The sequence below is a fragment of the Antechinus flavipes genome, chromosome 1 (assembly GCF_016432865.1).
Source record: "Antechinus flavipes isolate AdamAnt ecotype Samford, QLD, Australia chromosome 1, AdamAnt_v2, whole genome shotgun sequence".
Taxonomy (NCBI): domain Eukaryota; kingdom Metazoa; phylum Chordata; class Mammalia; order Dasyuromorphia; family Dasyuridae; genus Antechinus; species Antechinus flavipes.
The window spans coordinates 679,099,696-679,171,784 of record NC_067398.1 but is presented as its reverse complement, the minus strand read 5'-3'; the positions used below and the strand labels follow the sequence as shown (position 1 = coordinate 679,171,784).

The following is a 72,089-nucleotide window of genomic DNA, read 5'->3' as shown; positions in this document are numbered from 1 at the left end:
TTGTGACCAATCAGGTATGAAGCCTCTTAAGACAGATGCTGTGCTGCTGATGTAATCGAATTCTTTGGTCCCCTGATTTTTTGGGGGGGCCTTCTGTTTTGGCAGTAGGTCAGGAAATCCTAAATCTTTAGGCTTTGGAGTCTGCCTTAGGAAACGCTGACCACTCCTTAGCCAGATAGCTTTTGGCCTCAGGAAATTTCTGTGCCCAGTACCACCCTTAATTCATCTGGAGATTATTTCCTAAGCCCCAGGTCATAGAATCACTATGTCAATGATAGACTCCTTAGCCTTAGGCTATGGGGGACTGGATAAAGCTGTTCTTTGTCTCTCAGTTCTTTGCTATTTCCAATCTGGAATCTAGCCCGATGAATTCTCAGCATCAATAAACATTTTTTTTTTTTTTAACTTAACTTGGAGATAGGTTTGCAAATTCTTTCACAATACCTGTGACATTTACCTGGGGACCCCCAAACCTTATTAGGGTGTCTCATCTCTCAATACTGCTGTTACCCCACTAAAGGTCCCGATGCAGCAATTCTCCTTTCTCTCTTTGTTCTGCCTCAGTTTCCCTGGTGGCAACTCTTTTTCCCCCTCCCCCTCCTGGCCATTAGGACTGAGATAATTAGGGCTGCAGAGCTCTGGCCACTTTGGTATTCCAAAGAATCACAAAACTCCAGTTGGCTTATCTCAAATGCCTGGGCATCTTCTGGCTCAGACTTCTTGTCTTTTGCTCTACTGTTTTCTTCACTCCCAATTTACTAGAATTTATGATCCTTCCTCCTTACCCTCAACCTGTCAGAACTGAATTATGATCTTCCCTGGAATTTCCACTTAACCAGTGCTCTACCTCCTCCTTGCCTTTGTTTCCCTGATCACTGGAACCCTATAAAAGTCTCTGGAATTACTTGCTTGGAGTCCCATCCAAGTTGGCTGGCTAGTACGGCTTCACCACTCCAACTTCTCCACTATTAAAATATTAAAACCCTCTAATCTTTGTCTTGCCTCAGTTTCTCCAGCATTACAGGCTTTCTCTGAGTTCAAAAGCTGGGGTCTCTTTCAGTGTCAATGTTGTAGACTTTCTGGGTAGTTGATCCTTAAGTAAAGTCTAATGTGTCTTTGGAATTTAGAGACCTTGTGACTTTTTTCCCTGAAGATACCACTATACATATCTGTTGGCTCTATTCCAAGCTCTTGTGGTAGAGTTCTTAAAGCTGGACTACACAAATTTTCTCCTAAATAATAGGGTGCTATTGGTGATTAATGAGTATGATGAGGTTTGACACAGGGCAGAGAGTTGTGGGAACCTCTTGGTGCAGGTCCTTTGTAAAAGAATTTACAAACCCAAAAAGTTAGACTGGCAAAAATAAGTTTATTGGCACTGAGAAGTCAGCTTTTGTTAGGAGGCTAACTTCCTTAGTAGCCAGGTCCTGACAGAGAAGTAAAGGAAATTTTTTTTCTCAAAGAAACAATTCTTTTTTTTTTTTTAAATTATAGCTTTTTATTTACAAGATATATGCATGGGTAATTTTTCAGCACTGACCCTTACAAAACCCTCTGCTTCAACTTTTCCCCTCCTTGCCCCCACCCTCTCCCCTAGATGGCAGGTAGTCCTATACATGTTAAATATGTTAAAGTATATGCTAAATACAATATGTGTATACATATCCATATAGTTAAAATTGCAATTTTTTATAAGGAAATCTGAGATAGAAGTTTCAAATCAACCAGATTACCTCAATGCTGTCATTGGCCTGAGGCCTAGATTTCCAGTAGAATGGGACCGTTTACTGGGAGCAGTCCTGAGCCAATCTTCAGCTCAGTAGGGGTCCATAGAAATCTAGATCTTCAGCTAAATGAGACTACTTAAGTTTGAGCTAAGTTGTCCAAGATAACAGAATGAAATCATTTTATCTTGATTCCCTGAGGTGGATTTCTCCCAGAGGAGAAACAGAGGAGAGTTTCTCAAGTGTTCCCTCCAAAGTCAGAGGTCAGCTTCAGAGTTCCCCCATCAAGTATGGAAGAAATATGATTGATCTAACACTTTAGGAAAATCACTTTGGCAGTTGTGTAGCTATCACTTCCCAAGAACTGGTTAAAGGCCTCTAGTGGGGGAAAAACCATTTCGTCATTAGTGATTCCATTCTTTTAGAAAGCTCTATTTGTTGGGGATAGGAAAACTCACTATCTGTCAGGGAATCCACTCCACTCTCAGGGTATAAGAACTGGATTACAAAATAGTTTGTGTGAGATTAAGCAAAAATACAAGTAAGGGAGGTTATCCTGTAACTGTATACTTAAAGTATGGCAGGGGTCAGTTTTCTGAGGAAACCTTACATCCATTCTATTTAGTAAGGATCAAATTGATAAATAAATGTGCAAAAGACAATATGGGTGGTATTTCTGCCTCGCTCAGTGCCTGACACATTATTATGATTATTATTGCTAAGTCCTTTGAAAAGTTTTTGTTAATTGAGTGGTTTATGTTCTGTTTTCAGGACTGCATATATAATCCAAATATTGGAAACCAATAAATTCCTCTATAAAGAGTAATGTTAGACTGGAGGCTCTTGCTTTTGCTTTCCTTTTCTAAATGGCTAGTAGAAACAGCTGATTCTTGTTAAACTATAAACAATTCCTGCTTTATGCAAATGGATTGTTCTGCAGATTTCTATGTAATTTGCCTGAGAATGTGGGGAAAGGAGAAAGTGAGGAAGACAGAGTGGGGCTCACATACTCTGGAGGTTCAAGGTCATGTATCTGTGTGTGTGGGGTGTCTGTCCAGAACTGAGAGGGAGAACAGGTGGGAGAGGCAGATGTGTGTGGGCTGACACAGGAAAGGGAAAGATTGGGAACACATGGGCTGGAGACAGACATTCTGGTACTGAATGTGGACAGGATTTAGCCTGCAAGCTAAGGGTATGTTCTAGCCTCATGGAGTACTTCCTTTCGACTGGGAAATTGTGAGTTCCACTGAAGAACTTGTCTTGTATATACTCGTCTAACTTTTTCATATTTACCATTCTTGGTGTCTATTGTATGCCTTCATTTTGTCTGTAATCCATTCCTCCAAATAAATCTACCCTTTGCCAAAGAGAAGAATGGCCATTGTGAATTTTTCTCATAACTGAATCCCAACTTTTTGTGCCTGCTATCATTTGGTGATGAATCCCATACCATAGAGCACATCAGTGAGGACCAGGAATGGGACATGGGATAATTTTCTGATGTCTTTGACAATTTCCTTCACTACTTGTCCATTATCATCAATTTTCACATAGCAAAAATGTAATTTCCTACAATTCTACTTTCTTCAGGCAACAAATAGTCTAATACTAATCTCTGCTGGAGTAATTGGAGTGGCCTGGTCTGCTAATATATCCTTTGTCTAGCTATTAATTATTTTGACCATGGCCTGGAGTCTAATGAGCCTATTCAGCATACAAATTGGGGTTCTGTATCCCCAACTCCCATCTGGAGCCATCTTGCATCTCAACTATTTGGTTCCCTAGTAAATGGAGTAGATAATCTTTCACAAATAAAAATATATATCTTGTTGTGCCAAAGTTCCCTTTTAATGTCGTGACCCAGTTTCTCCAATTGTCCTATTTAATTATTCTGCCTCAGGTTATAACCTTTCCCTCTTAATGTTTGATGAGATAAAGATCTACCTCAGTTGCTCTGCCCAAAACCTCAGGCTATAATCATTCCCTCTTAAATGGTTGATGAGATAAAGGTTATAGACATTCCTTCTTAATGTTTGACAGGATAAAGGTTTATCCATTTTAGATGTCATTAGAATATCAGTAACCTCCTCCATTGTGTCATCCTAGGGGCCTCCCCTCCATTAGGTTATCCCCATCCAGGTACCTTGCCCATTATATCATTGTTCTTGTTATCCTATAAAAGGCTTGCCTTCTGATACTTAATGGATGGACTCTTTGAGATGATCGTCTCCTCCACCCCTGGGACCAAATATGGATCCATTGGTTCCAGTATCTCTCTCCATTTAATAAACTATTGAATTGATTTCTAATGTCTGTCTTGCTCAGTTTCCCTCAAAAGTCAGCAATAACAAAAGTGCTAAAAGAAACAAATATATGCATTTAGCAATAGATGACTAGGCTAAATACTCATTTATTTACTTATTTAGGATATAATTACCACGTATTTCCAGATAGGAAACTGCAAAATCTTACATATTTGAATTGTGCTCATATTTCTTACTGAATATTTGCCCTGATTATAGAAATTTGCTATAAGAAGAAAAAGCAGGGACATAATTGTTAAGACATTCCTGTCTCTCCGAGAGTTGCCATGTAGCCTGCATGCCATGTCAGCTGGTAGGGTGGGTCCAGGGGTTCAAAAGGATCTTGACCTCTGAGGCAGGAAGTTGTGTCTTGCAGGTAAGGAACTGCTAATAGGTTCCTTGAGGTGGCGAGGGGTGTGTCCTCTTGCTACCTGGGATGCAGCACTAATTCCACGTGTCTCCCTTCTGTGGCTCCATCTATGCAGTACTGAGTGGGCTGGGCATGGAGTAATCCCAGAACAGAGGAAGTTTTGGATTCCTCTAAGCACAACTAATCTCTCCTTCTACCAAAACATTCCTAATTGCAAAGTCGATTTTAGAGGTTTAAATTGTCCGTAACAATCCATTTTTGAGATTACTCCACAAGTTCTTTAATCTTGATGTTCTCAGCCTCCAGTCTGCAGTCTCAGCCATTTATAATGTTTGGTAAAGTCCTTCCCACTCTCCTTCCAGGACTTAGTAAGCACCCACTCTCTTGGAACTGCAAACTCCCCAAGAGTTGTCTGAGTCAGCAATCCTTGCTTTCTAAGGGCTAAAAGGATTGAGGACCCTGCCAGTATACAATTCCATAAAAACTTATCCTTTGTTTCCCAAATAAAATAAATGAATTTCATAGTGGGGAAGTCCTAGATCACTTCTGGGAACAGAAAGCAATAAGCAAACATTTGGTCTAAGACAATTTAGGCTCTTACATCAATTTCCCTGAGGAAGGCAGATGTCCAAGTGTATGGAATTGCCACTCAATTTTCAATCTCTCCCTGTTATTTTTCATAAAACTTTAGAAGAAAGTATCTTTCATTATCAGAATCAATAGACTCTACCAATTCATACTTAGGTACAATTTGGTCCAATATTATTCCACTAACCCCTCTTAAAGTAGCAGAACTCAGGAGAAAGCTTCCACTCATCCACGATATCTCAGTTTTCCCACTAGAGTCATTTCATTAAAACCTAATTTAAATATTTTGGAGTTAGATCTCTCCCTCCAGAGGGATATCTCCTCAATCCCTTCTTATTTATCTTTAAACATATTACACACCTTTAACATATAATTTGTTCTACAATTACATGTATCCCTGTGTGGAATTAACCTTAATTAAAGACACTCTCATGGGAATATAGCCTTAAACTATACCTTAATTGTGACTTGAGATTTTATAATAATTGGTAGAGCTATAGGGGAAAAAAGTTGTAGGTATTTGTCCCTTCCTGTTTCTCACCACTTCTTAATTACCATTTAAGTACCTCTTTTAAAGGCAACTTATTCTTTTGTTTCTGGATTAGATTTCTATGAATATAATATATATATTATAAGTCTGGACTCCCCCTAAACAATGGGAGAAAATGCCAGGCTTAGGAGTGAGGGCTTGTGTGTTTAGAGCATTTAATCTTGTGTTTTGCAGTTGTTACTTTGCACTCCATTTACTGACAAACACCATGTCAGATGGGAGATGCCCTTCCCCTCCCCCCCCCCCCAGATTGTAATAAACCATTTTTGCTTTTTCTTACTCTGTCTCTGATTGTTTTTTATGGTCAGTACTATTCCACACATCCCTACACACCAAATTTTCTTGCTTTTACTTCTTTGTTAAAGGGAGAAAGCACGACAAACCTTAAGATTCAAAATATGGGTAATATCTAAATAACCTTGGACCAATTTTCACAAAATTTATATCACATATCCAGTTGGGCTGACAAAATGCTAAAGAACAGCTCATACAATTTTTGTAAATTATCCAATATATAATTTAGAAAGCAACATGGTAGAATTAGGAGATACAAACATGTGACCTCTTTAAGTAAGTTACCAGAGAACCAATTTTTTTTTAACTTAAAATCAAATCAAATACAGATTTAAATTTCTAGTAGCCATACTTCAATATTAATCATCTCAGACAATTTCAGAATCAGAAATTCACTTTAAACACATACAGCTCCAAAATTTAAGGTAGCAGAAAACTATTCTTTCAAGTTTGTCTACAGGGCTTTAAGAAATTGGCAGACTTTAGGATCCTGGGGCAGAGGATCAGAGAAATTTGGATCCAGGTATCCAGCTGCAGGTCTTTGGCCCAGTAACTAGCCCATACTCCATGTCAGAATTTCGGGGGAGGGGAAGGGAACACATGTCAAAAATGTTGGGGCACTAGCATAAATCCCAGAAGACTCCAGGCCAGCCAGGGACAACAGCTTTTTCAAGACAGATTCCACAAGCCTCTCCAAAGGAGAGAAGCTTGGAAAATCCCAGAGAAAACAGTTTTTCCCTTTTGAAGTTTTTCTCAAGTTCAGGCCCTTAGAAGGCTTTTTGTCATGTAAATTAGGCCTCCTTAAAAATACAATAGACTAACTCAACTAAGCTGACTGAAAACTTAGTCTCAAAAATCCCAGAATCTGCTAAAATGTCGTTAGGAGTCCTGTAAAGTTAATTATTTCTGCAAACCCAAATTGGCCAGTTCTAGGTCCACAGAAATGAAGCTTTGTTTTTTTCTTTTTTGGTGTGGCAATTAAAATCTTTTCTCATCTCAGAACTAGTTCTTCCTTTTTCTAGCTAAAAGCTATTTGCATAAGTCCAATTATGTACAAAACAAGTGCTTTTAAATCCCAAATTGTTATGCCACAGTTCTCTTTAACTGTCCTGACTCAGTTTCCCTGTATGAGTTTCCCTTGTCTCAGTTTCCTTAACTGTTCTGTCTCAATCTCTTTAGTTGTAAATCCCCCTCTGAAAACTAAGGATTATTCGCCCTCAGGTTATAAATTAGCAAGGTAAACAAGAGAGTAGATTCCTGACTGTTTTGTATCCTCAAGGATTTACAATATCCCTTTAAATATTCCAAGACAACCCACGATATCTTTACTTCTTTGTATTCAGACATCCTGTTTTCCCGATTTTTTAGAGTTTTATGGCTTCCCCTTCCTGATAGAAACTTTCCCTCCCTTTCTCTTCTTTGTCTCCAAAAAGGTATTTAAGAAGTTGGGGTTCTTCCATTCATTGCTGGAGAATGGCATCTGGCAGCTGTATGCTGGACACTGGATTCTTTGGGTCCTCCAGCCCTGGGACCAATATGGATTCCTTGGTCCCAGTATACTTATCTCTGTCTGACTGGATAATCTGAGACAAGAGTCCTGTCCAGTCAATCTTACTCTCCCATTAATAAAATATTAAAACTCTCTAATCTCTCTCCTGCCTCAGTTTCTCCGGCATTACAAAATAGCCAAATCTTTTCCTTTGTAATTTGGTGGACTGAGAGAAATACAGAAGATAAAACACAGGCTGACACATACACAAACAGAAACTGCTTTTCTAAATCAAACAAGCTCCGATTATCAGATTCACCTTGGGGTGGAGGAGAATTCTGGAGCTGAAATCTTAAGAACCTGCTGCCTAGGTATTGAAGGCTCCTTTGAATTTACATGCAGATCCAATTTTTGCCATACCTAGACCTAGGAAGATCCTTACTTTGGCCAGAAGAGATTTCCTTTGAGAGGTGCCTGCCCAAACAAAACAACAGTATTTAATCATTTTCTTTTTGTCCTTCCCTGTATTGGCTCAAGACCACTCCCAGTAAATGGTCCCATTCTTCTGGAAATCTAGCCCTGGGGTCAGTAACCTCATTCAATTGAAACTTCAGTCTCAAATCTCTTTTAAAAGAGCAGCTTTGGGGTTCATTTTTTTGCAGAGGAACTAAAAGCAAGACCATGACAGGCCAAGGGGCCTCTCCTCGACATAGCTGCCTTCGAGGACCCCCTGTCCAATGAGAAGGTCCTATTCTCACCATTAACCCCTCTCTATCTCTCTTACCTACTTCTCTGTCAGGACCTGGCAGAGGCCCAAAGCAGGAACATGCCTTGTCAAGGAACTCCTCTCTTTCTCCTTGGCATAGCTGCCTTTGAGGACCCCCTGCCCGCTGAGAAGACACCTTTTTCTTAGCATTAACCCCCTTTATCTCTCTGCCAGGATTTCTCTGCTAAACCTTTCTTTTCTGTCAGGAACTTGCCACTGAGGAAGTCAGTCTCCTAGCAAAAACTGACTTCTCAATGCCAAGAAACTTTTTGCCAGTCTAACTTTTTGGATTCGTAAATTCTTTTATGAAGGACCTGCACAGACCAGAAAAGGTTCCCACAACTCTCTGCCTGCACTGAGTCTCATCATTTGGTTACCTGACTGAGAATAAAAGGGATACAAACCTCATCAATTCCAAACTTTTTTTTTCTGCCAGCTTGTCTCCTAGGCTGAATTAATCCTTTATCTTTGTTAGCCCACTTCCCTTTTTGTTTTATTTGAGTGTCTCTCTTTGGGAATTTGCCTGATTGGGAGTGGGAGTTCTTGAGCTGAGTCCAGGGACCACTGGAGAACTAGAATAGAAATCCCCTCTTCATCCCTTTTCTCCCATTGTCTGGGGGAGTCAGGTTTATACTCTAAACACTGAAATCTGAGAAACAAAAGAATATTAGTAAATAACAAACTCTTAATTTAAATTTTTCTAGAGAATTGCTATGCAAGCAGATATTCTTGGATGAGAGAATTTTGTTACCTAAATTCCCAAAGCCATCATTGCCTCATTGCCTTTAAATGTACTTAGATGTTAATTAAAAGGGGGGGGGGGGGAGATAGGAGAGGAAATGTTCATCCAAGACAATTGAAAATCTGCAACTTTTTAGCTATAGCTCAACTTATTATTGCAAAGATTTAAATCATAATTCAAGGCCACTTTCCTATGAAAGATCTTCACTCAGTTTATCTCATTCACTGGAAATGGCAAATATGAAATAGAATGAGACAGCATATTAGAGACAAGTTCCTCAGTGGAACTCACAATTACCTAGTAGAAAGGGAGTACCCCATGAGTTTGGGGCATACTCTTAGCTAGCAGGTTAAATCCTGAAAGGGACTTAGCATCCTAAAAGAGTTAGTTAGCCATAAGGAGGAGAAGTGGGGTTGGGAAGCATAGTGGAATTAGGGGAAAAACCACATGGCATGGGGGAAGGGTAAGGGGAAATAATGCAGGGTGCCATGGACCAAAGGAAAGTAGCAGCCATGGGATGGCCCACAAGTATATTTTATAGGGAAAATTTAATCTCAGGGACACAACTAGGATTTCTGACAGGGCATGGCAAAGTGAGACTGCTCAAGACCTCTACAGAGGATGGGTCTCAGGAGTTTGACATAATTTGGATTCCAGACTGAACTACCTCCCTGTAGGATGGGACCATGGAGCCAAACTGATCTCTATCAGAGTCTTTGACCTGTTTATCCCAGAGATTAATTCCACTGCTAACCATCCCAAACAGTGAAGACCTCATCAAAGGGAAAAGAAAAAGAGACACTTGACCAGCTAGTTACATTCTCAGCAGAGGACAATTCTTTTTCCTCCCAGCAGGATTCTTTCATTGAGCAGAGCAGCAATCAAGGGAAAATTCTCAAGAGGATACTCCAGCTGTTCCACAGCTGCTCAGTCTCTTTTCAAAGAGTTCCGTTTCGCTTCTGGGATTGCTGCTGCCATTACAGAGCCCAGTCGGTATATCTTATTTCATTCTTTTGCAGAGCAATTCAAAAGCTTCCATCGAGTCAGAGGTGCTGCCCTCCAGTGTAGAGTCTGTGATAGTTCAGTCTTAGTCTAGGCTGTGAAGACTGTAAGCCACAGGAGATTTGCAGCTATTTTCTTGATCTGTAAGAAGTGGTTCCAATATGACTTATTCAACTTTCTGCTACTTACAAAGTGTCCAGTTAACAGAGTATAGTACATAATTTATCCACTAGGTGGCACTGAAATCATTCACATATAATTTATTGCCTTTAGCAGCCAAGGTTTAGAGGACCGTGAACTGGAATAATTTTTGGGGAAGCCTCCCAAAGTACTGGACACACAAAATCCTTCTCCCTGCTCTTTGAATCCCCATTCTGCATTTGGATGCTTCTTTTCTCAATTCAGTGAGACAATGAGCATTTATTAAGTATTTACTATGCTTTAGGAATTATTTCTTCTCTGCCCATCCCCTCTTAAAACAAATTGCTTCTGAATAAATTGTTGTCTGGGTTCTGGTCATTTCCCTCAATGATGGGATCCACTGCTGCTTGGGTGAAGCCTGTCCCAATTTCCCCGTCTCTTCATTCCTCCTTGAAGTTGTATAAAGAAGGAAAATTTAGCAAGTGTTTAGAAATCCCAGAGATTCCTCAGCACTTGGTGAGTGGAAGAGGGTGGGAGAGAGAAAGCTCTGGAATCCACCCTCCTTAATTTTATTGTGGTTGTTTGAAAGCAGAACCTACTTGGCCCTGCCAGGTAGCTGTTGTTATTGTTGTTTTTCCTTCTTTCTCAAAGAGGACCAAAAACTTTACAAAGCTGATGTCTCATCAACAAGTCAACAAGTCTGATGTCTTGACTTGCTCATGAATTAATTAATTACCAGAGAACTAAACAAAAGTCTCATTCTTTCCTCCTGAGCCATCAAAATTTAATGGAAGACCAAAAGTCAAGTTGATCGGAGATGATCCTGTCCCAGGTTAGGCTTAAATTCACCTCTGATTAACTCTTCTGTTTTTACAACTTCTGGGCTCCTAGTGATGCTCTACAACACTCTGGAAGCAATCTCATCTCACTCCTTACCACTTCTTCCACCCCCAGTTGATAGCAGAGTACAGGTTTAGGGAAACCTTTCTGGCTCCTTTATTGCTTGGAAGGATGACCCAAAATATCATCTCTGTTTTTCTTGCCTTATTCCTATGAAACTAGCAGCAGAATGTCTCCCAAGGAGAACTGAGTTCAAATCCAGCTTCAATCACTTACTAATTGTGTGATTCTGAGCAAGTAAATCACTTGACTTTTCTCAGGCTCAGCTTCCTCACCTCCAAAATGGAGATAACAATGGCATGGGACCTTCTCTCTATACATTTCCTTCCTTACTCAAGTTTCACTTATCTTTTATTCCAGCCATTAGGAAGCACCCCTGTGGGCATATTAATAATAATATGTAGAATTTATTTATTTTTAAAATAACTTTTTATTGACAGAACCCATGCCAGGATAATTTTTTTACAACATTATCCCTTGCACTCTCTTCTGTTTCGATTTTTCCCCTTCCTCCCTCCACCCCCTCCCCCAGAAGACAAGCAGTCCTATTACTTGTTAAATAGGTTACAGTATATCCTAGATACAACATATGTGTACAGAACTGAACAGTTCTCTTGTTGCACAGGGAGAATTGGATTCAGAAGATATAAATAACCTGGGAAGAAAAATACGTAGCATTTAAATAGAGCTTTAAGATTTGCAAAGTGTTACACATATATTATTTTATTTGATAATATATGATATTCTCACAACAACCTTGAGAAATTAGTGCTGTTATATCCATGTTAGATGTGAGGAAATTAAGGCTGAGTTTAGTGACTTGCCCAGAATTACATAGCCAGTAAATATCTGTTGTAAGAGTAAAATTCAGGATTTCCTGATCTTGAATCCAGCATTCTATCTATTCTGCCACTTAGCTACCTTGTTATTCTTCTGTCATTATCTGTCTTAGAAGTCTTATAATTCTCCAGGTAAATTATTCTCAGTTATTATAACTTAGGGCTTCTTAAACTTTTTCCATTTGCCAATCCTTTTCACTTGATAAACTTTTATGCTACCCTGGGCATTTGGTATTATAAAATAGGTATACAAATAAAAAATTTACTGATAATAAATCATAATCTTGTGACCCTCATATTTAGTTATGAGATCCCATATGGGGTTATGAACTACGATTTAAGAAGCTGGGCTTTAACTCATCTTCATAAGAAATGATGTTCATTTTCACTCACTATCCTTATTATTCTCCTCTAGACTCACTGTAGCGAGTCTTTGTCAAATAATATTCTTTGTCAAACAAAAAAAATATTACTAATAATGTATCCTGCAATTTAGATTCAGCTTTGCCAGAAACAACTTTTACTGAATTTAATAATAATCTATATCCAAATCATTTCCAGCTTGGAGAGAGACTTGCTCAAACTGACACATTCCCCTATACCTTCTATGTAATTCTTTTCCTCAGGAAGATTTCAGGCAACATTTATAGGCATCTTGAGCAAGGAAAAGATGACAATGTGTTTTTTTTTAATATTTTATTTAATTTTATTTAATAATAACTTTATATTGACAGAGTCCATGCCAGGGTAATTTTTTTTTTTTTACAACATTATCCCTTGCACTCGTTTCTGTTCCAATTTTTCCCCTCCCTCCCTCCACCTCCTCCCCTAGATGGCAAGCAGTCCTATATATGTTAGATATGTTGCAGTATATCCTAGATATAATATATGTTTGCAGAACTGAACAGTTCTCTTGTTGCACAGGGAGAATTGGATTCAGAAGGTAAAAATAACCTGGGAGGAAAAACAAAAATGCAGATAGTTTGCATTCGTTTCCCAGTGTTCTTTCTTTGGGTGTAGCTGCTTCTGTCCATCATTTATCAATTGAAGTTCAGTTAGGTCTCTTTGGATGACAATATGTTAAAACACAGTTTGGGCTTAATATTCTAGAATATTCTTTGGTGCTCAGTTTCTTCCTGAATCATATCCTGCAATCAATAGCTTAACCTTGAATTTCAAAAGAGAAGATATTGTCCCCAGGTGAATTTTAGCATCTTTTACTTCAGACAGGTAAGAAGGCAATGCCTACACAAGAGCTGAATTTGTTTATTACCTTTATTCCATTTCAAAGAAAGACTAAGTTTTTGTTCTTTCTATTTTCTCTGAGTCATAAGCCTGGAAGGAATTTTAGGCTGGAGAAATAGTGCAGCTTACTTTTAAAAGAGCACATGATAAATTCAATATATTATTTTTAAAGCTATGATTATCCTGATTATTTCTTTCTTCCTAAAATCCCTTCTGCGCTCTTCTGTGTGCTTAAAAAATATGTGGAATGATCTTCCATTCAATTTTTTGAATGCCTCTATTGATATTTTCTATTTTTATCATTTCCCCTTTCTTCCCAAAATGAAAGAAAAAAGAAAAAGTACACCCCTTTTCTTGTTCCTACTGCTGTGCTTAGGCTGGTTTTTCTCTTCTGCTTTGCTTCTCCTTTCTCTCTACTATTTCCTTGCTTGCTTCACAGGCTTATATAACCCAAAGGCTTTTTCTCGGAATTCTTCTTCCTCAATTTTCCTTAAGAGCCTTTTGATTCCTCAAAAACACCAACAACTTTAGCTCCAGCTTAGGATCTGTGAAAGGGTGACACTTCTCTCCTTATCTCACCCCCTTCACTTACTGGGGCCCAAATTTTTCGCTAGAACCTGTCTTAGGAATGGATAGAATTCAGCAGAGAATCATTCAGAGACCTCAGAAACCTCTCAGGCTGGGATAAGGGTGATGAGGGATGAGGGTACCGAAGAAGAGGTTAGGCAGGAATGAGTGAGGTTCTGTGTTCTCCAAGGCCCAGGTTGGGGGCAAAGGAATTCGCTAAACTCAAAGGTTATGGTTAAAAAAAAAAAAAAAAAAAAAGCTTTATTGTTAAAGAAACACCAAGAAGAATTCTCTTGGTGGGCATATCATTTTCAAGAGAGAAGTGATCTGCAAAGAGTCATTTTCTGAAGACCCATTTTATGCATGAGTCTAAGGGAAGTCTCAAGTAAATGTGAAATCTTGCCTGAAGTTGTGTCTTCCCCCAAGAAAGTTTATCTTTCTTGGAGAGGATGCAACATCATTCGGGTTTGTAGATCAAAGGAGACATTTTTTTTTTTTTTTGGTGATTTTACATAATTTTACAGGGCACACTCAGATCATACAGAGTTTTACTTTCATCAAGGGATTGGAGAAATGATATAAGATAAGGAAATCAGACCAACAATTATGTAGAGGGGATAATTCTACGACTAGAGGGGATGCCTGTTCTGAGAAGAGAGAAGTAGGAGGTCACAGTGGGAATGGGATCAGTGTGTAGAGTTCTAATCTAATTCAACCCCAAAGGCATTTATTTACTAAGCATTTACTCTGAACCAGCAACTATGCTCAGCATTTAAGATACTAAGACAAAATGAAAAATGGTTTCTGTCCTTGTAACTTTTATCCTATTCTCAGGTGCTTTTTGTTGGGTTGACTTGAGGGAAGTTGATAATTGAACACTCTGGGGCTATGGCAACATTCAAAAGATGTTAAAGAAAGCTAGCTATTGTGATTTGGTCAATGAAGAGCTCTTGGAGGATTTTTTGTTCCCCTATCTTATAAAATCTTAGTCTTAAATTAAAAAAAAAATGTCATATATTCAAGTATAGTAGATGACTTCAAATTCGGACTCCAAATAGGAGTAGCTATGCTCTCTTAAGCAATTTAGTTATGTTATGCCACAATTCTCTCTTTTTATACTGACTCAATTTCCTTAATTATCCTAATAGTCCTGCCTCGGTTTCCCTAAGCGTTTTGCTTCAGTTTATAATTGTCGGCCCAGACAACTCCCTTTTATCAGAATATTTGATAAGGATAAAAGATCTTATGTTTTAGAATATCAGAATGCCTCTCCCCATCCCAAGCTATCAGAATATTAGATACTGTCTTATAAAGATGCCTCTCTCCATGTTTGGGATGCCTCCCTTCCATCTCTGGTGGCTCACCCCACCCTGTCAGAGTCCCATTCCCACTCTCAGCACCCTGACTCTGCCCTTGCCTCAGTCTATCCCCTTGAGTCTGAGCCACGTGTATGTCATTGAGAACTCACATTGTTTGCTGGATTCTTGGAGATGATAGTCCCATTTGGTCCCACTAAATCTCTTCCTTTTAAATAAATTATTAAATACTCTCTAATCTCTATCTTGCCTCAATTTCTCTGGCATTACAGTTATAATCTCTAGGCCTCTGTTTCCCCATGTACTTTTGGAATAATTTTTCTCTGGGCAATTCAAAATGTGTCCTTTCCAGCTATAAATTCTAAAAATTTTCTGGAGAAAGGGAAAAAATTGCTACCTCCTGAGATAGCTTCTTCCTGTTTTGGATAGTTCTCATAATTAGGAACTCTTTCCTTATATTAATCTTATTTTTTTCTCCTTTCCACTTTTATTTCTTTCTTTTAGTTATGTCCTTTGCCAATGCAAACCACAATATCATTACATGGTATTTTGAATAACCCTTTTGTTCCCAAGAGGCTGGTTAGCCTGTTTGAGTGATTTTAGAAGATTGAGTTCTGACTCTGTCTTGGATATTTTCATGAACTGAAATGGAGGATTCAGATGGGGTCACCTATTCTCACCCCAAGATTCTGTTCTGTGGCATTAATTCTAGTGGATCATCCAGGAAGACTTTAAAAGATGAGTCAAATGTAGCCTTCTTTCTTTGGCTTCTTTTTAAAAATTAAGGTGTTATTGGTATCTTTTTTTTTTTCCTGGAGGTGTGTAGAGTAGGAAGACTGATTCAAATCTTAGCTCTGCTATTTATTACTTATATAATATATGACTTGAGCAAACCAAATCCCTTTGTCCCCTTTGTCAGTTCCTCATTTGTATTATGAGGGGATTGAACTACATGGCATTTCAGGTCCTTTCCAGTTCAGAATCTTTGATCCTATACCACAGGATATCATATATTCTAGATATACCTACTTCTTTTGCCTCTCAAACAATCTAGTAATCCTTCTTTTGTAACAGAAAAGTAGTTAATTAAAAGAAATTAATATAGCAAACATGTCTGTCAGTGTATGTAATATTCTACAAACAGAGCCCTCTACTTCTCCAAGGAAACCAATTTTTCTTATTGTCCAATTTCCTTAACTATTCCCCAGGAGTCAATATCATTCATTAAAATTTACAGCTTTTTAGTTAATTTTAGTGTCCTTTTCATTTATAGTATTGTAGTGTAATAGATTATGAAGGATTGAGCATACTCTTTCCAGACTACAGTTTAGTTCATATTCATAATCCTGAATACTAAAGTAATCAAGGAGCATATTTGTGCATTACTTATTAAGATGTAACATCTTTTATTAGCTTGGAAGTCCCACCCGACACATTGTTTCTTAAACCGCTAAAACTTCTCTGAAACAGTTTTTCATATCCCTCTATGTGTCAATTTACCTTATCTTCTAGAACAAATTAAATGTTTTTTTAAATTTTTGCTGAGGTAATTGGGGTGAAGTGACTTGCCCAGTCACACAGTTAGGAAGTGTTAAGTGTCTGAGCTTAGATTTGAGCTCAAGTCCTCCTGACTTAAAGGCTGCTCTATCCACTGCACCACATAGCTGCCCCTGACAAATTAAATGTTAAATGTTAATGGTAGTCATCTCTAGGACAGAATGGAAGGAAGAAAAAAAGGAAGAAATTATAACTTTGTTATATATTTAAAAGGAATAGCAATTTGTACATAATAGGTTTCATGTGTAATCATTTAAAAATTATACTATGTTATGAAAATGTTTGTTTTATTCCATAAAATTTTATGAAAGTAAAAAATTTAGAATTGGACAAGGGGAAATTAATGACTTTATAAGATCAATAAGTAATAAACAAAATCAAGTGAATGAAAAATAGGTGAGAATGTAAAATATTTCATTGGAAAAACAACTGACCAGGAAAACAGATCAAGAATTGTTATACCTAAAAGCCATGATTAAAAAAAAAGTCTAGACATTATACTTCAAGAAATTAAGGAAAATTGCCCAGAAGTTTTTACAGGGGTCCTCAACTATGGCCCGTGGGCCAGATGCGGCAGTGGGGACAATTATCCCCCTCACCCAGGGGTATGAAGTTTTTTTATTTAAAGGCCCACAAAACAAAGTTTTTGTTTTTACTATAGTCTGGCCCTCTAACAGTTTGAGGGACAGTGAACTGGCCCCCTATTTAAAAAGTTTGAGGACCCCTGTAATTGGATTAGAGAGTAAAATAGAACCACCTGAAAGTGATCCCAAAATGAAAACTTACAGTACTATTATAACTAAGTTTCAAAAATTCTAGGTCAAGGATTAAATATTACAAGTAATTAGAAAGAAACAATTCAAATATTGTGGAATTATGGTCTTGACATCACAAGGTTTAGTAGTTTCCATGTTAAAGGATGAAGGATGTCAACTATTATTATTTCAAAGAGCAAAGAGCTGGTTCTACAACCAAGAATAATCTACTCAGCAAAGCTTGTTGTCATTCTTCAATGGAAAAATGGATATTTAATAAATTAAAGAACTTGAAGATATTTTTGAAGAAAGATCAGAACAGAACCAAAATTTTGACTTTCAGATACAAGAATTGGGAGAAATATAAGAAGGTAAATGTGAAAGACTAAATAAGAGATTGAATAAAATTAAATCATTTGCTGTCTAAATGGGAAAATAATTTTTGCAGCTATTAAGTAAATGTTATTATTAGAGTAGTTAGAGAGCACATACATAGAAGGCTTAGGCTTGAATTAATTATGATGTTCTTGAATCAAATCTTAAATAAACTACCTTTGATAGACATCTGGAGAAATAATAATAGAAAGGAATATACTTTTTTTTTCTCTCAGTAGCAAATGGCACCTTTATAAAAACTGAACATCTATTGGAATATAAAAATCTTATAGTTGAATGCAGAAAGGCAGAAATAGCAAATGTATCCTTTTCAGATCATGTTTCAACAAAAGTTATATTTAATAAAGAACCATGGAAATTCAGATTAAAAATTAATTGAAAACTAAGTTATCTAATTCTAAGAATAATTGGATCAAAGAACAAATTGTAGAAATAATAAATAATTTTATTAAAGAGAACGAGAATAATTAGACAATATATCAAAATTCATGTGATGCAGCAAAAGTAGTAACCAGAAAAAAAAATTATATATTTAAATACTTATGTCAATAAAGTAGAGAAAGAGCAGATCGATGGATTGAGTATACAATTAAAAAAACCTTAGAAAATAACTAAAAAAAAGTCCAACTAAACACCAAATGGAAATCCTGAAAATTAAAAGTGAGAATAATAAATTTATTATTAAAAAGCTATTGAAATAATAAATAAATCGAGGAACTGGTTTTATAGGGGAAAAGCACCAATAAAATGGATAAATCATTGGTTAATATGATTGAGAGAAGAAAATGAGTATCAAAAACAAAAAGGATAAATACAACATTAATGGAGATGAACTTGATTATTTTGATTTGTTTCCCCCAATTATATGCTGAAAAATTTAACAATTTAAGTGAAATGGAAGAATACTTACAAAAATATAAAATGTTCAGATTAACAAGAACAAAATAATACCTAGATAAATCTATTTTAGAAAAAAAAAGTAATGGACCATAAATGAGCTTTCTAAGAAAAAGGCATTAGAATCAGATGGATTTACAAATTGAGTTCTATATTTAAAGATGAACTACTTCCATCTTAAATAAGTTATTTAGAATAATAGGTAAAGAAGGAGTCCTACCAAACTCCCTTTTATGAAATAAATATGTTGCTAATACCTAAACCAGGAAGAACAAAAAACAGTGAAAGGAAATGTTAGAACAATTTCACCAATGAATATTAATGCAAAAATCCAAAGTAAAATACTTGTTAGATTACAGTAATATATCACAAAACTTATATACATTGTGACTAAGTAGAATTTCTATTGGAAATGCAGGGTTAGTTCAGTATATGGAAAACCATGAACATAATGATTATAATAACAAAAAAATTAACAAAAATCATGTTTATCTCAATAGATTCAGGAAAAAAAAACTTTTGACAAAACACAACACTCATTTCTGTTAGAAACAGTAGAAAGCACAAATGTTGTCAACTGGACTAGAACCAGCCTCTAACTTGTGGGTGACTGGAATCTCACAAAGCAGGTTAGAGACAGGAAAGTCACACACAAATAGAAGATTAATTAATTTCAGAGTGAGGAAAATAATACTTGCCGATAGAAGCCTACCTCCTAAAAGGAGGGCATAACACTGTTGATATTGGGACCACTTTTATATATGAAAGAAGCTGATCCACAATACAATCATTATGAGATCTTGAGACAGTTCTCATGGTCAGCATTTCTTGGAATAATATAGGTATTCTTGGGTCCCTTGGGAAACAATTTAGGGATCATGGCTACCTTCTGGGTCATATAATCCGAATTCTGTGATGAAAATAGGAGTTCAGCGTCTGTCGGTGACAAGAAACAGGCATTGTGAACATATGATGAATGGAACTAGGAAATAAGGAAAGCTAAATCCCTCAGTGAGTAAGTGGAGCTTAATTTCTGGAATTGGTGCAAACAATACACGTTGCCAGAGAAAGATAGGGTACAAAGGATAATTGTTATGCCAAGCACAGCCTGTTTGCTCAATCTTAGCTCTAGAAAAGAAAATATCTCCAAAATATTTTGACAGTGTAAATGGATTCCCCCCCCCCCTAAAATAATAAGAAGCATCTATCTAAAACCATCAATAAACATTACCTATAAAGGAGATAACTAGAAACATTTCTAATAAGATTAAAAGTGAAGCAAGGATTCCCATTAACACCATTATTATTATTCAATATTGTACTAAAAATGCTAGAAATAGCAATAAGAGGGAAAAAAAGTAATTGAAGGAATTAGAATAGGCAGCAAAGAAATGAAACTTTCACTACTTGTAGATGATATGATATATATTTGGAAGATCTTAGAAATTAAACTAAAATTAGTTGAAACAATTATTTTAGCAAAGTTGTATCACATAAAACAAATCAACACAGATCATCAGCATTTCTACATATTACCAACAAAATCCTGCAAGAAAAGATAGAAAGCAATTGAGGGGAGAATCCTGGGAAGATGACAGAGTAGGTTGGTAAATTTCAAACTTTCCCGATTTCCCCCACAAATAGAACAAATTTGTACCTCAGGGAGAACATATAATGATGAAAAACTAAGAAGACTTGGGGCAGAATAGGGATCTTCCTGATACAACTCGATAAGATCTGAAGAAAGACCTTGGGCCAGGATTAACCTGTCTGAAATGCAAACACCTCCAGGTTAGCTCCGCAGAAATACCCAGTGGGGACCCTTCAGGCTAGGTGGGTGTGATTGGAGCCTCAGAAGAAACCACAGAGACTTTCACCTTTGGGACTGTTTGTTGTGGTCTGATTCTGGGAAGACTGAGTAAACCTGGACTGATTGGGAATGCCAGGCCCAGTTGTGTGCTCGCCAGGGACGAGAAGGAACCAACACTTGGTAAGTGCAGAAGCAGCGGGGCAGGGGTACTTCCGAGGTGTGGACACTTGCCAGAGGGTGGAACTCTTGGTTTGGAGTTTCTTGTCAGAGTGGAGAATTGAAGGAAAGGCATCATCTCCCCAACCCGTGATTATCAATATTTAGACTAATGCCTCTTATTAAAAACAAAACAAAACAAAATAAAACCTGTAAAGAAAGAACCCGAATGTTATGGAAATAGGGAAGACTGGAGTTCATCTTCAGAGGAAGACTCTTTAGCAAAAAAACAAAAACAAAAAACCCCAAAACTTCTACTCCAAACAATAATGTGAAACGACTCCTTGACCAGAGAGAAGAACTCAAAAAAGAATTCAAAATCAAATGAAAGACATTGAGGAAAAACTAACGAAAAAATTAAAACCATCCAAGAAAAACAACAAGATTATAGAAAAAATTTAATATATTAGAAAAGGAGATACAGAGTCTCAAAGATGAAAATAACTCTTTGAAAATGAGAATTGGGCAAGGGGAAGCCAGTGAAGCTATGAGAGACCAAGAAATAACAAAACAGCTTTTAAAGAATGAGAAAATAGAACTGAATATGAAATATCTTATAAGAAAAATAATAGATCTGGAGAACAGATCAAGCAGAGAAAGTATAAGAATAATTGGACTGAGAAAGTTGTGACCAAAAAGAGAACCTTGATGCAACAATGCAGGAAATAGTCCTAGAAAATTTTACTGGAGTGATAGACATCATCTCAAAGTGTTCTTTTATGGAAAACATATAGGATTATTATTGTTAAATTTTGAAACCCCCAGATCAAAGAGAAAGTTTTGCAAGAAACAATACAAATATGCTGGAGCTAGATTTATCAGCAACTACAATAAAAGAATGCAGGTTTTGTAATCATATCGACACACAAGCAAAAGAACTAGATCTATAGCAAGAAATATCATATCCAGCAAAATTATCTATGATTTTGAATGAGAAAAAATGGACATTCAATGAACTTGCAGATTTCCTATCAACCAAACCCAAACTTAACAGAAAATTTAACATATAAGAGCCGATGTCATAGATCAATTTTAAGGAACTCAAAATGAACAAACTGTTTAAACATGGAAACATTGTTTTTTTTTACATAAGAAATGTACACTTTATGTTTTAGATTTACATCAATAATTGGGTAAGCTCAAAAGAAAGATTGGAAGAGTAAAGGTAAAAATAGTTATCATGTTATATAAATGAAGTACAGAAGAAGAATAGATACCGAGACATTAGAGGAGGGAGGAGGGTTCATAGTTCTGAAAACCTACTTGAATTGGGAATGGATTCAATAGGCAACACCACATGTACCATGATCCAAAATCTATTAAAAAAATAAGAGGGAAGGGATGGGTGGATGGAGAAGCAAAGAGTGAGGGAAGAAGACAAGGGAGGGATCCCTGGGTAGGGGAGAGGTTAAGTAATAGTGAACCAAGTTATGGAACAGAATTTAATGAAAGAATCAGCAGGATAGGAAAGACATGTGTGTATGTGGAATATATGTATGTGGGAGTATGTGTATATATGTATATCGCTACATATGTACACATAAATATAGTCTTGCTTAACTGTAGCCTGCTTGGGGGTGGTGATGGAGGATGAAAGGGAGATCTCTGAGTGTGTATGTATTCATGTATATATTCATGTATATAGATAGATAGATATATGGATATATCTATATATATGTAGATATATCCTTTCTTAACTATGGACTGCTTGAGGATTGGGAGGAAGGAATGAAAGGGGGAAAAAGGAATAAAATAAAAAAGTGCACAGAGAGAACAAGAGAATAATTTACAAGAAAGTAAAGAAAAGATGGAAATTCATAAATGTAATTTCTTCTACTAATACATACATACATACATATCTATCTATCTATCTATATATCTTCTTAAATTGATATTTGTTGTTATATATTTTGAATCCTTCCTGATGTTCTCCTGGGCACATGATAAAGTTCTTTTGTTTTGTATTGCTTTTCTGTTTTTCTTTTTTCTTATTCTGTTTCTTCAAATAAAATAAATTTGGGGGAAAAAAAGAAAAGATAGAGATATTTCATTTAAAATAACCACAGACAACATAAAATACCTGACAGTAGGCCTGCCAAGACAAATCCAGACAATATATGAATATAATTATAATATGATACAAATAAATTCAGATTTAAATAATCAGAGAAATATTAATTGTTCATGGATGAGCTGAACCAATATAATAAAAAATGACAATTTTATCTAAACTAATTAACTTATTTGGTACAAACTCAAACCATCAAAAGTTATTTTATTGTGCTAGGAAAAATAATAAAATTTATTTGGAAGAACAAAAGATCAAGAATATCAAAGTAATTAAAAGGAAAAAGTATACAAAGAAGATCTAGCAGTACTAGGTCTTAAACCATAATTATCAAAGCTATCTGATATTGCTAAGAAATAGAATGATGGATCAGTGGAACAGAATAAGTATAAAGTACACAGAAGTAAATGATCATAGTAATCTAGCATTTGATAAATGCAAAAATCTAACTTTGGGAATAAGAACTCATTACTTGGTAAAAATTGGTGGGAAAAATGGGAAACAGTTTGTCAGAAATTAGGCATAAATCAATATCTTACATTGTTTACCAAGATACAGTCAAAATGGATATAGGACTTAGTGTGTCAGATAATTAATAATAAAGGAAACAACCTAACCTATATGATTTACTAGCCAAAAAAGACATAATAAAGTCAATGGATTCTCCAGTGAGTTCAAAGACCTTGAATACAAAATGAAACAAATTTTTATGTATTAAGAACAATTAATCAAGTAGGACCAATTAACTAAAAGGAAACAATAGAATACAAGCCAGGCTACACAATTTCATGTTATCTGATTTCTAATTCTAGGAAAGATTAGGGGCTTTGCAAGTTGGGAAGAAGAAAGAATGAGTTTCTGTTGTGTTGGGAAGGCAGTGAGTAAGTTTTGGGGTCTTTTCCCTGAATTGAGAGGGGCTAATTAATTGCATCCATCTGCTTTTATGAAATAATAGATGGCTTATAGCACTGAGTTTTCCATGGATGATTTACAGAAAAACATCAAGATAGAAGATAATACCTGTGGTAGCACAAGATGTTAGTGTTCATGAGATAGAATCTAATTGGTTCTCTCAATTCCACCCCTCCATCCCCCCCACAAAGCCAAAACAACTCCATTTTGTAACTAGTCTTCACTTCACTTCACTTCAACCTAGAAAGGATCAGTCTAAAGTGCCAGACACTGTTATCTTTGCCCTGACAACACTCAATATTGATATGGGATTGATAAAGAGGTAGGAAAGAAAAAGAGGCCAGAGATTGAAAACCTAAAGGAATATCTTTTCTCATAGACCATAAAACAATAAGAGCACCAAATAAACCCACACAGATCCATTTTCCTCAGTAGCTCTTTCTCTTTGTTCTTTTCTCCCCTGACCTACAGGAGGATCTTTAGAATCAAAAAAATTATTCTTGTATTTCATTTTTACCTCACTTTTATTTCCACATCTATTCCTCCCTTCTTGGAACTGGAATCTCTTTACCCCATTTCCCTTTCTTGCAGCCTTATAGGAGCTGTCTTTTTTTATTACCAAATGAGATAATATTTATAAAGTGCTCACCATCATGTCTGACACCTATATGTTTAAAAATGCTTGTCCTTTCTTTTCCTCCTTCCTATCCATTACAATGCAACCCAGAGCCAATACGTATAACAAACAATAAAAGAGAAAGAGGAAAAAGCTTATCAAAAGTAACCAGTTCAGCTACTATCTCTGACAGTGCATGTGGCATTTCACACCTGTAGACTCTCTGCAAAGAAAGGAAAGGAGTACATTTCTTCCTCTTTTTTGGTGACCTGATTTGATCATTAAACACAAAGGCATCAATTTAATTTCTGTTCTTTCAATTTCTAATGTTGTAATCATGTTATATAATATTTTCCTGTTTCTGTTTATTTCATAGGAGATCAATTTCTAATAGTCATCCAATGATTTCTATATTCTTCATCTTTGTGATTACTTATGGGATAGTTTATAAGCACATACTTCTGGACTTTGTTAAACTCAGAATCAATCAAAGTCTGGTGACTCAGGAGAAGAGAGTTCAGAGTAAAATCCCTCATTGTACTGAGGAGGAAATGTTTCTAATAGAGATTCTTTTTTATTTTTATTTTTAAATAACTTTTTATTGACAGAACCCATGCCAGGGTAATTTTTTACAACATTATCTCTTGCACTCACTTCTGTTCTGATTTTTCCCCTCCCTCCCTCTATCTCTTCCCCAGATGGCAAGCAATCCTTTGCATGTTAAATATGTCACAGTATATCCTAGATACAATATATGTGTGCAGAACCAAACAGTTCTCTTGTTGCACAGGGAGAATTGGATTCAGAAGGTAAAAATAACCCGGGAAGAAAAACAAAAATGCAAGCAGTTTACATTCATTTCCCAGTGTTCTTTCTTTGGGTGTAGCTGCTTTTGTCCATCCTTGATCAATTGAAACTGGATTAGATCTCTTTATCGAAGTGATCCACTTCCATCAGAATACATCCTCATACAATATCATTGTTGAGGTATATAATGATCTCCTGGTTTCTGCTCATTTCACTTGGCATCAGTTCATGTAAATCTAATATTCTTTTATCACCACCTGCCTCCTCTTTTCTGCTTTACTGGAAGGCTAACTTCCAAAGGAAAGGGACAGGTCTCCTTTTCTTTCTTCTCTTTTCCCTCAGTTCCCACTTAGCACATAGGAAGACTCAAAAAGTGTTGGGTAGCAATGTTCAGTTTTCTTTAAATCCTGGTTAGGGTATGATTGTGTGACCTGGATTAACTTTAAAAGTTAAATAGATAACTTTCTATTATATCCTGGAGGCAATAGCAAAACTTGATATTGAGTAGAAGAATTGCACAATCAAATCTTTGCTTAAGAAAAATTCATTTGGAAATAGTGTGTAGGATTGTTGGAATGGGGAAAGAGTTGAAGGAGAGAAACTAATTTGGAGGTGAGAGGTAATTAGGGCCTGAACTAAATTGGTATCCGTAAGTGGATATAAAGGACTGGATATGAGACATAGGAAAATAAAACCTGCAAGATTTGCTAATTAATTCAGCATTATGGGAGGGAAAGAGAGAGAGAGAGACAGAGAGATAAAGAGAGACACAAAGACACAGAGAAAGACACCCCCACAGAGACACAGAGAGAAATAGAGACACACACACACAGAAAGAGATGGGGGAAAGAGAAGGTGGAGAGACAGAGAGATACACAGAGAGAGACAGAAACATGGGTCAGGGAGGATGCCTTCTGCAGAAATAAGGGAATAAGGAAGAGGGGACAAAATGGGCTCTTTGAACAAGATAAGAGAGATGGATTGAAAGGCAGAGACAGTTTTCCATGAGGAGTTAAACTGCTGACAAGAAGGATAGAGAGAGATCACATAATGGGCCTTTGCACAAACTCTATGGGCAAAACATATCCAGCAAACTTGCAGTACAAGGGTTTTGGTTGCCAAATTGGCAACAGTCAAAACAGAAAATAAGGTAATAGGTCCATAACATATATATACTGAACTAATAAAAGAAGCAAAATGACAATAAGGTGAATAAAGAAACCAAATATAGCTGCAGCCTTAGGGGTGTCAAGTCCTTTGGCAGTGTCTATGATCTTCAAAAGCATGATAAGCACTTCCTATGCATCTCTCCAACAGCTGTAGTTGGTTCAGGCAGGTTTGTGGAGGTATTTTTGCGATTACCTGTAGATTCCAGGTTATTTATGGAGATTCTCTAGATAATGTTTCTAAAACTTGCTAGTGATAAGACTTAGTGTAATTTAGCAAAACATAATAAAAAACAATCAGATTGCTTTTCCAGTAGTTCATGTGACAAGAACTTGTTCAAACCTTATAGATCCTATTAATAACAGCTATAAGAAGAACAAATCAGAAACCCCTAATTCATCTGAAACTTCATTTCAGTTTTTACATTGCACTTTCTCTGTCTTTACCCAAACCCTGTATTTGATATGGACGATGTCATCCACAGGCTGAAGGAAGAGGATCTGATTTGGAAAATGAATCATTCTGTCTCTTAATATTGTTATACTTTAAAATAGGGGGAAAACAATTTTAAAAATCTTTACAATTATTAATGTAATCTTATATGTAAAATCTTTAATCCAATCTTATAACATCTTAGGAGAATGAGATACTTCAAGGGAACAATATTATCCATACACATATAACTATTAGCAAGGGCATGGCAAGTCTAAAAACTCATTTAAAAATACTTTGTTGATGAGAACATGTAATTGAAAACAAATTCAGATTAAAAATAGTAAGGTCTTTCATACTTGCATCTTATTATAGTTACTGAGATGTTTTAGTATTAACATGTTAATGAGTAGATTAAGCACTGCAATGACAAAACTTCCTCCTTTCATTTACACTCATAATAGATATTTGTTATGGAAGAAAAAGGGAGAGATATAATTATGACTTTATCAAGACTGTCCCTTCAAGAGCATAGGATCATCTTAACAGCCACAACAGGGAAATGCTTTCTTTAGTTCTGTTTGATTCCAGATAAGAGTCAGACTTAACAGCAAGTCATATGAACAAAATTACACCTTATTCTTGGGGTACCAAATCCAGGCTCAGAATTAACTGAGTTCCTGTTCAGAAAAGAATGGGGAACAATGGGGAGATTAAGCCAAGAGGATGCTACCTTACTTTTGCAAGGTTATTTCCTCATATTTCCCAAGAATATTCACCTATAGCAGTTCTCAGACCACATTCCCTTTTGCACATAGTATTCCTCTTGAGTGGTGGACTATGGTTTAATGTTGGACAATCATATCTGAAATAAGAGCTCAAAAAAAAAAAATCAGTTTACTATCCCAAAGAGAGTTTACTTCAAATAGCAAAATTTTACTATCATAGCTTAGGGTTAGTATACTATTATTAATTTTTCTCATGTTGAAATAATGGCTAACAATGAATAAAAAGTCCTAAAAACTTCACAGGCAAGGGCACCTTAAAAGACCTTTGCAACTCCCTCCTTCACCCCCTCCCCCCCTCCCCCCAGCCCAGGACAAGTTAATATTACCATCCATTTCAAAACAAAATGTACCCAATTAAGTCTTTATGTCCTTTTCTTTCTCAAATTCCTTTTTCACCAATTATTCCCTAAAAAAATGGTTTCTTAAGAGTACCATGGCCTGTGTATATATGCGTATGTATGTTTAAAAAATCTGGATTCGATGGACATGGTAATGAGGGGCAGTCTTGGCTTGTAAATCTTGTTCTCCAGAACCAATAATCCATTTGTTTTTTAAAGGCTCCAGTTCTTCAGGCCTGGTTTTTAGCATCTGCAGCTGACAATAATTAAAGATCCCATATTTATCTGGCCAAATTTGCTTCTCACAATTAGCTAAGTACCAAGGCCAGTCATTTGCTTTGGACATTCTCATTTGAACATGCAGTTTTATCTTACCCCAGCTTTTAAGAGTTTGCCTAAGAGGGATTCAATATGAGGGTTATCCTGTCCCAAACCCAATATTGATATTAGTATTACCTTACCTTGTAGCAACCTAAAGTTGAGCAAGAACACAGCCCTCCTTTCACAAATAGTCAGTTCTTTTTCTTACTGTACAAAAAATAATCAGTTTTGGATTCTGGACCTTTATCCTTCCTGAATTTGAGGAGTTTAATTCTCTGACCACTTCATGGCTAACTGATTGCTGGGAGAGTTCACTCTAGCCTATGATCAGCCAAAAGTCTGAGTGCCAGATATTCAGTCAGAGTAGACTTAGTGATAATTATGATAGCAAATGACCCATCTTGGCTGGCTCATCAGATTATTAAAAGAAAAAATTTTTTACTCAATCTGCACATTGTAATAGGGAAAATTCAGGAAATTAGACAAAAGGAGTTTATTGCAGTGTTGTGTGTGGCCTACGCCTGAATTCAAGCTTCTCCTTAGTGAAATATCAAGCAAGATGGTCAGCCATGAGAGCCATGGAAAGTTGTGAAGGGTTAAACATGTTTGGAATATTCTGGGTTGAGAAAGGGCTATTTAGGGAACTTTCAAAGCCTTCCCTTCTCATCCCCCATCCCTTCAATCTGTTCTTCTAAGAGATAGGCTTTAGAAGCCAAGTCCAAGGGCAATGGTTTGGGGGAAACACTGTTCAATAGAAATATCAATAAATTCACCATAAAGTCCTCAGCAGAGATATTCCCTTCTTTCTCTGCTCCAGTAAAGAGGGTACAGAGATTTAGACAGACACAATGAGACAGAGGTGAAAGGCCCCAGACTTCAAGTTTTGTTCTGTGAACATGCTCAATCAGAATCTGAGACATGTCTCAAAGTGATTTAGTCTTCAGGAATCCAGGAGACCAGTTATCCAGGCATCCTCAATTGAGTTGGATTAGGTTATGCCACAGGGACAGCTTCAGTGGCAAGCTGGCCAGTCCCTTGAACACTCCGGGAGCGAATATTTGTGACATCATCGGACTGGAGTCTTTTATCGCTTTGTTGTTTTGTTGTCAAACATTCATCACTCATGTCTGACTCCTCTTTGTCACTCCTCACATCTTTCTTCACCTGAGAACCATAGGGACAATCAATCAATAAGCATCTATTAAATCCTTACCATACATTAATTACTGTGCAAAGAAATGGAAAAACCAATCTTGCCCTTAAGGAAATTCCATTCTATTGGGAGAAATAGCCTGAATTTATAAAATCATATGTAGAAGATATGCAAAGTAATTAGACAAAGAAATTTTGGGTTGGGCGGCAATAGAAGTTGGGGTAGGGAGGAAATCAGGAATTACCTAATTTAGGCAATACTTGAATTGAATATTAGAGGAAATAAGGAATTCTAAGTTGTTGTGAGGGGGAGATTACATTTCAGGCATGGGGAGGCTGACTTTCTGCAAGGCAGAAATGAGACATGAAGTATCCTGGATGAAGAAAAGCAAGAAAGTCAGTTTGGCTAGACTCATAATTGAATGAAGAAATGGGAGCAATGTATAGCTACGAAAAGAAGGCTGGGGCTGAGTAGTACAAAATTTTAAATGATTTAATTTAAATTTTAAATTCGTCTCTATACTTTCTTTTGGTGGTAATAGGGAGCTACTGGAATGGCCACTGTTATCTTGTCATCAATCCTGCTTGTTTTTACGCTTTGTACCACTGGACCTACTTTGCATTTACTTTGGTACCATTAGAATCCTAAATCCTCTCCTTTCCCGATTCCCAGCTTTGAAATATACATCAACATTCCATTGCTTCTGAACCCAGTGCTCCAGGAAAGGGCATGTGGATCATGACTTCATTTATAATTCCAATGACTTCCCAAAATGAGTTAATTTTTGCAAAGTGCTTAGCAAACCTTAAATTACTACATAAATGCTAGCTACTAATTGTCAAACTAGAACAAAGCTCTCTGGCCGCCACTATCTTCTCTGTATTGTCTTCCCTTTCTTAAGGGTACAATCTCAATTTTTTATTGGTTAGATCTGGATATTAGTACAAAGAATTTTAGTAAGTCTTTTCATTCTATCATTGAGTAGGAGAGTTTGTTTTTTACTTAGTGAGTGAATTTATCCCCCCATCTAGGTCCTGGTAGCTATCAACAACGAAAGTATCCTCCTTCCTTCAATGAGTTCAGTGTCTAGCTTCCAGTGATTCTCATCACCATCTAAAATCTCTACTCTCATACTAGGGGTCTTCAATATTCCTGCTGATCCTCCCTAAAATACCCTAATTTTCTAATTCAACTATTCACCTCTCATAACTTATTCCTTCTCTCCACTTTAATCACACATAGAAATAAATGACCATACTCTTGAGTTTACTATAACCCACAAATATTTCACTTTCACTTACATAAACTATGAGATTCTCTTATCTAATGATAATCTTTTATCATTTCATCATTTCTTCTGCTTTACAATGTCCAATCTATTCTTCTTCATGGTGATCTCCAATTCCTCCCAACCCCAACCCTTGGTCTCTTATCAGGTTATCACCCCTACACTGACTCTCCTCTCCTCCTTTTTCCATCTTAATACCTTTGTGACTTTAGTCCAACAGTATCTTCTCCACTTGACTCTCTTGCCTCCTTGTCCTGTTAGCTATCATACTTTCCCAAACTCTAACTTTTGATCATTTCCACCATCCATCTTTGTTCTTAGGTTGAGAAAAATCACAAGACCGTAATAACCGAGATCCACTACAAATTTATGTTACATGTAATCAATTAGGCTCTCACTGATGAAGGGAATCCTTTTATATTTTTTAATTGATTTGTTAGATCATTAATTATGATAGAAATTTTAAATCTTTTCATTGTTCCTCAAGACTTCCATAGTACTCTTCCCTCTACTCTCTCAGCTGAGGACCTCACCTCCTACTTCACTGAAACAATTGAAGTCATCTAATAAAGAGCTCCTTCAATCTTCCCTCCTCATCTCACATCATTCAGGCTTCTTCCACTATTTCCTCCTTCACCATTCTTTCTCTTTGACAAGGCAAACTTCTTGATATGTGTCCTTGATCTCATTCCTTCTCATCTTCTTAAGCATACTGTCCTCTCCTTTCTCTCTGGTATAACCTGTGTTTTGGGATGTCTGAAGGATGAATTCAATAGTTTAGGTGAAAGGTGATTAGGACCTGAACTAGGTTGATGATTGTTGTGAATCAGAGAGGAATGGTCAGAAGAATAAGATATAGTAGAGGTAGAAATGACAAGATCTGGCATCTCATTGAATAAGTAGGGTGAGAGAGTGAAACAGAGTGGACAAGGAAGGGCAGAGTTGGCCCAAAAGAAATATGTGAGAGAGAGATGGAGGGAGGAAAAGAGAAAGGGAGAGAAAGAAAAATAAGACAAGAGGTGAAAGACAAGGGCACTGGGTAAAATGCCTTGCTGGGATGACTTAGGTGCTTACTGGTACTAGGATGCTAGGCCTGAATTTCCATGCTCTGTTTCTACCTCTTTTCTCATCTTTTCCTTTGCCATGGGTTGAGCATAGGATGGGTTGGCCAGGATGAGTTTTGTACCTACCCTGCCTTCTGAAAAAAGTTTGAAGAGCATTTTGAGGATGAGAGAAGACCAGAAGACATTTAGACTCATTACGACCAACAGGAGGGTCAGGCACAAATAGTATACAACGCTTTTCAGGCCATTGGTTTCAAAAAAACAGACGATAATGTAGATGACTCTGTAAGAGAGAAGGGAACTGTGAATCACAATGAGGGAAGAGAAGAGGCAAGTTGCTAGGGCTTACAACCTAGCAGAAATAATTTTGCTATTCCCCTAAAGTGGAAAAGGCAGAGAAAAAGCTTCTGATATGGGGGCAGAGCCTTCTTAAAGGACCCCAAACCTTCATGATCTATCATTCCATCCTTCTCACATGTACAAGAATTTGTCAGGTAGGAGACTCATTCCTCTTTCTGGTAGGTACAGAAGGTCCCCAATATTTGGATTCTTTCCCTCCTCCATGTCTTCCTCCCACTCCACCTCTTAGGAATAGGCTCACCTGACTGGAAAGAAAAAGATTCTGGTAATGATGAACATCAGGGCGAAGATGACAAACACGATGTCTTGAGCTACTCTCCATTTTGCATAATTTAGCATCTTACCAGCCTGGAAGGAAACAACAGAGAAAATTTTGGTAACACAAATTTAGAGTTTGGAGGGGGCCTCAGAAGGTATCCCGTATAACCTATACTTGTTCAAGAGCCTCCCTAGATAACTAATCAATTCATCTGAAGACATACTTTCCTGGGGAACTCAAATGACTGTGGTGTTGACTTCCCAGAAAATGAGAAAGACAGGCTTGGAATGAAATTTTGTTCCTTGATATGAGTTATGAGAATTGGGGAAACATCTGTGCTCACTTTCTTTTGGGACCCATCATTATTAAACTCTTTGCAAAGGCTTTACTCCTTTGGATTTCCAGCAAAGTTGGGGAAGGTATTTCTCTACCCTCCATCCCTCTGTGGCAAGACCATGAACCAGTGATCCTGAGAAATAGTTATTTCCAGCTTTGGTGGTCACCATATGGGTAGAGAGTTCAAGAGCTCTGATTTCAAGCATCAGCTTATCAGAAGGAGATGAGTTTCCCTCAGATAGTCCTTCCTATTATAATTTTGTAGGAGAAGATCAAAAGTCATTCATTTCCTGATTTGTTAGGAGATCTGGATCTTGGCAATGAAAGCCTAAGGTTAATGTGAAAAATCTGTCCATACCTTTCAAGAGTAGTGATGCTGTGGCCTTGTGACAACTTGCATCCAGGGCCCAGGTGGAGTAGCAACCAAGGCCAAGGGCATAACTTCCATTTGTGGCACTATTTATGCATTTCTTAATCATTTAATATGTATAAAACCATCCTATGCTTTTTAAAAAAAATTAATAATAACTTTATATTGACAGAAACCATGCCAGGGTAATTTTTTTACAACATTATCCCTTGCACTCGCTTCTGTTCCGATTTTTCCCCTCCCTCCCTTCACCCCCTCCCCTAGATGGCAAGCAGTCCTATATATGTTAGATATGTTGCAGTATATCCTAGATACAATATATGTTTGCAGAACCGAACAGTTCTCTTGTTGCACAGGGAGAATTGGATTCAGAACATCCTATGCTTTTAAAAAATTAGGTTCCTATCCTTTTCTGTGTCATTGATAAAGTTTTTGAGTTTTGTACTTTTAACCTTAAAAACTGTGTTTTTTATTGGGAGATTTTGAATGGCACTGTGTTTCTTGAGAATGCTTCTGTGGCATCATAGCAAAATGACTGTATTTGCATACCTGGGAGGCTTTTCCATCAGATATTGCCTGTGGTGGGGAAATAAAGAGCTTCTCTATACCTAATACTCATTTTGCATAATGAGAACATTATTTTTAGATGGGACCCAGTTAATGTGCTTTCTCTCTTATTTGGAGGAGACCCTAGAGGTGAATCAGAGCTAACTTGTTTTTAGAGATTTCCCTGGATTTTTGCTCTCTGGTAGGGACAGAGTTGGAGCAGCTGGATAGTGCAATAGATAGAGTACAGGATTGTGGAGGGCCACAGACAGTGGGGAAACTCTGGGTAAGATACAAGACTCTTTAGCCCAGAGGGAACCTGCTGACAATGTCTGGTTCGGCTCCCCATCTCCTCTAAGGGCTCTTGGCCTTCCTGTGAAGTCAGGGGGAGGTGACAACCTGTGTTGTGATTGAAGCAGAGTGATATCAGGTGGAAGAATGATACCAGGTGGCAAATTACATACAATAGCAAGTTGTTTATGTGGTCCCACGTGCACAATACACTTGGCACATGCCCAGTGTTGTTTTTGTTACATTATAAAAAGGGGAAAGTCCTTGGAATAAATGGACTTCATTTTCCCACCATCCTCAGGAGTCCCACCTCATCTCTCCACTAGAAAGCAGAATATTTTCATCACTTCGGTGTAAGCAATGTATGTTTTGTTACCCCAACTTGGGGGCTCTAGAAAGCAGAACATTTTCATCACCTTGGTGTGGGGGCTGTAGAAAGCAATGGTACGTTTTGTTACCTGAACTTGGGGGCTCTAGAAAGCAGGATATTTTCATCACCCCAGCAAGGGGGCTCTAGAAAGCAACGGTATGTTTTGTTACCCCAACTTGGGGACTCTAGAAAGCAGAGCACAACACAGGACCTAGAGTCAGGAAGATCTGAGTTCAAATCTAGGCTCAGATACTTACTAGCTATAAGAATTTGGGCAAGTCACTTACTGCCTATTTGTCTCAGTTCTTCTGTAAAATATGTACACACTAGAGAAAGAAAAGGCAAAGCACTCCAGTATCTTTGACAAGAAAACTCCATGGGAAAAAGTCTGTGGGGTGACACTACTGAACAACAGTGATGAAGGGCTAGAGTCAGGGAGAGACTGTATTTGCATACCTGGGCCATGCCCCCTCTCTCCAGAAATGGAGTCAGATCCATCCGAGCCCCGAGTGCCTGCTTCTGTTAAGGCCTCCTGGGTCACCAAAAGTAATGGAATACGGTAATAGAGGGGGAAGTTAGGGACTTTTCTGGAACTGTGGCCCCTGCATCTATGAGGTTTTCAGGCTGACCCAGCTGCACTCCTCCATGTTGGGCTCACTCACCTCCAGGAAGATATCCGTCACATCGTGGAGGAGCAGCACCATGGCACCAGAGGCAACCATGTTGGCACTATAGGATACTGACATCAAAAAGACAGCGGTAAAATGGTGGATGATTTGCTCCTTGAAGTCCTGGGAAGAGGAAGAGATTGGGTTAGCTATGGACCTAATGGGAGGAGCTCCAAAGAAAGCACCTTGGTCACTGGATTGAACAGAATGTAATTGGCTCCTTACTCAGTCTGCCATGGCATCTACCAAGCTCAAGGGGACCAGGTCTGCCCTTCCTGCTTCTGTGGGACAAGGTCCCCTTAGAATTCTGCTTGGCCCCACAAATTGGCTTTCAGGACCAGGACCAAGTATGACATTTTTCTCACAGGGACAGACAGACTCTTCTTCCTATTAGTCTTCTTTATATGGGAATGGTGCCCCCTGTTTGACTGCTGCCCCCAGTCCCAAATCCCACAGGAATACTTAATCATGGACTTGGCTAGAGTCCCAAGCAGGTCAGCGTGCTCCTGGCCATGCCATTTGATTTAAACATATCACAGAAATCAGCCAATAAGAAAGCAGCACCCCCAGCAAACACCTCCCTCCCTTAAGGAAAGCCCTCAGGGTGCATTATCCCGATAAATTCCTTTGCTGCTTTACCCCAAACCTGGGCTCCCTCCAGACTCACCTTTCTTTTTATATCAAAGGGCAGAGTGAGCAGCAAGGAGAAGTAGAAACCCATTTCCATCATATACCACCAGTATAAGACAGGATGTAGAGGCTGAAGGTAAAAGAGCTATCGGTCATTGGTGTTACCCACAGATAGACAAAGGGTTCAATAGAAAAATAACTGTCTAGGAATTCCGTACCATGGGATCAAACACCCTGCCTTGTCCCATTCTCCAGACATGCTAGGCTATGGCTTATGGTTATAAGACCCCTGGAACCGATCTTTCATAAGTCAGTATTTGCTCAGCAATCAAATAAACAAGAATATTAAATCTATTTATTATGTGCCAGGTCCTGGGCAAAGAACACAATAAAAATAAAACGGTTCCTGCCCTCAAGTAGCTTACATTCAATTAAAAGAAACAACATATACAAATATACATACATATACACACATGTACATATGTATATACATACACACAAAATAGATAAAAAGAAAATTTGGGAGAAAGAAATGAGCAGCTGGGTAATCAAGGAAAGCTTCACAAAGAAAATGGCATTCAATTGAGTATTGAAGAACTATAGTGACTCCAGAATGTGGAGGTAAGGAGGGAGTGCATTCAAAGCACAGGGGATGAGATGAAATAAGATAAAATACTCCTTTGTTTTGTTGTCAAACAACAAAATACTCCTTTAAATTAGGATTTATAGAGAAAGAGATATAGGAAGTTTAAGGAGAAAATAAGGAGACTTGTGGAGAATGTTCAAGATCATCATTTGTAATAAAGAAATTGCAATGAGAGTATAATTACATAACATAACAACTAATCTCATTTTTTTTTTTTCCTGGAAAAGGTTACCAAACTGGAAAGTTAGAAAAATTCTTCAGACACAGTTTACTTAGAGATTAGACAAGCATTTGATGAAATCTCTCAGGCTATTCTTGTAGAAAAGATAAAATATGTTAAATTCTAAATGGTATTTAGGTGGATTTAAAAATGACTGAATGGCCAGAACTTAAGAGTTAGCTCAGTAATAGTTTCATATTTACTTGGAAGGAGGCCTCCAGTGAGATATCCTAGAATAAATGTTTGGCTATGTGATGTTTAATATGACATTTAAACAAAAAATCAGTGAGTTGGAGAAAATTCCAGATACCAGATTAACAAAGTTAGGAGAGAGCCATCTTGATGACAGTTGGATCTAGAAAAATCTTGACAATCTAGGATGTCTAGATAAATTAATAAGCTGAAATTTATTAAATATATATATAGGAGACAGGGCCCAAGGTGCTGGAGAAAAGATAGGAACTTGCCTTAGCATTCCCAAATTCTCCTCCAAACAACTTTAAATCATGTCTAAAAATAAATTCTGGAGAAGCAGAACCCACAAAAGGATAGGGTGAAACAATTTTCCAGCCCAAAATAACTTAAAAGAATTGCATGAAAAACTGTCTCATTTAGATATAAAAGGAGCATAGCCCAACAGAGATGGACAAACCAGTGGGAGGCCCTTAAGACCCAGCACAAATTATCAACCAAGACTCTGTGGCCCCAACATAACAGGCCAGTAGCAAAATAGGCCAATTGTAAACCTTCCAGCCCCTCAGTGCAGCAGGTGAATGGCCAGGTCTAATGGCTCCTGCACAGTCTATGAATTGTCAGGCCTAGAGGTCCTAGTACACAGCAGGCAAACTGCCAGCCTGAGATGCCTAGTCCAGCAGCTCAGCAGCCTTGCCTCTGGATCCCAGCATAAGAAACTTGGGACAGTAACCCATATCTGATGAACAGAGCTCAGACTGGAAAATAAAAAGTAGTATGAACAAAATAGAAAAGGAAGTACAAAAGTCAACTGAAGAAATTAATTTCTTAAAACTTAGAATTGGATAAGTGGAACCTAATGACTCTATAGGACATTAAGAAATAATTTAAAAAATCGAAAGAGTGAAAAATATGAAATATTTCATTGAAAAAACAACTGACCTGGAAAATAGATCCAGGAAAGATAAATTAAGAATTATTGAATAATCAGAAAAGCATGATAAAAAAAAAGAGCTTGGACAATATCTTTTAAGAAATTATCAAGGAAAACTGCTCTGGTATCCTAGAACTAGTGAGTGAAATGATAATTCGAAAGAATCCATTGATCACCTATTGAAAAAGATTCCCAAATGAAAACTCCTAGGAGTGTTATAGCCATATTTCAAAATTCTCAAGTAAAGAAGAAAATAATGTAGCCAGTAGCCAGAAAAAAACTATTCAAGTATCATGAAAGATTACATAGGATCTAGCAGCTTCCACATTAAAGATCACAGAGCTCTTAACATGATATTCTGGAAGGGAAAGGAGATAGGATTATAATCAAGCAAAAATAAATATAATTTCATCAGGGGAAAAAAAGATCAACATTCAATGAAATAGAACATCTAAACAAAAAACTTGATTTCAAATGTAAGACTCAAGAGAAACATAAAAAGATAAACAAAAAGGAGAAAACATTCTATTCAATAAGAAATTCAATAAAGTTAAACTGTATATCCCTACATGAAAAGATGATACTTGTAACTCTTAAGAACTATTTGGGTAGTTAGGAGTATAAATGGAAGGTTTGAATATAAGTTGACTTTGATAGGATGATATAAAAAATTAAGGAATAAGAGAGAGGATTGCATTGGGAGAAGAGGGAAAGGAGAGGTAGAATGACATAAATTATCTCACAGGAAGAGGCCCAAAAGCTCTACTATAGTAAAGGAAAAGAGGGAAGGGGATGTTAGCATTGCTTGAATCTTATTTTCACTGGATCTAGTTCCAACAAGGAATAACATACACACTCAAGTATAGAAATCTGTCTTATCTTTTATGAAAGTAGAAGGGAGAGGGACAACAAAAGTAGGGAACTGATAAAAAAAAAAAAGAGAGCAGATTGAGAGAGGAAGTGGTTAGAAGCAAGACACTGTTGAGGAAAGAGAGAATGAAAGGAGAGAAAGGCAGAGGAATATAAACAGGGGAAAATAGAATGGAGGCAAATTCACAGTTGGTAATCATAACTGTGAATGTGAAAAGAATGAATTCCATTTACAAAATGGAAATCAATAGCAGAGTGGACTACAAATAAAAATTCTACAATATAATATCTATAAGAAAGAGAAACACACAGATTAAAGGTAAAAGGCTGGAGTAGAATTTATTATGCTTTAGCTAAAGTGAAAAAAAAAAGCAGGAGTAGCAATCATGATCTTAGAAAAGCAAAAGCAAAAATAGATCTAATTACCAGAAATAAGGAAGGAAATACATCTTGCTAAAAGATGCCATAGACATGAAATAATTTCAATACTAAATAAAGAAGCAGCTAGGTAATATAATAGATAGATCACTAGCCCTGGAGTCGGCACGACCCATATTCAAATCTGGCCACACACACTTACTAGTTGTGTGACCCTGGACAAATCATATAAGCATGATTGCTTCAAAGAAAACCACTCTAAAAATATATTCACCAAATAAAATAGCATTCAATTTTTAAATGGAGTTAAATGAGTTACAGGAAGAAAAAGTAAAAGTATACTAGAGGGGGATCTTAACTCTTCCCTCTTAGATAACTCTAACTAAAAACAAACAAGCAAGATATTAAGTAAGTGAATAGAATTTCTAAAGAGTTAGCTATAATAGGCCTCTGTAGAAAATTGAATGGGGAAAGAAAAAAAGAACTATACTTTTTTCCTCAATGGTACATGGCACCTGCACAAAAATTGATCATATATTAGGGCATAAAAACTTCACAATCAACTGCAGAAAGGCAGAAATATTAAATGACTTTTTTCCAAACAATAATTAATAAAATTATATTTCATAAAGCCCTATGGAAAGATAGATTAAAATTTAATTGGAAACCAAATAATCTAATCCTAAAGAATGAGTAGATCAAACAAAGAAGAAATCATAGCAACAATCAATAATTTCACTAAAGAGAATGACAACAATGAAATAACATACCAAAATTTATGGGATGCAGCTGAAGCAGTACTTAGGTAAAAGTTATATTTCTAAACTCTTACATTAATGAAATAGAGAAAGAATTGGGTATGTAATAAAAAAAACTAAAAAAAAATGAATTATAATCTTCAATTAAACAACAAATTGGAAATCCTGAATATCAAAGGAAAGATTAATAAAATTAAAATAAAACTATAATAAATAATAAACCAATAATAAATAAAACTAGGAGGTGGGTTTGTATAAAAACCAGTAAAGCAGATAAATCATTGGTTAATTTAATTAAAAAAGAAAACCAAATTATCAGGATCAAAAATTAAATTAATTAATTTACCACCAGTGAAGAAGAAATTAATTTACTATAATCACAATAACAAAACCAATAGAAAGCACATGAATATTTCAATAGGTGCAGCAAAAACTTCTGAAGAAAAATACAACACTCATTCCTATTAAAAATATTGGTTAGCATAAGAATAAATGGAATTTTCCTTAAAATGATAAGTAATAGAATCATCAGTAAGCATAATCTATAATGGGGATAAGATAGAAGCCTTCCCAATAATATTGGGGAGGAAACAAGGATATCCATTTTCATCACTTTTCTTTAATATTGTACTAGGAAGGTTAGATGTAGCAATAAGAGAAGAAAAAAATTGAGAGTTAGAATAGGTAACAAGGAAACAAAACCATTATCTGCAGATGAAATGTTGGCATATTTAGAAAATTCTAGAGAAGTCACTAAAAGACTACTTGAAATAATAACTTTAGCAAGATTGGAGGATAAAAAAGAAACTCACATAAATCATCAGCATTTCTATATAATACCAACAAAGTCCAATAGCAAAAGATAGAAATTCCATTTAAAAGAATTGTAAACAATGTAAAGTACTTGGGAAACTGCCTAAGACAAAGCCAAGAAGCATATGAACACAATTATAAAATACTTCACACAAATAAAGTCAGATCTAAACAATTGGAAAAATAACAATTGCTCATGAGTGGAGTGAATCAATGTAACAGAAATGACAGTTCTATCTAAGCTAATTTACTTATTCAGTGCCATCCCAATTGATGGTCAAAAATTATTTTATAAAACTAGAAAAAATTACAATGAAATTCGTTGGGAAGAACAAGAGGTCAAGCATATCCAAAAAATCAATGAAAACAAATATGGAAGAAGGTGGTGCCATACCAAATGTCAAGCTTTATTAGAAAGTGGTAATCACTAAAACTATCTAGTACTGGCTAAGAAACAGAGTGGCAGATCAGTGGAAGAGATTAGTTACACAAGATGTAGTAGTAAATAACTATATTAGAAGGAAAACAGAAAGCTGGGAAACATTTTTACAACAAGTATCTCTATACTTCTTAAATATAAATAAAATATTCAAATTTATAAGAATAAGTCATTCCCCAGTTGATAAATGGTGAAAGGATATGAACAGGAAGCTTTCAGATGAAATCAAAACTATCTATCATTATATGAAATGTTCTAAATTATTATTGATTAGAGAAATGCAAAGTAAAACAACTCTGAGATAATACCTCATACCTATTAAATTGACTAATATTACAGAAAAGAAAATCATAAATGTTAGAGGAGATAATGGGAAAATTGGGACACTTAAGGAATTGTGAACCGAGCCAACCATTTTGGAGAGCAATTTGGAATTATACCCAAAGGGCTATAAAACCATGCATATCCTTTGATCCAGCAACACTACTACTAGATTTGTATTCCTATAATAAAAAGGGAAAAGGACACACATATATAAAAATATTTATAACCGTTTTTTTTTTTTTGTAGTAGCAAAGAATTGGAAATTGAAGGAATTCCCATCAACTGGGGAATGGCTATACAAATTGTGATTTATGACTGTAAGGGAATATTAGTATACTATAAGAAATGATGAAGAGGCAGATATAAAAAAAAAACAGAATGAACTGATGCAAAGTGAAATGAACAGAACTGGGAGAACATTACATAGTAACAGTAATACTGTATGATGATCATCTGTGAATGACTTAGCTCTTCTCAACAATACAATGATCCAAGATAGTTCCAAATGACTAGTCTGATTTGGCTAGTATTGAGTTCTGGGTGCCATATTTTCTTTGAAAAACTGGAGAAGGTAGAGTAATTACATAGTTATGGGCCTTGGAGTCACACTGATCATGATTATGATTTATTAAAATAATTGAAAATAGCTTGGAGAAAATAAAATAAATTGAAGACATGATTAATATCTGTAAATCTTTGAAGGGCCATTATGTGGAGGATACCTCTAGAAATGCAAACTAATATTAAGGGAGGGAAGCAACAGAAGATCGGTTGAGCAAACTTTGTAAAGAGAGTTGTCCTAAAGTAGAGTTGGTTGCCTTAGAAAGTATGGGGTTTGATCTTCCTGGATAAGTTAAGGTGGAGGTGATCTGAACATTTTTTGAATAATTATAAAGGAAAATTTTGTTCATTTATGAGTCTTTCTGGTCCTTTCCGATGTTGAAATTCTGTGATTCAGAAAGTAGGGGTTTGGAGTAAGGATAGAGAAAGAAAGAGAATGTGCAGCAAATACAGTCATTTCTGGCCACTACGGGGCACAATGGATGAGGTATTGAATCTGGAGCCAGGAAGACCTCAGTTCAAATCCAGCCTTAGACAAGTACTAGTTGGTAATGATAATAATACACATTAATATGACTTTAGACAAATAGTTTGCCCTATTTGTATCATGTTCTTTAATTGTAAAATGAGGATAATCATAGCATCTACCTCACAGAGTTGTGAGAATCAAATGAGATAATTTTTATAAAGTGCTTTGCAAATCTTAAAGTGCTTTATATATTCTAGCTTTTACCACCACCACCACCACCATCATCCTCATCCTCATCTTCATCATTCCCATGGCTTCTTTCAGTGGACAAGTCTGGTACTGGCCTTGTCCAGGGACTGCTCACCTGCTTAGGGTATCCATTCAGGTGTGTCACTGGCTGGCTAAGCCAGGTTTGCTGAAAGAAACAATGGACATGTTTTGAGGATCACTAGTTTCTACAGGTTTCCTCCCTAAAGCTGTGAGCCTTCTCCTAGAAAACTCTAAGCACTCATCAGGAATGATTGTATTTCCATCTCATATCATTTATTACCCTTCTCTTTATCCTTATCCTTACCTTCCTTTTCTCTGTCCTCTCCTTAAAAAAGGCAGAATCAAACTTATAAGGTATAACCCCTGACTAGATGAAAGGCTTGACTGTTTATTCCTTTTTACATCTCTCCAGATCATTAGCATCTGGTTCTTCTGTTAGATCTGAAATAGTTAAGGGGTATGAGCTGGGTACTGGGTTAGCGATGCCTGTCAAACTAAGAAGTTTCCAATTGATTGGACCATTTAACAAGTCTTTCTATCTCAAAATAAAACACTTAAAGGTTTTAGCAGTGTAATATGGCAGCCCAAAGAGCTAACTATACATTGGACTGCCATAAGAGGGAGTATAGCTTCCAGAAATAGAGATTAGTCTTACCATATTCTGACTTCATCAGACCTTACCCGAACGATTGGGTGCAGTTCTGTACACCAATGTTTAAGAAGCATATGGATAAGCAGGAAGGTAACCAGTAATAAGAAATAGGTGAATTTGTCTGAAATATGGAGTCTATATAGGGTTTATATGTGATAAACTTCAATAGATAAATTAAAATCAAATCATGAAGGGCTTTACAGGTCAAAAGAATAATTTGTATTTTATTTTTGAAGCAATAGAGAATCATTTAACAATACATTGTAGAAGACGAGAAAGTCTCCATAGAAAGAACAGCAGTAAAAATGGGAAGGATTTTGAATTCATGTCATATGAGGATCTACTAAAGAAACTGGGCCTATTTAGCTTGGATGATGATGACTCTCTCCAAGTCAGTTGTCATGAAGAGGAGGGATTCACTTTGTTCTGCTTGTTCTCTAGAGTCTGAACCAGGATAATGGGTAGAAGTTACAAAGAGGGCCATTCCCGATCTTAGGAAAAATTTCTTCACAATTCCTCTTAAAGAGGAATGGGCTACTCTGGAAGGTGGTGTCTGTCTCTGACATGGAGGTCTTCAAGCCAAAGTGGGGTGATGGCCATTTGTCATATATGCTATGGATTGGACGAGATGATTGCTGACATGCCTTCTAATCCTCAATTTTGTGATCCTGAAATTTTGTGCTCTAGTCTTTCCTCCTTTCCTCCCTTACCAAGACCAGCCTTCCTCCCTCTGAAACCTTAATTTCTATAATATTTCTATTTCAGTTTTTATCTTACTCATCCTGGCTGTTGGTTAGACCGACCAGTCCAGCTATGTTAAGTCTTAGAGAGTCTGTGACCTTTATTTTCCTATCCACAACACAACAGGAGCTTCATTGTGGGGTGATATAAAAGGATGAAGGATGTGATTTAGTTTTGATAGGCAGAAAGTTGGATTTGGAGCAAGATAGGGATGGGTGATAATGAAATAGATAAGAAAAGAAGGGAATATGATGAGAGAGAAAGAGAGTGAAGAAAAAAAAGACAGTAAAGTGTCTGGGAGAGCCTAAGAAGTAGTAAATGGAAGAGTAGAATCAAGAAGAGAAAAATGAAAAGAATGGTAGTGGAAAGAATTAGGGGACAGAGAAGAGATAGAAAGGACAAGGGATAGGGAAGAGAAGAGATGAAGAGAATGAGAGATACAAAAGAAAAAGTCAAAAAGGGTAATGGGAGAGGGATGATGAATACTGAGAATGGGAAGAGACATGAAGGATGGGGAAAGCAAGAAGGGACAAAGTGAATAGTGTGGGAACAGAGCACAAAGAGGACAGGGAGAGAGAAGATTAGGGGAAAGAAGGATTGGAGGAATATGGAAGTCAATAAATGGGCAGAAAAAGGAAGAAGGACAAAGATTATGGGAATGGAGAAGAGGAGTACTCAAAGGAAGAGAATAGTTACATAGTAGGGATGGGATAGAACATACTTACATTGTGGAAGACGAGAAAGCCTCCAGAGAAAGAACAGCAGTAAAATAAAAATCTCCAGCTGAAAATACAGAACAGAGGTAGAAATGAATGGATGAAGTCATATGGTTGGGAGGGGGAGGGAATGAGTGGAGAGATGAACTAATGGGGTCTTTGATTTCCAAGTCAGTCCTGGTTCCAAGGCCCATTGACACAAGTCTAGGTACCCTGGAGTCAGTCTTCCACCAGGTTCCCCCAGCTCACCAGGTTTCTGAGAATTTCTTGCTCAATAATGGTCGCTCTTGATTTCTGCGTCGTCGAAACCAGCGTTCTGCTTGCCTCAGAGAGAGGCTACACTGGTTGGCCAGGTGACTCAGCTCATCCTGGGGACAGCAGGAGAAAATTAAGGATGGGGAAGACACAGAAAGGACTTTAGCTTTTGGTGATTGTCCTCTTCCTTAAGCTCACATAGTCTCCCTAATAGGAAGTGGCCACCCTGCTTCTCAGTGGCTTGGAGATTCCAAGAACATGGCAAGAGACATGTCCTTGATTAGTCTCTAGAACCAAGGTCCTTCCAAAGAACTCCTTTTTTCCTCCCCCTAGGCTGGGACAATTCCTCCAAGAAAAACATTTCCCAAGTCACACCCTGACCCTGTCTACATTGCCCTTGGGAAAAAGAAGGTCCAACTGAGAGAGAATTTCTGAAACCAACTTGCCAGGCACTATGGAAATATGAAAACTAACCATTCCCTATCTTCAATGAGCTTATATTTTTTTTAGGAGGAGACACCATATATACAAACTAAATAAAAATAGATGTAAACAAATTCAAAGTAATTTCAGAATATTAATGATTGAGGAAAATTAGGGAAAGTTTCTTGAAGGAGGTAGAAGCCCTGAAGGGAGTTAGGGTTTTCACAATGAAGAAATGAGAGCATTCTTGCAGAAGAAGGAGCACATTCCAAACATGGGAGGCAGTTTATATAATGACTTGGAGGTGGGGGATGGAATCTGGTTAGAACAGAGGATATGGGGATGATGGTATGCAATAAGTCTGGAAAGATAGACTGGAGTCCAATTGTAAAGGGCTTTACAGATCCTAAAGAATGATTTCTATTTAACTTGGAGGCAATAAAGAGTCATTCAAAGAGGTAAAGAGGTAGAACAGTCAGACACGAGCTTTAGAAAAGGCTGATTGATGGTTATGAGGACCATGGATTGTAGAGAGGAAGACAGTGGGCCAATGGAACAAATTTGGAGGTCATTGCAATAGTGGGGGTTGTGGGCAGAGGTGGTGAGGGCCTGAATTAAATGGCTGTAGAAGAAATGAAGAGAAAGGGGTGGTTTCAAGACATGGAAATAAAATCAATGAAACTTGGCAACTGATTAAATATTAGAAATGATTCATAGGGAAAAAACCATGTCTATAAAATGGGAAAGCTGGGAAGATCTTAGAGCCCATCCTCCTTTTTTCCAGATGAGAAAACTAAGGTTCCCCCAAAAATGTCAAGTGACTTGACTAAATTTACAAAGCAAGTTATGACAGAGGTGAGATTAGAACTCAGTTTAGTGAACTTTTAATCCTCTCTGAGGTTAGAGATTGGTAGGACACTATTGCTCAGAATAAGCATTAAACTATCTAGGGGAAACAGGAACACAGAAAGCAGGTGTCTGAGTGAGCCCCTGCCAAACAGCACCTTCCATCTTCCCATTTCTTTTTCAGGGACTACTGAACATGAGATACTGCCCTGTTGAAAGAGATGGAGACTTAAAACTTCCAGAATCCTTAATGGAATCCAAACTTGGCACCTGCTCACCTTTGTGGGATTCTTACTGTGGGTCTGGAAAAATGACTCCAAGATGGGGTTGGGAGTAGCCTTGGTCCTGATGGGGTCACGTACACCCAGGGCTTTACTCAAGGGCAACCCTATGAATCTGTGAGAGGAGACAGGAGGAGCTGAGTACATAGAAAATCTTCAATTTATGGGAACTCTCTTGTCCTCCACATAAATACCACAATTAACTTGACATAATTTGAGGGAGATGGAGAATGGGAGTTGCTTGTATGAAGGGACAAGGATACTGGTGGGTCACATATTAGATGCTTAGTTTAGTGGAAAGGAGCTTCATATATTTTACTTATGGGAAGGACTTTTAGGCCGTCAGGAAAGGGGATCAGTTGAATTATCCAAGATGCTGAGCATCTTGGATGAGTAAAAAAACAAACATTCTCCTCACCCTGAAATTTATTAAGTATTTGGTAAGCACCTATTGTATACTAAGCCCAGTGCCCAGAGCTAGGGGAAGATACAGACTTTAAGATACCATCTTTACTTTTAGTAAGTTTATGGTCTGATAGGAGAATAAGGCACCCATATAGATGTCTGTATATAGGGCTTTTATCAAAGATATTTGATGGAAGGATTTTTTTCTTAGTAAAGGTTTTCTAAAAATGAAAGGTATCAACAAAATTTTATTTATATATTATCAAAGTGGCTAAGGAGAAACCCTCCACAGTTGACTTACCTCTCAGAGACATATCTAATGACTAATAAAACAAGTGTTGTGGGAATGACTGCCAGCAGGTCTTTGGGATGAGGGTATGTGATGTCATCTGAATCTTCCAAGTCAGCCCATGTGTACCCAGACGGCAACCAGTATTCATCCTTCCAAAATGATTCATACAGGGTGACCAGCATTCTGCAGGTAAGACATCAAATGTCTCAAGAGGGATTGGCAGGGCAAACTGGCTAATAGAGTCAGTGCATTCAGATCATCAATTTTAGAAACAGAGAATGTCATAAATATGAGTTCTTAAGGTAGTCTAACCATATCATCTCACAAATAGAGAAACTGAGGTAAAAATATGGAGAGAGACTTACCCAATGTCACACGGTGCGTCAATAACAGATTCCCTGTCCTGGGTTATTTCTACAGCATTTGCCACCCAGATATCCTGGGAATTAAGTGGTAGGGGGGATAGGCACAGAACATATTGACCTGAAGGTTCTTACCTAACATGCTGGCTTCTGCCTAGAACTTCCTTGGCATGAGACACAGGTAGTCCAGTTTGCTTAGAATCTGCTTTAAACATCTTAATTCAGCCCTACGCTATTTCTGATGTGACCATAAATTATCAAGGTTGCGAGGTTGGGGATAGCAGCTTCCCAAATGGGGAAAACAGATCCTAGAGCTAAAGAACTTAGAACCCAAATTCTAGAGGTGTAATGTCAGAGCTAAGAAAATCCTTAGAATGAAAAACAGAATGCAGAGGTAAGGGCCACCATTCATTTCAAGCAAGAAGAGTGATCTCCCCAATACTGAGAGTATTCAGGGAGAAGCTGGGTGATTACTCATGTAGGCAAAAAATGTAAGAGTATCCTAGCTTCAGGTGGGAGTTGTACTAGACCCTGTCCCAGGGACCATTTGCCATTGTCACTCCAAGCTTCCTTTATAGCTTCCCCTTTTCCCTTCCCTCATCTTTCCCAGTGACCTCTCTGCAGTCTGCCAGTGAGCAGTGCTTGGGACATAGGCCCTGTGACTTCACTCCCTGAGTTTAGGAAGACCTCAAAAGTGCCTCCATCCCCTGAATGTCCTTCTGCTTCCAAATGACAATGATTGTTGACATCAAGGAAAGTTTTTAATCACATTTTTAGAGAAATATCTGCCTTTCTTTACCTGGAATTGATGCCCATCTCTATATATCATGTCTCTTCTCTACCCTGGTCCAAAAACATCACCCAAAATCAAATATAAATTCCTTGTTGGGGCAACATCAAGAAGTGATGAAATGTTTGGGCCACATGGGACCTCTCAGTGTTCTTCATCTTCTTCTCTTCTGAGGCAATGCTTAATTAGGGTTCTATCTACCCTGGGGATGGAACCTGTAGAGGGCTAGAATCTCAGGAGAGGTTGAACTTGATGGACTGGATTAGACTGCTGGAGATGAGCCAAGTATAGTGGATAGAGCTGATTCCAAAGTCTAGGGAACCTTTTGAGATGTACTTAACATGCTGGTTTCTGTCTGGGTGACTCTGGGCACATCACTTAATCTTTTCATGCCCCAGGCAGCTGGATTATATAAAGCTCTATCAGTGACTGGAATTTCCTCACTTGGGAGGTCCCAGTGCTAATAAAATCAGACATCTAATTCCTCTCCCTATGCTTATTCTCTGTGTACTTATTTTTGTGCATATTATTTCCCTAATATAATGGAAACACTGGATAGGAGAGTCTGCTCTGTTTTGTATTGCGGCTACTCCTAAGATTTTGTTAATCTAGGAAATTCCTTCTGCCAATACAGATCAAATTTAGCAATTTAAAAGACTTACTGAGTTGCTTAGAACAGAGAGGGCAGACATATGACTTTATTCACACAAACTATCAAACAAGCTATAAATGCTTGATGAATAACTGATTATTTCAAATTGCTTTCCAGAAATGGTTGGGGCAGTTCTCAGCTCCATCAACATTGTATGAGTATCCCCTTCCACAACCCTTTCATTGTTGCTTATTTCCATATTTTATCATCTCTGCCACTTTAAAAGAGTGAGAAATAATCTCAGAATCGTTTTGATTTGCATTCCTCTTATTGTTAGTGATTTGGAGCATATGGTTGTTAGTAGGTGAAAAATAGATCTGTCTCCTTTCTCCAAGTTCTTTTTCTTTCATCTTTCATTTTTTTTCATCTTTTTTATCATATTATACTTTTTTTTTTGATTCAACCAGAAATCCCATTGTCCCATCCCTCAAGGTCTTGTTTAATTGGCTCCAGTCAAAACTTTGTCTCCTGACCTTCAAAGACCTCCTCCTTCCCACTATCCTTGACTCCTCTAGGCTCAGTGCAAGAGACCTGGATTTATAGCCAGAGGACCTGGCTTCATTTTGATTCTTAGCTATATGATTTTAGACAGATTATTTCATTTCTCTGCACCTTGGCCTCTGCATCTGTAAAAAGGGGTTTTAATGGGATGGTCTCTAAGGCCCCTCCTAACTTTCAGTTTTATGGCCTGGGATAGCCACATCCCAAAAGTTCTACCTGATTCTCTTTGCCCCACTCTGCACCTCTGAGGCAGCCTAGCATTGGAGATAGTATGGAAATAGATAAGCTGGAGTGGCCATGGAACAGCAACAAGGATGGGACAGGCCTGAAACTGATGCTATATAATGATTCACTGAAGCAAAGGGAGAAGTTTAGTTTGGAGGAGATGTGAAGGGGCAGGAAGAGGAAGGAATGGGGTGAAAGGATAGCAGAAAGACCTGCGTTCAGATTCTGCCTTAGCCATTAGCTGTGCTATGCTGGATAACTCATTTCACCTCTTTGTGACTCAGTTTCTTCTTCTATAAGACAGGAGATAATAATTACTATGCTTATTTTTAGAGTAGTTGTTGACCTAATACATTGAAAATCTTTTTTTTCTTAATTATAATTTTTTATTTACAAGATATATGCATGGGCAATTTTTCATCATTGACAATTGCAAAACCTTTTGTTCCAACTTTTTCCCTTCTTCCCCCCACCCCTTCCCCCAGATGGCAGGCTGACCAATACATGTTAAATACGTTAAAGTATAAGTTAAATACAATATAGTACATTGAAAATCTAAAAAGAAGTCATATTATATTCACTGTTCTCTATGGCCTCAGCTTGTTTTTAGCTACTGCTTTATCCTGATTTCTTCCAAGTTCTTATTTGGGCAGCCTGGGGCCAAGATATCACTATAACAGGGTTGGATTAATAGGCAGGGGAAATAGAGGGAAGGCAACAAACACTAATTAAGTACCTGTTATATACCTGGCCCAATGCTAAGTAGTTTTACAAATAACTCAGTTGATCTCATCAGACAGGTTCTTTCACAATGAATCATAATAACCTAACTTGAGCAAGAGCTCTCCTCCATGAAACATAAAAATCTTCTTTTCAAGGAATAATCTGTTATATTTAATTTCAATAATTGCAAAGGTTTAAGATTTGCAAAGTACTTTACAAATATTTCAGTTGATTCTCACAATGGCCCTGGAAAAGTAGGTATTATTTACCTCCTTAAAGATGAAGAAACTGAGGCATTGGAAGTAAATTGACTTGCTCAAATTCCAGCAGCTAATCGAGTGTGTAAGCCCATCCTTAAATTCAAGTTTTCCTGAATCCAGGCCCATTGTTCTATCCAGTTCATCACTTAACTGCCTCAATTTATTTATTAAATCAATAAGCATTTATTAAAGGTCTATTATATATATATATAATGCTATGCAGTTACCTCTGCTAACCAGTTTTCACATTTTCCTGTGATCATGAATATGTCTGTTCCCTTCTCTGGGTTTGACACAAGGATGTATTATTATGATAAAGGCTATCTGACATTGTTCTCTGTATGATAGTGTGGGGTGTGCATCAGAAAGGGGGAAGGAAGGAGAGAGAGAAAAAAAGAGAGAGGGAAAGAGAGAAACAGAGAGACAGAGATGGAGAGACACAGAGAGAGAGACAAAGAGAAAAATAGAGAGACACAGAGACAGTCACACTGAAAGACAGAGACACAGAAAGAGACAGAGACAGAGACATACACAGAGACAGAGAGATAGAGAATAGCATTAGTGACTGACAATATTAGAACAGACAGAGAGGAGAGTAAGTAGGGCACCCTGCTGGGCATTGTGCCAAGCATTGGGGATACAAAGAAAGACAAAGGATGGTCCCTCATCTCAGGGAGCTCCCAGTGTAATGGGGAAAAACAACATACAAACAATTATTTATGAGGTAGAGACAGAATAAATTGGAGATTATCTCAGAGGGAAGGCACTAGAATTAAGGAGGGTAGGGAAAGTTCCTTGCAGAAAGTGGGAGTTTAATTGAGACTTAAAGGCAGGGAAGCCAGGAGATAAGAGTTGAGAGAAGGAATTCCAGGCAAGGGGGTAGGGTAAAAAATGTCTGGAGCTAGAATGTGGACTGTCTTATTCTAAGAAGAACAAGGACAGTCTCCAGATTCTATAGTGATATGAAAGAAAACTGGAAAGGTAGATTAGGGAAGGTTTTGAAGGGTTTTAAAAGGCAGACAGAGAAAGGGAGGCAGTGAAATTTATTGAATAGAGTGAAGGAGGAGTGTGTGACATGATCAGGTCTGGGCTTTTAGAAAGATCAGGTGGATGGCAGGAGGGACGACAAGTAGAGAGAGACTTGAGGCAAGATCAACCAGAAGCCACGAAATAATCTAGGTATGATGTGCTGGTGTATTGTAGGATCAGAGAAGGGAAGGGGCAGAGTCCAGTGGTAGAAAAGACAGGATTTGATGAGTATTTGGATATTAGGTGGAAGAGAGAGCGAGGAGGTTAGGATGATACCCAAGTAGCTAAGAGGCTAGTGTTCCCCTCAACAGTGGAAAAGGGGGTGGTTTGGGGAGAAAGATGATGAGTTTGGCTTTGTGTACATTAGCAGAAAACTTTTCTTGGGTGGATGGGAGTATATCACTGATGGAGCGGATCTCAAAGGCTCTACCTATTCCCTCCTCTTTTGCATGACTATCCTGCATAAGAAGGATCTGGGCAAAAGGGCAGGAGGGTTGAGTAGGGAGGAGATGCATGCAGGAGGAATCACTTACCTGCAACACTGATGGGCAGATGTTTGGACAGAGGCTTCTGCTGCTGCAGGGTTTTTGGAGATCTGACCAAGGTAGGTGGTTGTTCTTTCAGCAGCAAACCCACAGATCACCAAACCATTGCTTTTCAACCATAGGAGGTGCAGAGAAGGAGGGAAGGGCTAGGGCGGGGCTTGGGCATAAGATAGGAGGAAGGAGGTGGAGAATGGTGTTGAATTCCCTGGATTCAGAGTCAATCAGTCCTTGAATAAGCATTTATTAAACACCTACTACATGCTAGCCAACTGTGCCATGTTCTGGGAACACAAAGAAAGGCAAAAGTAGTTCCTGTCCTCAAGGAAATCTTAATCTAATGTGTATGTGTGTGTGTATGTGTGTGTGTACATGTACTTCAATATGTGCAAAACAAGATATAGAGAGATAAACTGGATAATCACCAGAATGAGGGGAGATGGCTGGGAGATCTGGATTTGGGGACGATAGGATCTGGGAAGAGGAGAGAAGAGAGAGCATGAACCAGTGCATGAGACCCTGGAGGGAAGAGGATGTCCAGAAAAGTAGGTGGCAACTCAAGGATTGATCTAAGGGTGGATGCCTACAGTGCATAGGAAAATATTTGATTAATTGTCATTTTCGAGAATCAAAAGTTAGTTTGATTTTTAAAATTTATTTATTTATTTTTTGTCATTGTTGGCTTTAAATTTGATTTTGATTTCTGCATGTGCAAAGGATGCCCTCTGAAGGGCATATTTTTCATTACTAATAGGAAATATCCAGTGGGAGACTAATACATCCCATAGTCTCTCCTTCAAGTTACTAGGTTTCTGGAGCCAACAGCAAGCAGTGCCTAATAAAGTACCACTTAGTAGAAAGTCGATAAATACTCACTCTCTCTTTCAAAAAGATGATCAGATTTTTATTCTTATAAACTGGTAATCTAAAATCAAAGCTGCTACTTTAAGTGCTTCCTTCACTAATGCCATTATGGGATTTCTGAGATAATGGAAGCGAATCCATATTTATGAAGCCGGTTTTCATTTAAAATTTTTTTTCTTTTAGTAATCTCTGGAATTTTAATTAAGCCTTAATGATTTTGGCAAATGAAGAATCTTAAAAACAACGATGTTTTACTTTCTCTCTTTAAGTCTTCCCCTTCACTTCCTCCACCCCTGTTCTTTCACTTTCTATCAAGGAACCTTCTTTTCACTGGGGGATGGATAGTGGGTTGTGCTTTGTGAAAAGTAAAACACTATAGAAGTGGGGGTATTTTTTTTTTAATTTCTCATGCTTTTTATCCTGACTTCATAAGTGTATAGCCATCTTCAATTTTCTTCAAGTAAAAAGAAAGGAAGAATACACAGAAGAGACAGAAGAAACTATAGCAGACTTGGTCATTCAATACCTAAGTGGTTTAGTTCTGGAGATAAAGGCCTGAGGTATCTTTCCTACTTAAGAGCTAAATGAATCATCTCAAGAACATAATGGGGATTAGCTTTATTTTGGTTAAATGGCTCTTTTTGAATGGCACACTAGTTGAATAAAATAGATTTCTCTATCTCATGGTTAGTGTATTAGAGCAGGGCCATCTTCAATCATCTTGATTTATATCTTGCAGCTTGACCCAGATGGCTTTGGGGGAGAGTGAGGATGGTAACTTCACACCCTCTCTCACTTAAATCCAATTCATTAGCAAGTGATTGTTCAGATACCTTGGTCCTCTTGGAGAAGGAAGGGCAAACAATAGTGGAGTAGAAACAGTTATAGAATATCAGCACATGCAAAAAAGTTCACACAGATTGTATCAGCCGAGAATACTTTACTTGCTCATAAGGACTGGGTTTTATTTATGACCAATCTACCATTACGTTTAAGAGTAATTTTGAAATTATTGTTGGTGCACAGAGGGTGATTTGCTTTCTGGTTGCTAGCTTATGTGTCAATACAAAAAGAAAAAAATTAACATATATTGGATTTTCATTTGTGGTAGTTATGTGCTAAAAAATGTTAATACACTGTATTTGCAAATACTGAACCAATATCCAAGGGAAATAGGGAGTTAAGTTTCTTCAAGTCTTGAATGACAACCATTACTTTGGCATTTTCTGAAGCAGCTTTGTGTACAGATGAATGAATTTCCTCTTGCTTTTTCCAGATGGGCCATATTGTTGATTCATTAATACTGAACTCATGGCCAATAGTACGAGTAATCCAGCCTGAATTAGCTAATGCATGTGTTTTTTCATAAGGTACATGATAACCTTCTGGTGCTTAGGGACACTGTACGGCACTTTAGCCCTACACTTGGGGGCATTTTGAACATCGAGATCATAGACAAGAAGTACCAAAATGCAAAAGTGGCTCTGAATAGAACATGAAGAACTTGTTTACAGCATTCCAACTAAAACAAAGCAGATGTAACCGACTCCTGTCTTAGCTGAGAATTTGCATATCAGGTGATTAAATTTTTCACTGTTCTCTATATGTCTGTAAATGATCATGAAATCACCAAAAGTATTGATTTTAAGGTTATAAATAAATCTTTAGCAAGTTAATTCCCAAAGACAGAATCCAAGAATAGTAAATGACATATGGGTATATGTGTGAGTATGCATACCTTTACACATTTTTGTTTTCGGAATTTACCAAATAAATTACCTGAGTCATAGGAGCAAAGGACTATTTGTCTTTTCAACATGAAAGCTTCAACAGGAAGGATCAAGACAGACTGAATCTATAATTTCATTGGCACAGAGAGCTCCCACACAAAGAGTCTCTACCCATACATTTTGCCCCCTCTCCTTTTTTCAACTTATACTCTTCTGTAGGCAAGTTAAAAAGTTGTATATTACAGAGATGTTAAACATATGGACCAGCTGCTGCTGTATCTCTTTCCCTTCTCCTCCCAGACAATTATCCTATATAACAAATAGTTTTTAAGACAAAAAGGAAAAAAGAGGACAAACTTCAGCATAACTAATTAATACATTGAAAAAGTCTGAAAATAACATATAAAGTACAATCCTTGTATACCTCCTCCCTCTGCAGAGAGGCTGGATGGAATGTCTTCTCATATTTCTTTTGAGCTATGCTTTGTAACTTTATAGCATTCACTTTTTTCTTTTTTCCAATGAAGGTTGTTATGGAGGAAATACAGTGTATAGATTGATGGATCTGGAGTCAGGAACTGTGTGTTCCTGGACAAGTCACTTAAGCACTGTCTTCCTTAGCTTCCTCAACTTATAAAAGGGCATAATAATATCTACCTCACAGGGTTGTTGTGAAGATTATATGAGACTGTTTCACTTTTGTCTTTGTATTTCCAGCACTTAAAATCATGTTTGATACATAGCAGACACTCTATAAACATTTCATAGATTGATAGATGATTCTTATGTCACCTTGAGTTTGTGAGAGGTGGTAAAATAACAAACTGGAATAATCAAGAATATCTCATAAGACACATTAACCTTTTCCTTTGTCTTTAGGAGAATAAGTATGGAAGCAACCACAGTCCAGAGAGAGGTTGGAGCACTCATGAAGTTTTCCTGAGCAGTCCTGGGAGACTCCCTGCACCCCTATAAGCACCCTACCAGTTCATCATTTGGTGTTTCCAGATTCATATGAATTATATTAACTCTTCCTATCATCAAGTTCTGACTGCCTTCCCAGAGTCCCAGGGGATGGTTCCACCACCTCCAGTTAGAAGGATGGGTCATCATTAAAATCCATCAAAAAACGACATCCCTAGACCCCTCTGGGAAAGGGGCTCTATTACATTCTCCTAAGCATGAACTATGATATTCACTGTCATGGGTGAGAAGCCTGATTCCATGTTAATCATAATAAACTGATTTCAGTGCCAGCCAAACTATCAACTCTGCCAGGATCATTGCCCCTAGCTCTACTCCATTCTTCTGCCCTCTTTCAACTATGACCCCAAATCAGTGTTGTCTGTCTGGGACTAGAATGAAGTCCTGAAGAACCACATGGAAATGGGGGCCAAATGACCTCAATTTCTGGCACTCACCGGGCAGGTTGTAGAGCTGGGGTGTGTGAAAGTAAGGGAAAGCATTCTAGATGTGGTGGGAGGGATGTTAACGTCTTTGTTAACTTCTTTCTCTCCTGACTCATCTTTTAACTTTTATTATTCTGTGGCAATAAGCTTACCTCACTTGCAATTCCATCCATTGTATATGAATCAGGTACTTTATTTTTTTTCCCTCAACTTTGCTTTTGCTTTTTGGAGGAAAGTGTCAAAGGCTTTTAGTAGTATCCACCCACCACCCTTCTCTTGATCTATTTCAGAGTATTGCCATTAAATTTTAACCTCTCCCCTACTTAGCTCTACCTGTAAAATTACAATCATATCTGCTACCTTGATCTCTGTGCAGCTCTGTGTGATGTGTGTGGATTAATAAAATATCTGAAGCCTTATTTGAACTCCTGAAGATGAGTCTTTTTGACTGCAAGCCCAGTCACTATGTCACCTAACTGCCTAAGAAATATGTATATATGTATACATAATTGTGTTCGGTCATCTCCATTAAATTGTAAGCTCCTTGAGAGAAGGAATTTCTTTTCTTTTCTTTTCTTTTCTTTTCTTTTCTTTTCTTTCTTTCTTTCTTTCTTTCTTTCTTTCTTTCTTTCTTTCTTTCTTTCTTTCTTTCTTTCTTTCTTTCTTTCTTTCTTTCTTTCTTTCTTTTTTTTTTGTATCTTCAGCATTTAGCCTATTGCCTAACCCAGAGAGTAGGTGCTTAATATATGCTTGTTCATTTGCCTTACTTGCATTTAGGAATGAGAAGGGATTAAAGAAATTTTATGTGAAATTGTACAAAGTTAGTAGAACTAGTTTCCTCAGAATTAAAATTAATTACCTGAAGTAAAAAGAAACTAAGGTAAAGTTATCCACCCTCTATGATTTACTTTCTAAAACTAGTATTCATATTAAACCAGCTCATCTCATTCCTAGAATAGCAGAGACAAAAGGTGATTTACACAGCTGATTAAAAAAAAATCTCAATATCTACTTGTCAAAGTGAAATTATCTCAGAAGTCCTTTACAGGTAATATCTTTGTAACCAGAAAGTTCACTTTAAAGTAGCACTTATTATTTGTGGTAATCAGTCAACTTCCCCCGCCTGGATTTATTAATCAATTAGACTCTAGTTTAAAAGAAAAGAAAGTTTATCCACTAAGCCTGGAAAAAGGAACTTAATCTTTAGAGAATCCTCCTTTTTTCAGCTACCAGAAAGGGTATTTATATGTATTTATATTTATATGAGTTTTATAATCCTGTGATTATTTTATTCCTACAAAGATCTGTGTATTACTTTCAATTATCTGCTACTAAATGATAAAGTCTTCCTAATCTAATTATTTACTAAATCTATAGGTAACCTAGACTTGAGGGATTATCTATGTTAATCTGATTTAGCTATTGGATTACATTTTCTAAAGAAGAGAGTTTAATCCTACGAACTAAATTTAAATCAAAGTAATCAATATTAACTAATTTCCTTTCCAGAATCCTTAAGATCATTTGGGTCTACATCTATTTGGGTTCCCTTGAATCTGCCTTTGAAAAGCTCGAAGAGAATACTCTCTTCAGATATGACTCTTCCCCCATGTTTATTTTCTGAATGCCCTAATTCCCTCTCTTGCTTAGAGCCAGTTCTCATATAGGCCCTGAGGAAGACTGCCAAATGAGACTCCTTCTCTGCTCCTGATTTGACTTAAGCACATTTGTTTCTCAGTCAATAAGCATTTATTAAATACTTACTGGGTGTCAGGCACTGTATTAAGCACCAGGACACAAAGTAAGGCAAAAACATGGTTTCTGTCTTTAAAGAGCTCATATTCTAGTGAGGAAGGTGACATGTAAATTACTAGGCAAATGCAAGGCATCTACAGAGAGATAATCTCAGGGTGAACTGGGGAAGTGAAGACTAGGAAAGACCAAAATAGTGGATCAAGGGCTGGGTATGGAGTCAAGAAGAACTGAATTCAATTGCCACTTCAGATACTGATGAACTATGTATCACTTAATCATCTACCCTCTGTCTGTCTCAATTTCCTCACCTGTAGGATAGGGATTTTAATAATACTTGTTTCCTTAGGTTGTATTGAAGATAAAATGAGGTAATATATGTGTTTTCACAGTGCTTGACACATTATAAATGATTAACAATTGTTTCCTCCTTCCTTATTAATCTTATATTATGAGGGTTGTCCCCCACATATAGCATGGAGAAATCATTGTGTGGCTCACAAACAGGCAGAATGGACTTTTCCACAAGAATGGAAAAATTAATAGATGTCTGTTTTCAAATCATGTTTCACATGTTTTGATTGTGTTTTAATTTTGGTTTCTACTCTTTTTTTTAAAAGTCTAGAATTCATAATATAATTTCTTGAGTGGATCATCCAAAGGGTAATTGACCAATTTTAAAACATGAAGTTTTTTTCCCCCCTGAGACAATTGGGGTTAAGTGACTTGCCTAGGATCACACTGTTAGGAAGTATTAAGTGACTGAAGTCACATTTGAACTCAGGTCCTCCTGACTTGAGGTCTGGTGCTCTATCCATTGTGCCACCCAGCTGCCCCAACATCAAGTTATTACACAGAAACTTTTGGTCCAATTTGTAGAGAGCCAGAACTCTGGAGAAATATACTTGAAACAAGGATTCTTACAACAAGGTATTAATTCAATGGAATTGATAAGACAATTGATAATATAATGGTTATCTAGTTTAGCATGATGATTAATAGTTCTCTAGTTCAGTATGATAAATTTAATCTTACAACAAATAATGGTTCCCTAGTGATATAATGGTTGGCTCATACTCAGTATGATGAATGGATTTAATTGTAATAGAGTATTTAAGAGGCCAGAGTCAGTAGTAGACTTAAAGAGAGACTCAGAGAAGACAGAGGACTGGAGGGTGGAGCTCAAGCTCTCATTCTCAGCCCCCACTGAGACCAAAGCCCATCTGAAGGGCCTCCAGAAAGCTAGCCCAGGCCCCAGGAAAGGAGACAGATTGTGGAGACAATAAAGAATTTGGACTTTATCCCTGGCTATTCCTCTGTTGAGGAGTCTTCTCTAATTCCTTTGCTGAGACCAAGGCTGGTCTGAAGGCCCTCCAGAAAGCATTATATTTTGGTGCCTGAACGTGGAACTAAGGATTTACACTCAGCAGTCCAGACTGACATGATCCTGAGTTCAATGGAAAAGTATCCGTGACTCAGAAATTAGGGTGAGTACAAAAATAGACAAGCAGAAAACTTTGTTAAGGGCTAAACTAGTGTTTCAGTTGAAATGGGACAAATGTTTAGAAAGCAGCCTTCTCCACGCCAAGGATAATGTGTAAAAAGCATAGTTAGACTAAAAAAAAGCAACAAGGTTTGACTGTAACATGGGAGCAGATCAATGGACTTTTAGAAGCATTAGAATGCATGTCCCTTTGGTTCTCCAAGGAAGAAGAATTAGAGGCACATAAATGGAAATTAGTAGTATTGCAATTAATAGAATATTACAAGGATAATGGTCCTGATTCAATTCCTAAAGACACATTCTCTCTCTCTCTCTCTCTCTCTCTCTCTCTCTCTCTCTCTCTCTCTCTCTCTATATATATATATATATACGTATATATATATAACTTAATACAGTTGGCTTTAGGGAATTACATAAGTTTAGAATAAGGAAAAAGAAGATAAGGGCAGGAGGAAGAGGGTAGTAATAAAACAGTTGAAAAACATGAAGAATTAGACAAGAAAGGAGTTAATTACAATGCTAATGAAATTAAGGAATGTGGTACTTCACAGCAGGAGCCATTAGGACATTCCCCATCCCCTGACCTACCCCCCTCAATGAACCCTTCATGGGTGGAGAGAGATGGAGGAGGGGAAGGGGCAGTAACACCATCAGCACCATCCATGCAGAACTTGTGAGGTGATCATGCCCTCCCTGACATCTCAGGAAGGGAGATGAAAACCAAAGGAAAATGGGAAATCAAACCAGATTAGTAAGTTTCTGAAGGGTCTCACTTGAAACAGTGAGGTTTCCATGGGAGGTTTTAAACATAATTACATAAATTACATAAGCACATAGTAACAAAGGCTAGTAGTGATGTAGCAAACAACATGAATCAACATGAGGAATTATACATGTCCATAAGTCCTAGAAATAGTCCAAAACCAATCTATTGTCTATTACTTCATGTGTCTGGGAGTCCAATGATTCCTGCAAGTTTTGAACTCCTGTATCAGTCTTATCATGTCTCAGGGATTCCAAGGATTCCTGTAGTTCTGCAACAGTCTTATCAACAATTTTTCATCTCAGGGTATCCAATGATTCCTGAGGGTGTTGAAGTTTTGTAACAGTCTTATTATCAGCCATAATCTTTCAGTGTCAAATGTTTCTTAGGTCTTCTCCTTTGTTTTGAGATTTTTTCTCTTTTTCTGTCTTTCTCCAGGAGCTCATTGGCACCCATCTGATTCCTTCTCCATCTGTAGAGATACAAGCAAACCCTTTCTCCCAAGTCCCTTCTATTTGTCACTTTCTGGATCTCTCCTCCTCATCTGGCAATTACATTGGAGCTGCTCATTATATTGGAGCTCTCTCACTGGACACTGCCCTTCTGTTGGGTTAAAAAGCCTATATTCTCCCCAATTGTAATCCCTATCTCCCATCAGATTGTTTTTCTGCTGATTGATCATATCAGAATATTGAACTTCTAAAAACTCTCTGGGTGTAACATCTTAACATAAGATGATGTAGCCCCATAAAGAGTGCAATCCTTTTTTAAATCCTTGATTTTTTCCAGATCAAAAGGAATGTATCTTCTCCTTTGTTGACCTGAAGAATCAAATTCTTCAATAATAGCTATACATTTATTTTTAAATCATATATATCATGTCCTTCATTTTTAGCTTTAACTAGTGCCTTTTATAATCTTTTCATAGGAGGTGGACCAAGCTCCTGTATGGATGGTGCTGATGATGTTACTGCACCTCCCCCTCCTCCTTCTCCCTTCACTCATGAAGGGTTAATTGAGGAAGTCAGGGGATAGGGAATGCCCTAATGACTCCTGCTGTGAAGGCACCATATTCCTTAATTTTATCAGATGTAATTAACTCCATTCTTATCTAATTCTTCATCCTTTTCACCTAGTTTGTCAATATCTTTCCCCTCCTGCACTTTCTTCTTTTTCCTTATTCTAACACATATAATTCCTCAAAGCCAATTGTATTAAGTTATATATATATATATATATATATATATATATATATATATATATGGTTTCTTTGGGAATTGAATAAGGTCCATTATCATTGTAATATTCACATAGTTGCTCTCCTACTAATTTCCACTTGTCTGAATCTAATTCTTTTTCCTTAGAGAATCAAGGAGATGTGTATTGTAATATTTCAAAGAGTTCAATGATCAGCATCCAAGTTACAATCAAACCTTGGGTTTTTATCAGTCTAACCAAGCTTTCAACACATTTTTCTTGAGGTGGAAAAGAAGGCTCCTTTCTAAACATCTGTCCCATTTCAGCTGCTAGTTAGCCCTTAACAATGTTTCCTTCTTTTCTATTTTTGTATTCACCCTAATTTCTGGGTCACAGATGTAGGTTCTTAGTCCCATGTTCAGACACCAAAATGTAGTGATCTTGGTGGTTTTCTGGAGATCTTTGGTGTTAATTGCCAGGTGTTGAAGTCCAAAAGTCTTTATTGTCTCCTTCACCTGGTGCTCAGCTAGCTTTCTCATAGCCTTCATAAGGGACTTGGTTTCAGTGAAGAAAATGCAGGACAGGCCAGCCATCACAAGGCTGATGAAGATGGCAATGAATCTTTCTCTCCTTGGCTCCCAGAGCTTGAGCTCTCACCTCCAGTCCTTTTATCTTCTCTGGCTCTGTCTCTGGGCCTTTTGGTTCCCCAGCAGAGCCACCAAGAGCCTGACCGAAGATGGAATGAATCTCATCCAGTCCTTGCTGGCTGTTATATACTTCATTATCATAGGTGTGAATCTTGTAGAGCTATATTAAGTACTAAGTACATGTACTGAATTGGACAACTATTAAGCACCATGCTAAACTAGATAGCCATTGTATTTATCAATTCCACTGACTCAATACCTTGTAAGAATCCTTGTTTCAGAGTTCTGGCCCATAACATATATTTGTATCTCTGATCAATAAACTTCAAAGAGCCCATAATCAGGACTTCTCCGCCTGGCCCCCGTATGTTGTCACATCCTTCATCACTACAGGAGCTGGACTCCAACACTGTACCATTAAGGGACAGGTCGGTTCTCCAAAAGCCCCCACAGCTCTGAATCATAACACACTTGAAGAAATTGTAAATCAGCCTTTACTGATGAAGATATTGCTTGTGAATTGGGAATGAAATAAATTGGAGACAAGAGGGAAGAGAAAAGAGGTCAGAGAATGCAACTGCCTCTCAGTCTCCTTGTATTGTATCTAATCTGCTTGATTAAGTGTCATGGGAGGAACCCGCAAGTGGCTGCTGGGGAATCTAATTTTGATCAGCAGAATAGAACCCTTCATGTGAGAGGATGATAATGATAAAAGGAGACAGAGAGGTAGTTGCATTCTCTGACCTCTTTTCTCTTCCCTTTTGCCTCCGATTTATTCCATTCCCAATTCACAAGCAACATCTTCATCAGTGAAGTCTGATTTGCACTTCCTTCAAGTGTGTTATGATTCACAGCTGTGGGGGCTTTTGGAGAACCAACCTGTCCCTTAATGGTAAAATCCCCTTTAACCCTTTACAGGCTTTCTGGGTTTCACACTTAGGCATAGTCCTTAACAATTATCTTTTCCTGTCATCTTAGTCAATTTGTCAGGTGTGAAGTAGTACCTTAGAGTTGTTCTACATAGCTGTTGTGTTGTGCTGAAGTTCTACATAGCTGTTGTGTTGTGCTGATTTCATTGTTATGCTTGTGAAACTTGTATAGTCTACCAGCACTATGCCAGGAAATTGAATTGCTTCCATCTGAATTGTCTTTTTCCATTTGATTAATTCTACCTTTCAAAATATTGTTGTCTTCAGTGGATTTTTTTTTTTTTTTGCATTTGGTCTATTATGTTTTTTAAGGAATTGATTTTAACTCTCTGAAGAACTTAGGGATCAGTTGAATGACATGGGAGACACTGGAACAGAATTGCCTCGTATGACATGTCTGTATCAAAGAAAATACTGTGTGCTCCCAACTCTCAGTCTTTTCATTGCCTGGCCCCCATGCCTAGAACTCCATTCCTCTTTATTTCTACCTTCTTGTTTCCTATAAGTCTGAGATTAAGTCTCATCTTGCGTAAGAAGTCTTTCCTAGTCCCCTTTAGTCTTAGTGCCTTCCTTCTGAAATTATCTCTGCTTTAAGATATATGTATCTTATCAGCACATAGTTTGCATGTTGTTTACTTCATTAGACATTGCCCAACTGATAGGTCTTTTCTATTACAATTTGCAGCTATATTATGTCTATCTGTGATTTCATAAGAGGCATATAACTAGAGCTGGAAAAATGATTAGAATAGAAACCTGGAAGGGACCTATAAGATTATCTCATTTTATAAAGGAGGAAACTGAGACTCACTCAGAAAAACTTAATAGAAGTTCAATCAATTAATAAATAGCAGTTTAACCTAGTTCTTTGGGAGCAATGAGTGCATTATTTTTTTTTTTTATTTCCAGTAATTAGCACAGTATCTGAGTTGTTGTAGGTGTTAAATAAATTCTAGTTGACTGAATAATTAAAATATGAAAAAAGAGTCATTGCATAATAAGCATGATAGACAAATTTGTGGAAATGAGCAATATGTGGACTTTGCTTCTCTTTATTTATTACAGTGGATTTTTTTTTAAATGTCAAAGTTTATTTGCTTTTTATATTTCGCACATAAAAGATGGTATTTACAATAACTTAAGCAAATGAATTGGAATACATAAAAGGGGTCACTGTCATTACAGCTGCGGAGCTCAAGGTATAGAATGAATAAGAAGTTCTTTCCTTCTCTTCCAATAATGTAACAATCAAGATACAGTATCAGTGGAATCTCTCATGTTTAATATAAGCTAACTATTCCAAAGATGAATTTGCAGAAATAAATGGAATTTCTTTGAGTTAGATACCATTTATATTAACAAATACTGCATTGTATATTTATCAACTTGCATACTTCCCACTAAGTAATAGCTAAGTATTTAACCTGGACATTCTATCAAATACCTTCAAAAAGAACTCATCTACTTATTTTTTTAGATTTGTGGTGCTTCCATTTATGAACAGGGAGTTTTTCTTTTCTTTTATTTTTTGGAAGGGAGAATTGGAGGGGAAAGAGGCTGGAATGCAAAAAGGAGAAAAGCATGATAAGACTATCAATGAAACTGTTTTTTAAATGTACAGAAGAAAGCAGCAGAAAATTCAGAAAAAAAAGCATTTAGCACAGCTTTGAAATTTATGTGCTAAATATATCATATACTTAAAAAAATTAAAACCAAGCTGCAAGTAATGAAGATTCATAGTTTCATGCACAATTTTCTTTCTCTATTTTTCTTGGTATAAGAGAATATTCATATATATTGGTGTTTGTCAAATTCGGGACAAAAAAATTTGTAGTAAAAAAAGAGAGGAATACATGCAAATTAGAATTAGAATAGGCCAGCAGTCTTTGGGCTAAAGGCTGGAAGAAACAGCCTAACTGGACAGCATCTAAGTTGATTGAGGTTTTGAATGTCAGCCTAAGGAGTTATGATTTTTTGTTTTAGTATAAGTGGGTGAAGGATGAATAAGTAATTGTTAGGGTCACTGAGTAAGAAGTGAGTAAAAGGCTCTAGGGGAGGATTGGGAGAGAAGATAGTGAGAACCAGGGAGGATTTGTGTGAAAAGAGCCCAAGATTGATTTAGAAAACCTGAGTTTGAGATCCAGTTTTGCTGTTTATGAACTTCACAATCTCAGCCTTTAGTGCATTAGATTGTGATTCCCTTGGGAACAAAGGCAGTCTTTTGCCTCTTACTGTGTCTTGGTGTTTAGCAGAATGACTAGCACATAGTAGGTCCATTTAAATGTTGATTGACTGACAGGCAGCTGTTTACTGTAGTTGAAAGAAGAAGCTGTCAGAGGGGCAGCTAGATGGCAGGCTAGACAGAAGACCAGCCTTAGAGTCAGGAGGACCTGAATTCAAATTTAGCCTCAGGCACTTAACTCTTCCTGGGCAAGTTACTTAACCCCAATTGACCGCCTGTAACCTCAGCAATTTGTCATGATGCTCTAGCTTCTATCCAGCACTAGAGAAAATGTCCTTGCTGCTCCTTACCTACTTCCTGGATCTCCAGCAGTAGTAGCAGTAGCAGAAATTCTAGCAATAGTCAATTTAGCATCATCCTGGATCACTGTTCCTTCCTTCTCACAGGAATTGGAAACATAAAAGACCAAAGAAAAAGCAAAAAATGAAAAGAGGACAATGAAGCACCTGCAAACAAGAGCTCACCAAAATCTAAATAAAGTGAAAGGAGGCAGAGGAAGGATATCTCACTGATATGCTAATTTTATGGTCCAGAGGTAGAACTGAGGAATAGTCTGGTATGCACCTTACCATTTGTCTCAGAAACCTAGTTATCACTGACTAACAGATTGTTTCTAGGACTATACTATAGTATTCCTAAAATCAGAAGACTAGGACCATTGACAAATAGATTGTTAGAATAATAGCACTCCTATAGGAATAAATGGAGTTTTCCTTAAAATAGTCAGTAGAATCTATTTAAAACCATCTGTAAGCATCATATGTAATGAAGATGAACTGTAACCATTCCCAATAAGATTAGGAGGGAAACAAGGTTGCCCACTGTCACTATTACTATTCATTATTGTATTAGAAATGCTAACTTTGGCAATAAGAATTGAGAAAGAGATTAAAGGAATTAGAGTAGGTCATGAGGCAACCAAATTATCACTCTTTGCAGATGATATAATGGTGTACTTAGATAACCCCAGAGATTCTACTAAAAAAGCTATTAGAAATAATCTGCAACTTTAGCAAAGTTAATCCACATAATCCATCAAAATAAATCCAAATAAATCATCAGCATTTTTATACATCATTAACAAAATTCAATAGCAAGAGATACAAAGAGAAATCCCATTTAAAATAACTGCTGATAGTATAAAATATTGGGGAATTTATCTGCCAAGGGAAAGTCAGGAACTATATGAGCAAAACTACAAAACACTTTCCACACAAATAAAGTCAGATCTAGCCAATTGGGAAAATATTAAGTGCTCTTGGATAGGATGAGCAAATATAATAAAAATGACAATACTACCTAAACTAATCTATTTATTTAGTACCGTACCAATCAGACTTCCAAAAAACTATTTTAATGACCTAGAAAAAATAACAACAAAATTTATCTGGAAGAACCGAAGAACAAAAGGTCAAGACTTTCAAGGGAACTAATGAAAAAAAATCAAATGAAGGTAGCTTAGCTGTACCAGATTCAAAACTATATTATAAAGCAGCGGTCACCAAAACCATTTGGTATTGGCTAAGAAATAGACTAGTTGATCAGTGGAATAGGTTAGGTTCACAGGACAAAATAGTCAATAACTATAATAATCTAGTGTTTGACAAACCCAAAGACCTCAGCTTTTGGGATAAGAATTCACTATTTGACAAAAACTGCTGGGAAAATTGGAAATTTGTATGGCAGAAACTAGGTATTGACCCACACTTAATACTGTAAGCCAATTTAAGGTCAAAATGGGTTCATGTTCTAGGCATAAAGAATGAGATTATAAATAAATTAGAAGAACATAGGATAGTTTACCCCTCAGACTTGTGGAGGATGAAGGAATTTGTGACCAAAGAAGAAGTAGAGATCATTATTGGTCACATAATAGAAAATTTTGATTATATCAAGTTAAAAAGTTTTTGTACAAACAAAACTAATGCAGACAAGATTAGATGAGAAGCAATAAACTGGGAAAACATTTTTGCAGTCAAAGGTTCTGATTAAGGCCTCATTTCCAAAATATATAGAGAATTGAATCTAATTTATAAGAAATCAAGCCATTATCAATTGATAACTGGTCAAAGGATATGAACAGACAATTTTCAGAAGAAGAAAAGCAAAGTATTTCTGGCCATATGAAAAGATGATCCAAATCATTATTGATCAGAGAAATGCAAATTAATACAATTCTGAGATACCACTATATACCTTTCAGATTGGCTAGGATGACAGGAAAAGATAATGATGAATGTTGGAGAAGAGGTGGGAAAACTGGGACACTGATACATTGTTGGTAGAATTGTGAATGCATTCAACCATTCTGGAGAGCAATTTGGAACTATGCTCAAAAAATTATCAAATTGTGCATACTTTTTGATCCAGCAGTGTTACTACTGAGATTATTTCCCAAAGAGATCTTAAAGAAGGGAAAGGGACCCGTATTTGCAAGAATGTTTGTGGCAGCCCTTTTCGTAGTGGCTAGAAATTGGAAATTGAATGTATGCCCATCAATTGGAGAATAGTTGAATAAATTGTGGTATATGAATGTTATGGAATATTATTGTTCTGTAAGAAATGAACAGCAGGATGATTTCAGAGAGGCCTAGAGAGACTTATATGAACAGATGCTGAGTGAAATAAGCAGAACCAGGAGATCATTATACACTTCAATAACAATACTATATGATGATCACTTCTGATGAACATGGCTCTCTTCAACAATGAGATGAACCAAATCAGTTCCAATTGTTCAATAATGAAGAGAACCAGCTACATCCAGCAAAAGAACTATGGGAAATGAGTGTGGACCACAGCATAGCATTTCTACTCCTTTTGTTGCTGTTTGCTTGCATTTTTGTTCTCCTTTTTTTTTACCTTATTTCTAAATCCTATTTTTCTTGTGCAGCAAGATAACTATATAAATATGTACACATATATTGCATTTAACATATACTTTAACATATTTAATATGTATTGCTCTACCTGCCATCTAGGGGAGGTGGGAGGAAGGAGGGGAAAAGTTGGAACAGAAGGTTTTGCAAAGGTCAATGCTGAAAAAATTACCCATGCATATGTCTTGTAAATAAAAAGATTAAAAAAAAAAAAAACCAAGAGCACTCCTAAAGTCTAGGGACCTCAGGATTACTGCTATATTTCTCCTAGAAGCTGCATTCAGTTGATAGGGATTCTTCAAATAAGCATGTTTGCTTTCCATTTTGCTTTTTCCAAGGGCAATATTAAATACTAAATCCACAGAAACCCCTTCATCTTGGCAGTTCACTTTGCTCTTGAATTTTGAACATTAGAAGAACACTTCCATTCTTGAGATCTTTTCTTCTGATTGACTGCAAACATCCTTTTTAAAGAAAAATGCCCAAACCCACCATGTCTTTCTTGTCTAGGATGGATTTAGCTCCCTAAAATGTCACCAATATTCAACCATATATTTATTTCCCCATCTCTGTTTTCATCTTCCTTTTATGTGTCTTGAGGCAGCTAGGTAACATAATAGATATTGAACTCTGGATCTAAAGTCAGAAAGGCTTGGGTTCAAATGTAGCCTGAAATACTAGCTTGTGACTCTCGGCAAGATACTTCCATTTGTTTCAATTTTTTCAATTGTAAAATGGGCATAATACATAAGACCTACTTTCTAGGGGCTGTTGTGAGGACCAAATGAGAGAATATTTGTAAAGTGCTTAACAGAATGCCTGGCATATGGTAGTTGCTTAAGATATCTTTGTTCTTTTCCTTTCCTTATTTAGTGCTCCCCATTAGAATGTAAACTTCTTTAGGTCAAGGACTGCTTGTCTTTCTGCTTGTATTTGTATTTCCAGTGCTGGGCATGTAGTAAGTACTTAATAAATGCTTGTTGTTACTGCTAAATTTCAGAACCTATGTAAACATTTGCATATACTTCAGGAAAATGAAATCTAATATGGTATGGGGCCCCTGAGGTAGGGAGACAGCATATAGAATATTTAATAATATAATTTTATTTATTACAACATAACACAAACATAATATACATATATAATGCATTAATTACTGATATAAAACAATAATATTGAAAAGCTTTAATATCTTGAGTTTCATGTCATTTCATGCCCTGGAATTGAATTCAAATGTGACCTATTAAAGGACTAATCAAAACTGTCTTTGCATCACAGATATTAAGGTTGGTTTATTACAGTTAAGATAATGTAGCCTCTTAGGAAACCAAAGTAATTTAGCAGACCCGAGCTAGTGGTTGAATAGAGTTCCTGAATAGAGTTCCACCTGATAGTCATTTGAGATATTGCATAGGAACTTGGATTGTAAAATGCATGAACCAAGGAAAACTATGATCAAACAGGAAATAAAAAAAGATTAAATATTGACATCTTGAGTGTCACTGAACTTAAATGGATGGGAATGGATGGATTTAATTCAGATGATCACTACATATTCTACTGTGGACAAGAATCCCTTAGAAGAAATGGGATTACCCTCATAGTTAATAAAAAGATGAGAAAAACAGTAGTGGAATATAATCTCAAAAATAACAGAATAATATATATTCAAATACAAGGCAAACTGTTTAACATCACAGTAATAAAATTTATGTTACAATTAATGATGCTGAAGAAGCCAAAGTGGATCAATTTTATGAAGACCTTTTAGAAATAATTTTTGGGAATAACTCCCCTTGTCCTCCCCCCACCTCCCCAATGTCACAGTCATCATAAGGGATTGGAATACTATAGTAAGAAATAATTGAAATAACAGGCAAGTTTGATCTTAAGAGTACAAAATTTGGATGAATGATGGATATTTTGTTTTCCTAGGCAATGATCTTGATTCCAGAATTGAGACTTCTAGATAGAGAAAGGAAATTTCCTGGACAACTCTAGAAAATTGGAGCTAGGGAAGATTTATCTCCTGAGTGATCTCCAACTCCAGAAGATGATATTCTAATGTTCTAGAGAGAAGAAGCTTTGCAGCAATAGAAGCTTTGAGGATTTAAGGAGTCTAAAGATAGATAAGAGACCTGTGTGCTATTACCTTTTGCTCTTCAAATGAGTTATTCAGCCAGTGAAGCCCAATAAAAATTGAGTTGTTTGTATAATAGTCTTCAAATGTCTTCATTTTCTTGTTAGAGTCTAAATGTGGTTTTGCAAATCTGATGGAGTATTATGTAGGACCATGCAGAAAATTGTGATTAATGAGAATATTAGCTTTAGTTTTTATGTTTTCTCTGCTCGTGGGCTTTTGAAAATCTAGGCATTTGTTGACTTATGTGTGTGTGAAAGACACAGAAGAAAAAAAAAAGACCCCTACCAAAAAATGACTATTCAGAGTTCACTCAAAGTAAAAAGTAGGAAAGGTTTATTATAGCACTCATGAGTGCAAGCAGTCCTGCTTAGAGAACAAAAGGGAAGCTGAAAATTCTCACAGCAGCAGGGCTAAAGAGTTAGTACAGACATATCATTTTATAGATTTTGTTACCAGACATTGCACCATAAATTAGACAGCATTAAGATGCTTGTGGTCTCCTAATGGAATATCTCTGTCAAAAAAAGAAAATGGGAATGGAATATTTTAGTTTCCCTGAAATTACCTGCCTTGTAGAAAACCTTAAATAAGCAGATAACTGAGCTTATAGTGTTTAAACTAATAGGTTAAACAATGTCAGACATTGATGAATGCCACCAATTTAGATGAAGTAAATGTGTCTGCAACTGGCTCCAAATTTAAGTAGAGGATTACACATAGGTTATAAGGACATACAGAAATAATAAAAATAAAGAAAAAGCATTCACACATCCCTGTAAGTTCTTCATCTCATCTTTTCATTCCACACATGTGCCTAGACAGGAGATGAGGACTCTGTTAAAGTCCCCTAGTATAAGGCCCAACTTAGGGAGTCAGGGAAAGATACTGTACTATATGTCTTGAAGAAAAAAACTTCCACTTAAGGAAGCTCAGGCAAGTCATCTCTTTATTTCCCAAATGACTTCACTTTTTGCAGATTTTTCTATCAAGCTCACACAGTGGATATCTTCCCTTTCCTCCTCTCCCCTTCAATCTATGTTTTTGTGTGTTGTCTTCCCTCCATTCGATTGAATTTCTTGAGGGCAGGAATGGTCTTTTTCACATTTGTATCCTTGCTCTTAGCACAGTACCCGGCACATAGTAGGCACTTAATGTATATTTAATATCAGAAGGTCAATCCCCAGGTTATTCTGGGGGCTGATAGACATCAAATACTGTGACCATCAGAATATGTGGGACTGGAAGTTTCCAGAGCACCCTGATCCACATTTCAGCACTGAGAGGGGTCACACTACCTGGACCCCTGAAGAGCCTAGGATTCTGTAGCAACAGATTCTTCTTTCTATCATGTAGCTGCTTGGATTTGGGAAAGACTGAGAGATGGATCAAATGTATATTTCCTTATCCACTAACTATCCCCAGGGGAGAATAAGGAACTGATACAGCCTAGATCTTGGGGACTCCAAATGCCACAGGAACAGGCTGTCCAGGGAGAAGGAAAATGTTTCCTGAAGAGGTAAACTTTTTATTATCCTCTGATCTCTTCTTACATTTTCTTTCCAACCTTTCTCCCATCAAATGAAACTCCTAAGCATCAGCTCTGAAGTCAGGAGGACCTGAATTCAAATCTGACCTCAGACACTTAACATGTCCTAGCTGTGTGACCCTGGGCAAGTCACTTAATCCCATTTGCCTCAGCAAAGGAAGCTCCCATAGACTAAAAAGAGCTGCCTCAAAAAAGAATTTAAGAACAGTCTTAGCAGCAGTGTAGGAGGAACCAGTAGCTAACAGTCAAAAGACATCTTTGCTTATAGTGCTAGTGGGAGTCAAGAGATCCAACTTATGCTCTCTCAGATCCTCAGTCTTACTCCAAAGACTCCATTCCCCTAAACAGATCCTCCCTACCCTAACCCATTGTATACTTGGGAAATAAATGGAGATAAACACCTGCTGAGAAGAAATCAGGGTGGATCCAGGTATGTTGCCATCTGCCCTGCTGCTGCTGCTTTCTCCTCAGTTGGCTTCAATCACCCTCTGGACCTGGCATCTGTCTGACTTTCAGAAATCATATCCCACTCATGCACATATCTTCATCCCTTCCAACTAGGGAAGATGAGAAATCTACTAGCCAAATTTCAACAAAAATTTTTGCATAATTGGTTGATGGAATTGCAAAATGAGTAACATAATTGAGTAAGTTTGGTCAGTAA

At 37.1% G+C, this 72,089-nt stretch overlaps 1 protein-coding gene across 1 annotated transcript; it reads right to left on the bottom strand.

The window, feature by feature from the left end:
• Positions 1–26,620: 26,620 nt before the first annotated feature.
• Positions 26,621–51,891, bottom strand: LOC127545292 (ceramide synthase 4-like). The gene is made up of 11 exons (XM_051972465.1): positions 51,812–51,891; positions 46,746–46,919; positions 46,037–46,154; positions 44,484–44,602; positions 44,244–44,301; positions 42,220–42,270; positions 35,289–35,381; positions 34,616–34,744; positions 32,023–32,129; positions 31,548–31,704; positions 26,621–29,080 (listed from the first exon to the last, which is right to left on the bottom strand). Exons 2-11 carry the CDS (start codon positions 46,916–46,918, stop codon positions 28,910–28,912), a joined length of 1,176 nt encoding a protein of 391 aa, XP_051828425.1. The 5' UTR covers position 46,919; positions 51,812–51,891; the 3' UTR covers positions 26,621–28,909.
• Positions 51,892–72,089: the final 20,198 nt, after the last annotated feature.

Excerpts from the sequence above, each read along its gene's own strand:
- LOC127545292 (XM_051972465.1), bottom strand. The coding sequence starts at position 46,918 with ATGCTGGTCACCCTGTATGAATCATTTTGGAAGGATGAATACTGGTTG. Across the intron at positions 46,155-46,745 it reads ATTAGATATGTCTCTGAGAG|ATTCATAGGGTTGCCCTTGA; the intron begins GTAAGTCAACTG and ends CTCCTCTCACAG. Across the intron at positions 44,603-46,036 it reads ACAGTAAGAATCCCACAAAG|GATGAGCTGAGTCACCTGGC; the intron begins GTGAGCAGGTGC and ends TGCTGTCCCCAG.